Genomic DNA, 72,089 nt, shown 5'->3' on the forward strand with positions numbered 1-72,089 from the left:
GTATACTGGGACAAGGACAGTTGTCTATTTAAATGGCTTAGTTGAGCTATAACCGTAGTTTGACTTCACTGTGCATGTAAACGTACTAACTGATGTGCGGACGAAAAATTGGTGCATCTCGAGCTCTAAGAAGTCAGTAATAGTGATGCATGATATGCCGATATGTAACAACTTATTTGGCCAATAATTGATACCAATATCGATATATTCACTTTTTTCCCCAACTAATTTTAAGGATCATCAAGTCTCTTCTGTAGAGGAATTAACATCATATTATGCATGCATACTCTTATCGTGATGGCCCACCAGCAGATGGAGACATAAAATAGAATACTTTTGTGCAAAATAGGAAAAAGCACGTTGGCTGATTCTGACAGTTCATTTTAAAGCCGATATTAGCTGACACCAATAACATTATCGTGCATCCTTAGTAGGCTACATACTATTTGTTCATATTATTTATTTTGTGCAGGTACGGTACATTTAGCATACCGCAGCTCTACTAATGCTTATATACATATTTCATCATCTATTTCATCCCTTCACCAGTACCTGACAGCTCCTTGCATTTTCTTTTTGTTTTTTAAATACAGGATTGTTTTCAGTCTTAACATCCACAAGGTGAGAGCTGCTGTACAGGCTGCCAGCCATGTGGCCATCTTAAAATAGAGTTTAATATACTGCAAATTTTTCATCACTCAGCGAAGCCCCTTGACTTTGTAGGTTTTACCAGCTGAAACAATCCCCAGTCACCCATGTGTCTGCTGTCCTAGTCATTGGCAAATCAGGGCAGTGGACAAAACACACGGCACAGGCCCTACAATAAAGAAAAGTAAAGCTTAGCCATGTTTGTAGTTAAGTTGAAAAAATGCTGATCTGTGGAAAGATGGCATTTTTTCATCCCAGGTTGACTGCAGACATCTGTAAGATCGAGAGCAAAGCTTTGAAGATCTACACCCACTGCTGGAGAATAGGTTAATAGGTAGGGCTGGGCCAAAATATGGAGAGTGACATCTTTTTACAACTGACTGCAGATCTGGAGACTTTGTAGGCAAACTCAAGATGATTAATTTAATGAAAAGCTTGATCTGACTTCCAAACATCTGAAAAGGAACGTTGAGGCATTGGAAACATATTCCTCTGCCTCCCAAAAAAAGAAACATGCTGATGAAGAGGCACTTAAAACACGCAGCCTCAAGAGGCTACTGAAGGAGCATGGCCGCCAGGGGAGCGGTGGAGTGGGGCTTTAGATTAAAGGGATGAACACACACTACATTATACAGCAGCATCATGCCTTCCAGCTCAGAGATCCACTGAACACAAATGAGGAGCAGAAACACAAAAATTCACAGATTCACAAATGCAGTGCTGCAAAGGGAACTATCAAACAACACAGCACTTAATTTGGGTTCTCCTCCTGATGTGTGCACACACAGCACACACAGCACACACACACGCACACACACACACACACACACACACACGCACACACACACACACACGCACACACACACACACACAGCTGCCTGATTGCTTGTATATAATGATGGCTGTGAGGGTTCACTGACTGCTGGAGTTTGACCAGCTGCTGTGGGAGTCCCTGTGTGGATGCCCAAACTGTGTGTGTGTGTGTGTGTGTGTGTGTGTGTGCGTGTGTGCATGTGTGTGTGTGTTTTTCAGAATTATAGAAATAGTGCGAAATTTGAGGAAATACACTTATTCACTTTTTGCCGACAGTCATTTGAGAAGATCATTCTTTTTCATGTTGGTGCGGTAAATTTGGAGCTACAGTTAGCAGCCAGTTAGCTTATCACAGCATAAAGACTGTATGGGGGACACACAGCTAGCCTAAGTCTGTTTGAAGGTGACAAAATCTGCCTAGCAGCACCTGTAAGGACCCAGACACACCACATAGACATCAAAGAAATAGCAACGTCAAAGGCTGAGTGTTGCATCACCTCATGCTGCCTGTGTCTCAGCCAAAAAGTTGAACTTGAACACAAAGCAAAGACTACAGCCGATGGCCAACGAGCATATATGTTCTATACCTGCATGACAGGAAATATCTCTCCATACCAGCAGCCGGCAATAGTCTGTATTCGTCATTCAAAAAGAAAAGAAAAGAAAAGAAAGAAAGAAACCTGAAGTACAACAGGACGGATGCTAGTTAGCTCATAGGGAGGGATTTCTCTTAGCAGCAGGCTCAGATCATGCTTAATCAGCCAACAGTGGACAAGAGCTAGCTTTGCTGGCATGTACATACAGAAAACGGAATGCTATTAAATAGATATATGTACAACCAGTGGCTTAAGGTTACCATGGGCCCTACTGCACACTATTGTGACAGGCCCTAATGCATGCTAGTTACTAGGCGCACACACACTACCGGCAACTGTTTATAAAAAAATCCAAAGGAATCTAATTTAGCTTTGCTACTTCTTCCTCCTGTTCATTTTTGTCCTTTCTTACTACTGCTTTTATGTTTTAAAGGAATGACTGCTCACTGGACTTGTAAGTGAGCTCAGTTTCTCCTCTGTGGTGTTCTACAACCATCTATGTTGGTGTGGGTGCACATTTGAATGGTTAGACGATGCTCCCTTCTCCCCTCTTTCCAGGCTAGTGATTGGCTGACAGATTGCAACGTAGCTTTTCCTCATCATGACATGTGGTGCATATGCATGTAAGACAGACCTTCTTTTGTGTTTGGATGGAGCCCAGATAACAGTCAATAATAAATGGTTAAATAGACTGAATAGATGCCTGCATTGTCAGCTGCTGAGCTAAAGCAAACACACAGGTATAGGGGCCTAAGACAAACATTCATTTACTGACTTGGGTGTTTGACAAATATCTATTCAAACTGAACCTTTATCCTGTCAGAGAACGGCCCTGCAGCAAACACCTGGTTTTATTTCTCAATGTTTGACCCAATCAAACTTCCCATTCAGCCTCGTGGGACAGCTTTATGCAAAACTCATCTGTCACTTTCCTCCTCTTTGTTCCACTTGCAGCGTGGAACTACTACTGCAGCCGACACAGCAGCTCCACGTACAGGAAGGAGCATCAATCACAGCGGAGTCTTTTGACGCAAGTCGCGTCCCATAATTAGATTTCGGGCTGTCCTGCTGCCTGGAAATCAATCCTCCCTTGCGACACAGTGCGCTGTACAGTTAGATGACTGTCTCCTCACACTGCATCGAGCACTGACTCCTGAGTAATGGATGGACACCCCCCCCCCACCACCACCCCTCTCTCTCTCTCTCTCTCTCTCTCTCTCTCTCTCTCTCTCTCTCTCTCTCACACTCTCTCTCTCTCTCTGCCTCTCTCTGCGCAGCTCACTGCAGATTCCCTCTGCCTGCATGTGCGCGCTCGGCGGACGGGAAAGCTCGGGGGTTGCCTCCGCCGTGCGTGTGTACCAACTCATCTTTCCACGACTGTTCAGCACGTCAGGATGGTAACACCCTGGCATCATCACCACAACCACCTCCACACGGTAGATCTGGAAAGTCACTGCATTGATTGTTAAATTGTGCGCAGGGTCCTTTTTTTGCTGCATTCAGAATAAAAAAAACTTTCCTATTATGAATCAGGTGCGTGTCTAAGAATATGCTCTTATTAAAAAGAACCACATATTCTTATCAAATAGGCCACAATACATATGGTGTAATCTCTTTAATAACGATTGTGCTGAACAACTCTCAGAAAGTTATCCAACTTTTCCGTCAATCGTGCGCACAGCGGCTTTATTTTATTGCCATTGCAAAAATTTTCATCATCAGGTGCATCCGACATCCCCTCTTTCCATTTTGCATATTAAATGATCCAAAAAGGCAGATAAAGATAGATAGGATCAATATGTTCCCCTACAGCGGAGTGCGGAGGGAGATGAAGTTATAGTTTGGCACATTTAGAAAGCAGATAAATACTCACATCATAGAGAGGAGCAGATGCATCGTACCGAGCTCGATGAGTCGCCCGCTCCCTTGTTCCCCCCCTCTCTACACAGCAGCAGAGATAGAAAGCATCGCGCCGAAGATTTCTTTTTTCTTGTCTTCTTCGATGCAGCGGTTTCTCTGCTGCAGTCCAAGGAAGACGAGAGATGCTGAGAGGCTGAGGGGAGGTGGGAAGCGTGAGTGTGATGGGGGGGAGGAGGGGAGGAGAGGAGGAGGGGAGGGAGCAGACTGGAATCAATAGTAGGCCCGTATCCTACGGACAATAGTGAGTATTTCCCCGTCTGATACAGCACAACAGCATGTGGCGAAGGCTCCGTGATGCAGGAGGGTTGGCAGCATCACAGGCTGCCGAGTTTAAAGGGAGGATGAGCACAAAGAGGAGGAGGAGTGAGGGCTGAAAATGTGGCTCCTGGGAAGAAGTTTACTGAGGGATGACAGGACTGTTGCTGGATCTGCAGCATCAACTTAAAAACCAGTGGAGCTTATACTGCCAAAGTCACGCAGTGGAAGCAAATAATCTGCTATGAATTCAATTTAATAATCTCAATTATGATCAAGATTTTAAGGTTCAAGGTTTCTTTATTAGTGCCCAGGGGTAAGTTTGTTCATCCATTCATTCATTATCCATCATCAATTATTCTCTTAGGGGGGGCTGGAGCCTGTCCTAGCTGACATTGGGCATGAGGCAGGGTTCACCCTGGACAGATCACCAGACTATCACAGGGCTGACAACCAATCAATACAGCCAGTTTAGAATCGATAATTAACCTGCATGTTTTGGACTGTGGGAGGAAGCCGGAGTAACTGAAGAAAACCCACGCTGACACAGGGAGAACACGCAAACGCCGCACAGAAGGGCTCCCTCACCCTAGGTTCCAACCCCTCACCAGGTTTGAACCAGAAACCCTCTTGCTGTGAGGCGACAATGCTAACCACTGCGCCACCATGCCATAAGTTTGTTGTGCAGATGGGAAACTCAGCATTCTAGCATTCCAAAAGAAGACATGACAGCAATACAGATTTAAAGGACATAAAAACGAAATACATTACAACAAGTTTCATCTACCTCAAATGATGTGTCCATTCCTTGATTACCCAAGTTATTCATATTTCTTTAGTCCGTAAGGGTCCTCAGATCAAAAGAATCTAAAGGGCTTTTCATAAAAGGTAATCGAAGTTGTGAGTATTGTTTTAACAGGATAAAGTGGTGTTATGTCGGCCATCTTGGCATCGAGTGCAGCCAGTTAAAGAGACTTTTCCTCAGCTGGATTTGTAATTCAAGAATGGAGAACCCAGCCTAATGTGAGTGACTGCAGCCTGTGCAGGTTTATTCTCGGGTGTGGGTCAGGTCCTGGGACTTTTATTAACAGGTGTGGGCAGGTGTGGCTTTGACTTAGACTTAATGACGAGTAACGGGTCACAGGGTTCTCATGGTCAGTTCTGCGTTTTGGCTGTCGACATCTTGGTTTTGGGGGCCCAGAGGTGACCATATAAGGATGGGGGGTTGGAGCTGTTGAGGAGTATGGGCTGGATCTAACTCATAGACAGTGGCAACGCCTATGAGTTAGATCCAGCTCATAGGCGTTGCCAAGTTTCATATTAAACCGTTTAATGTTTTGGATGGTTCTTACAACAGAGTACATGGAGTTAACAGCATGTGTTACTTCTTTCCAGGCCTTTGATTTACCTGTTTCTGTCACACCAACACACTAACAGAACAAAAGAAAATATTTTTCTCAATCTCACTTTACCTGAAATAACTTCAGTCTCGGAGCCTGGAAAGGTTTTCTCTCTCTCTCTCTCTCTCTCTCTCTCTCTCTCTCTCTCTCTCTCTCCCTCCCTTTGTTTGCTCCATGTTCGCAGGTCCACAAGATGCACCTATCCATAGTAATTATCATCTCCTTATATGGTGGTCTCCGGCTATTCATGGGTGGTGATGTACGTTAATTGCTGACTAGCGGGAGCATAATCAGTTTCTGATTGATTGGCATTCATGAACATACACACGTGCCTACAATCAAATCCGAGTTTCCAACAGTCTTTGTAAATCTGGTGTAGATTTTTAGTACCAAGGTTTTTATTTGCAAACCTACTCATAGATTTCATGAATGAGACGCGATGACTGTTACGACTTCAAATGACCTCAAACATCCTATAAAGCATTTGTCAACTGACTTTATAAAATGTTATGTGCTAGATTATCAGGATGCTTCAATCACAGTTTAACGATTATTATCATCGTCATCTATAAAATGTCAGAAAGTTTCACAGATATCTGTAACAGTTGTCACATGTTACCAGCAAACATGACAAATGTCTTGGTCTTGTCCTTGTCTACAAGGTTACCGGACAGTTACAATTATCTTTAAACACCTCGCTGAGGCTTCAGACGTGGTGTTGACACTTCAGAAAAGGCCATTTTTGCAGTATTACTAGGTCATCAAATAATCATAATAATAGCCTACTGGCAGTCGTCATCAGAATATATTTAATTGTTGACTTCCAAATGTAAATTGATCCTAATGATTGTCCCACTTGACTTAATGTCTTAAGTCCAAACACTGATGGAATAAGACAATGATTTACCCAGCAATATTTCCTAGACACTCCAGTAGCCCATATCGCTCTTTGTCTTTATACTGGAAAACATTCGAGGGACCGTGCAATCTTATAGTGCAAAGACACTCGGAATTATTGTAAATGAAAATGGCTCTGAAATCCTCAAGAACAATTTGACAGTGCGGGTCCTCATAAGGTTTTATTTGATGATTATGATATGTAAACAACTGCTGAATTTGCTGTGTTTAAGTGGTTTACTAATACAACATATTGTTAAAAAGCTACAAAAGCTCCTGTTGGTTTGATCGATGCTGACCATTTCAAGATACAACCACCAGTGCAGATTCAATACACTTCAGTCAGACAAACAATGAACAAACAGTTATAACTCACCTATGAAGCATTATTATAATCCACACATCGATTATGTGCCAACATAAATGGTGCTCATACAGCCCTCATATACTCCTAAAGGTCCAGACGATCTAAATCCAGTGAAATATATAGTCCAAAAACATTATTACATCCATGAATATGCATAAACTGCCATTGCATCTTTTCAGACGTTCTTATTTCTACACATATTATTCATAATATCTGTTTTCAGGTAAATGAGTCGACAACTCGCTGTGAAAATGGTGGCTGAATTCTGACCTTTTGGTTGACACCTCACACAAGCTCATAGGAGCGCCCATGCCTGCCCCATAGCCTGCCATAGCCAACAAAGGCCTGTGTTGAAAGAAAGGGGATGCCTTACTTTCTAAGGTCTCAGAGTCAATCAGCAGCCAGTGATTGGCCTCAAGACTCGTAGGTCTAGTAGTTAATGACACTCCTGACCTTCAGTGGAGTTTTTAACCTGTTATTATCAGGGTTAAAAACCTGTTATAGACTGTTATAGATGAACACATGGCTCCTCTGTTGTTTTAAGGGAATAAGAAAACAGTCTTTGTTAGCAATTTAGGTTTTCTAAAAGTGTATTGATTAGGGGTGTCAAGCGATGCAAAAAAAAATCGAATTAATTACATGCTACAAAGCTGCAGGATTTTGGACACAATTGTCTCCCTGTCCTCTACCTCCAAAATTGGTCTGCAGGCCAGTGTAATCCATTTTGCAAGGGAGTTAGTTTGTCGGTCACAGGGAGACTTACTCAGTTTGCGTCTGAATGCGTAGTTGTGTGTGGCTTGATGAGGCTGGCTGCTAGTGCTAGCGTCACAGTCTGTACTAGTTTGGACCTCTGGGTTTGCTGCTAAATGCTTTGCGTTGAGGTGATATTTCAGGCTTGCAGTACTCTGATGGTACAAAAATTCCTTAACAGGTAAAGGTAGCACGCACATCCCAAAAAAACTTAATGCTGGGTGCTGGACCAAAAGGTAAGTATGAAATAAAAAATAAAGTCCGCACACCAGAAGCTGCTCCTTGAAAATTTATTCACATGTTACGTTTCAGTCTTATGAAGGGCAGGAGCTCGAAACGTAACATGTGAATACATTTTCAAGGAGCAGCTTCTGGTGTGCGGACTTTATTTTTTATTACAAAAATTCCTTACCATAGAAATTACAGAGAACGGTGCTCCTATCAACAGTTCTATCTGGGTGTTTTTTAAATGTAAATGTTCCATTCATGACGGCAGCAGTGTCATCTCGTCTGCCTCCATCATGTGACAAAGCCACTGTGGCCTTCCATAACGCACTCAGTCAAAAGGCACCAATCAATCAACGTAATTTTATAAATGCATCATTTTTGCTGTGATCAGTTAATTGAAATTAATACATCATTCTGACAGTAAGCTCCTAAATAGACATATCTGTCAATGTTGCTGTGTTTTCAGCTCATTGTCACACATTCATTAATTTTTTTGAAAAGCGCCTGGACAAAACTTTAAAAAAAAAGTCCAACTGTTTACTTTGTGTGATATTGTTATCTTCTTTGACTAGGTGAGGCTTCATGTTATGGCCAGCACAATTAATTAAATTATTAATTATTATTAATTACTTCAATAATAATCATCTTGGTGGTTGATACATTATGCCCATTAATACGTGGTCTTAGAAATTTAAAGCGTCATCAGTTTGAGTAGCCTCTCAGTCATAACTATATCTGTCAGTGTTCATGTTGTTTCCCATTCTCACTGTCATCACCATACAGACCTAACAACATGCCTCTGCAATTTTTGGAAATTATTTTGAATTTAGTCAATGACATTAGCCGAAACTTTGACCCTGTTGTCACATTCATCACAGACGTGAGGGACTCCAGCGATATACTTTGCAGCTGGAGGATAAGGTGGCAGCCTGCATTGAGGTCAAGACACCCAAGGAGGATCCTTATGAGGTTTTATGGTAGTGGAAGGAGCACTCTTAAATGTTTCCTAACCTGGTAACGACTGCGCAGGATGTTTTCGCTATCCCGGCATCGAGCCAGGATTCGTAATTTAAGAACAGAGAATCCAGCTTAATGTGAGTGACCATAGCCTGTGAGTGTGGGCAGGGTGTGGGCAGGTGCAGCTTTGACTTAGACGTAATGATGGGTAACAGGTCAGTTCTAGTATGCAGCTTTTCGGGTATAGGCAGCGGTGGGTTTTCAAAAATGGACCTGTGCAAGGTAGCCTCTCCTCCATACCTACTGTAGCTGAGGATAATGGGTCATTACAAATCTCTATATTTACACCATCTTCCAAACTGGCAGGAAAATATGATTTCTTAAAGGTAATCTTAACTGATGGTTTGTACTGTGTTGTTATTGTATGTTGAGGGACATTGAGGAGATCATTAAAAGCAAACTTTCAAATGCTAATTGACAGTGGGGGAGATATTCCCAGAAACAGCAGTTCCTCCCAATTTGCAGCTATGTTAGGATCTGCTGGCTCCAGCAGCTGTCAAATATAGATGCTGGCAGCAATCATCCCAAACAAAACTATCAATATATCTGTAACTATATAGTCTATTGTAAATATATAAGTAAAAGTCACGTTTTTTAAAGGAACAGTGTGTAAAACTTAGGGGGATTTAGTGGCATCTGGTGGTGAGGATTGAGAGTGCAACCAGCATAAACTTCTCCCAGTTAGAATTCCTTAAGTTTTCTTTGTTCAGGAGGTTTTTACCAGGAGCTTAATTATCAGCAGAGGTCTTCTTCTCTCCACAACACTAAATGAAGCAGTTTCTAGTTAAAAAGCAGTGTTTCTCTGAGGATATTTGGCATGTAGAAGACGGGTCGCCAGCCCAGCACCTGCAAATGTGTGCTCGATCCAGATGTTTGGTAGGTTTTTAGTAGGAGCCAAATTATCCACAGAGGTCTCCTCCTCTCCAGCAGTTTCATGGCAAAAAAAAAGGTGTGTTTTTGCAACATGGTAGTGTAGTGTAACATGGCAGTGTAGATGAGCAGCCGGGTAATTCTTATTTACAGGTGATTATACACTAAATAAATTATACTCAAATTTTATTTTATTTTTTTGTTTTTGTTTTGCACAATTTTAAAAGACACAAAAAGAAAAAAAAATACAGTATACAGCGCAAGGAGAGGCAAAAAATTGAATGGGCCTAATTGAAGCCTCCACCCACATAACGAAACATATATATATATATATATATATATATATATATATATATATATATATACATACAGTACAGGCCAAAAGTTTGGACACACCTTCTCATTCAATGCGTTTTCTTTATTTTCATGACTATTTACATTGTAGATTCTCACTGAAGGCATCAAAACTATGAATGAACACATGTGGAGTTATGTACTTAACAAAAAAAGGTGAAATAACTGAAAACATGTTTTATATTCTAGTTTCTTCAAAATAGCCACCCTTTGCTCTGATTACTGCTTTGCACACTCTTGGCATTCTCTCCATGAGCTTCAAGAGGTAGTCACCTGAAATGTTTTCCAACAGTCTTGAAGGAGTTCTCAGAGGTGTTTAGCACTTGTTGGCCCCTTTGCCTTCACTCTGCGGTCCAGCTCACCCCAAACCATCTGGATTGGGTTCAGGTCCGGTGACTGTGGAGGCCAGGTCATCTGCCGCAGCACTCCATCACTCTCCTTCTTGGTCAAATAGCCCTTACACAGCCTGGAGGTGTGTTTGGGGTCATTGTCCTGTTGAAAAATAAATGATCGTCCAACTAAACGCAAACCGGATGGGATGGCATGTCGCTGCAGGATGCTGTGGTAGCCATGCTGGTTCAGTGTGCCTTCAATTTTGAATAAATCCCCAACAGTGTCACCAGCAAAACACCCCCACACCATCACACCTCCTCCTCCATGCTTCACAGTGGGAACCAGGCATGTGGAATCCATCCGTTCACCTTTTCTGCGTCTCACAAAGACACGGCGGTTGGAACCAAAGATCTCAAATTTGGACTCATCAGACCAAAGCACAGATTTCCACTGGTCTAATGTCCATTCCTTGTGTTTCTTGGCCCAAACAAATCTCTTCTGCTTGTTGCCTCTCCTTAGCAGTGGTTTCCTAGCAGCTATTTGACCATGAAGGCCTGATTCGCGCAGTCTCCTCTTAACAGTTGTTCTAGAGATGGGTCTGCTGCTAGAACTCTGTGTGGCATTCATCTGGTCTCTGATCTGAGCTGCTGTTAACTTGCCATTTCTGAGGCTGGTGACTCGGATGAACTTATCCTCAGAAGCGGAGGTGACTCTTGGTCTTCCTTTCCTGGGTCGGTCCTCATGTGTGCCAGTTTCGTTGTAGCGCTTGATGGTTTTTGCGACTCCACTTGGGGACACATTTAAAGTTTTTGCAATTTTCCGGACTGACTGACCTTCATTTCTTAAAGTAATGATGGCCACTTGTTTTTCTTTAGTTAGCTGGTTGGTTCTTGCCATAATATGAATTTTAACAGTTGTCCAATAGGGCTGTCGGCTGTGTATTAACCTGACTTCTGCACAACACAACTGATGGTCCCAACCCCATTGATAAAGCAAGAAATTCCACTAATTAACCCTTATCAATTAGTGGAATTTCTTGCACACCTGTGAAGTGGAAACCATTTCAGGTGACTACCTCTTGAAGCTCATCGAGAGAATGCCAAGAGTGTGCAAAGCAGTAATCAGAGCAAAGGGTGGCTATTTTGAAGAAACTAGAATATAAAACATGTTTTCAGTTATTTCACCTTTTTTTGTTAAGTACATAACTCCACATGTGTTCATTCATAGTTTTGATGCCTTCAGTGAGAATCTACAATGTAAATAGTCATGAAAATAAAGAAAATGCATTGAATGAGAAGGTGTGTCCAAACTTTTGGCCTGTACTGTATATATATATATATATATGTTTCGTTACATGGATGGAGGCTTCACTTTGGCCCATTCAATTTTTTTGCCTCTCCTTGCGCTGTATACTGTATTTTTTTTTCTTTTTGTGTCTTTTAAAATTGTGCAAAACAAAAACAAAAAAATAACATTTATTTACATTCAATAATTTTTACATTATGTAAAATGTCAAAAGTCAAGTAGAAGTAGAAAAAAAGCAGAAAAGTAGAAAAGATGTGTGTGTAATGTGCATGAAAATGTATGTATGCATGTGTGTGTATATTCATGTGCGCCAGTCCACAACACTAGCAGTGATAGGCTACATGTCACTGTGAGTGAAATTAATAAACATGAATACATGCACAAAAATCCATGGAGAAAAGAAATGACAAAACAGCAGTTAAATGGTCTTTTAACACCCTTTTATGGAGGAACAGGTTTGCCAGGTGGAAAAAGCCATTCCATAATTTGGCACCCCTAAATCTTATCGAAAACTGACCTCTGCAAGTGAGGACATTTGGATGATGAAGATCTGAGGACTGACAAGTTGGGTAGGAATGAACCTGTGAATTTTCTATAAAATACGTCTTGAAGTGCCCAGGAATATTCCCTTCACTTGAATGCATCTTATGAATAAAAACACAAATCTGAGAAATATGTATGTCATAAGTGAGAATCTGAATAGAACACTTATTGTATTATACTCAATTTCAGCCAATATATCCTGTGAAACTTTAAGACATTAAAACACCTGAAAATATAAAGTGGTATATAAAATGGTCTCACAGTGGGGTTGTTGCAGATCGACTCAGAGTGGTTGTTGTAAAAATAGTAGTGAAGCCTGGTAGGGAGCTGCCTGGACTGCAGCTCAGTTGACCTGCTGCAGTTTTCTGTCATCATCAGCAGGCTGACCTAAAGATCCTGTTACAGGTGAAGGGGTCTCCTGCTGCTGAGTGACCCAACAGAAAACTGACCCATGAACAGCAGCAGTAACCGCTCTCCTGCTTTAGTATGTATCAAGAAAATTCAGTAAGTCACATTTGATTTGATTGATTTGATTTTATTTGGATCTCTTTTAGCCATTGGCTAATCTTCCAAGAGTCCACATCAAGATTAAAAACAATTAAACATACAGTAATCATAACACTTAAACATATAATCATATACATATATAGATTCACTCACTCACGCACACACACACACACGCACCCACACACACACACACACACACACACAGACACACACACACTCAGCCAAAATACATTAGCACAATTTGAGTACCATATATGTCTACATATATACACACATTCATTCAAACAAATGCATGTATGAAATGAAATATTCATGTGAATGAGATATTCATTCACAGAAATACCACTACTGTGCAAACCTACTTGCAATATAATATTGTGATAATAACAACATTTAAAATACAAATACAAATCCTACAGTCAACAATCCAACTGCCAAACCACTCCTGAGTAATTATTGTAATGAATTCCATAATTTAATGGTTCTGAAAATGAAAGTCCACCTTCCCATTTCAGTTTTTATTTTTGGTAATACATAATGATTTTTATCTCTTATTCTAACGTTGACTTGATGTTTTTCACGCACTAATAACAACTTGTCCTTGATACTCACTGGCTTGCTAAACTTTTGAATCTTTGAAATTAGTGCAATAGAATGTTGTCTCACATGCTCTACTACTGTGGGCCATCCCATCATAGCATGAAGTTCACTTACTGCTTTTTCAAACCCACATCTTAAGACCATTCTAGCTGCCTTGTTTAATGTAATCTGCAGCCTCCTCATATCTCTCAAAGCTGCATTACCCCACACTGCACAGCAATAACTAATGTGACTATAGATTAGACTATGACATATTACCTTAAGAGTGTCTTTAGATAAAAACTTTACAATTCGTCCAATCATTCCTGCCATTTTCATCACTCTTTTAGAAAGATCAGTAATATGAGCTGCCCAAGAGAGATTGTTTTGTATTTTGACCCCCAATAACTTTACTTCTGTAGCCTCTTCGATGTGAACACTGCCATATGTTAAGTGCCATGGCTTCAATTTCCTCCTCTTTCATGTAGTGCATATAATCATATACTTTGTTTTAATTACATTTAACACTAATTTATTATTTTCCACCCATTTGATAACGGATTTAAAATCATTAGACAAATATTCATACAACCGAGTTTGTGAGTCTGCTGCTGCAGTGATGGTTGTATCATCCGCAAACATATGTGCATTTGAGTTGGCTAACACTAAGGGAAAATCATTCGTGTATATAATAAACAATAATGGCCCTAGGCAACTCCCTTGTGGAATACCACATGTAAGTGTACGTGGGGAAGAAAAGGAGCCATTAACATAGATGGATTCCTTTCTACCATTTAAGTAGGAACTCATCCAGTTGATAGCATTCTCACTGAAACCATAATGAGTCAACTTTTTCAGTAGAATAGTGTGATCTATGCAATCGAATGCTGCAGTAAAATCAAGAAGTAATAAGGACACTAGTTTACCTTGATCAAGGGCACTTAGCCACTCATCTGTCATATCTATCAATGCAGTTTCAGTAGAATGATTTTTACGATATGCATGTTGAGCACGGGTTAAAAGGTTATTAGATTCCATATATTTCCAAATGTGGTCACTAACAACTCTTTCTAAAATTTTACTTAAAGAGGAGAATAAGCTAATTGGACGACTGTTGCTTGCAGTGAAAGATATTTTAGCATCTTTAGGAATGGGGCAGATTTTTGCATGTTTCCACTCTGTGGGAAACACTCCTTGTTGCAGAGAAAGGTTAAATAGATATTTTACAGGTCTCATAATATATGGTGCGGCATATTTCAACAGTTTATTGTCAATAAGATCATACCCTGGGGATTTATCATCAGGAAGTGAACTCAAAATTTTCTCAATTTCATCTACTGATGTGTCAGGTAACACAAAACTGCAGTTTTTCCCTTTCATAATCTTATTGTCTATTTTGCCCACCAATAACTCGTTTGATACATTACTGATCATATGGGACCTGAGATCATTTATCTTTGATTCAAAATAGTCTGCAAAATGATTTGCAATATCCATTGGTTTTGTGCTGATCTTCCCATCAACCTCAACACTCACAGGACTAACACTATTTGACCTACCAAGTAAACCATTCACTGTGTGCCATATCTGTTTTGAATTGTTTCTACATTCCTCGAAAGCTGTATTGTAATATAGGGTCTTTTTCTGACGATTGAGTTTTACAACAAAATTTCTGCATTTTCTATATATCATAATATCTGAATCCAATCCTGATCTAGATGCTATAATTTTTGCCTCATCCCTCTGGGATATTGCTTCTCTCAGTTGTTGGTCAATCCAGGGGGATGGTTTGGCTTTAATTGTGCATTTCCTTATAGGAGCATGAAGCTCAATCACATTTGTAAACAATTTCGTAAAACAATCAACAGCACAATCCAAGTCATCTTCAAGATACACAAGGTCCCAAGGAACAGCAGCCAAATCTCCCTGATAGTCTTCTAGGACAAATTTTTTAAAGCTCCGTTTAACAATCACTCTAGGAGGTCTTTTTGGTACTTTGGTGTATTTAGTAATGTACACAATATTATGATCTGTCCAGGACACCAGGGCAGACTTGGCATTCGAGCACTTATTTGGAACATTGCTGAATATCAGATCAATAATGCTTTCAGTTTTATGCCCAAATTTGTTTCTTGAGGACCTCGTGACATCCTGTACCATTTGATATAAATTACGACTCTCTATATATTGAGTAAACTTAGTCTTATTACCATCAGAATGTTTACTTTTCCAGTCAATGTTGTAGTCCCCAAGCATAAATAATTCTTTTCTATCGTCCAGAGCAAGATCAATACTTTCACATATCTTATCCAGGTATAAAGCATCTGATTTTGGGGGTCTGTAAATACATCCAATTAACGTTGGTTGTTGGAAAGGAAGGTGAATTTGAATCCACAGGATCTCCAGTCCATTCACACATAGATCATCTCGCACTTTAAACAGCAGGTGCTCTTGAATATATATGGCGACACCTCCTCCCCTTCTGTTCCTGTCCTTCCTTATGATATTGTATCCTCTCAATTCAATTTGTCCATTTGTTATAGTTTGGTCAAAATGAGTCTCAGTGATAGCAAGCACATGCAGATTGTTCCTCTGGACAACATTCAATACCTCATCCACCTTATTTGCCAAACTGTTTACATTCACATGAGCGATATGTAACCCTTTCTTTGGCAAGTGTAAATTAATAGAGTCAGAAAGCATCATTTAAACATTAAAATAAAAAATAAAATACATACATGTACACATAGGCATACATATGCATACACACACATACACACACACACACACACACACACACACACACACACACACACACTAACAGTCTCTTAGCACATCATCTCACGTTAATGCGTGTCAGCTCATCAGGATTCACTGCTGTCCTGTTTCATGCAAAGACAAAGTACAAATTTATTTTGTTCAGGTGAGGACATGAAAGAGTTAAAAACAGCAGAAATGGAATTGATCATGTTGAAAAAGTAGTTTGCTGTGAGTAAGTTATCACTAAATGAAAATAAAACAACATTCATGGTGTTACGTGGTAGTAGGGCTAATTGTGAGATAAAACTGAATTTAAATGGCACTCTAATTGAAAGAGTATATAAAACAAAATTCTTAGGAGTGATTATAGATCATTAACTATGTTGGAAGCCACACATAGAACATATTAAACTGAAACTATCTAAAAATCTGTTGCTGTTGTTTATAAAAACAAGGGAGTTGTTGAACAAGAAATGTTTCAATGTCAAATTTGGGGAAATGCAAATAAAATAAATAGACACTATAATGAATATAAAGGGCCCTTAAAATAAACATAAAGTTGGTTATCGTGAATCCACAAATCAACGTTTTACAGCATCCTGCATCTTAAAGTTTAGTTGACACTGTGTGTTTATTTATCAAACATGTAAAGTGAAAACCAATGTAAAATACAGATGTGTTTCAGTTTGGGAGTCAAATTTTGGAATGGACTTAGCGCTGAGTTGAAATTGTGTTGCCCTCTGTTGAGCTTCAAAAAAGTATTAAAATGTAAAATGAATAAACTGTATGATAACTGAGGATTATAAATTATTTATTAATTTATGTATTTCTTTTCTTTAGTATTGTTGATGGTCTGGGCTATCCTTTGGTTGATATAGGATAGGCAAAAATAAGCCTTGGGCTTCAGCCTGTTCTTTTTTTGGTTTTGACTGTAGAAAAAATTGTGTGAAATATTCTTTGTTTCTCCAGATGCATGTAACTGAAATAAAAATTACTCAATCATTCATTCATGCATCCACTCAGCAGAAGCAACACACACACACATCAGCTTCACAGGTTGACACATCCCAGCTACTTCTGTCTTTATGACACATTTACACTGTAAAATCCAAAGAGTTGATCTTACTTTTGAAAAATTTTAGGAAACCGAAAGGTAAGTAACAGTAAATATTAGTCTTAAGTTATGTGTCTTAGAAATAATTTTACCTAAATGTATTTACTTAATTTTTTGAAGTTGCTGCAACTTAAAAATGAGTGAATTAACTTTTCTAGTTCTAAATGTTGGTAACTTAGATAAACAAAGTTTAAGAGTCTTAAGAGCACAGTTGTGTTTATTCGGTAGAATTTAGAAAACTAATCCTGTCATAACACAAAATAAATATTTTACATACATATTTACCTAAGACAGTCAATTTCAGAAATTCCAATGAGTAAACACAAATATTCCGTGAAGTCAGACTAACTTAGTTTACCTATTTGCTAACACTTAATATAAAGTTACTTTCACTTGTCACTTTTAGATTGCAACAACCTAAACTTCAAAATTAAGTATATCCAACTAAATTTAATGTAAATGTAATGATTAGACATAAAGTAAACATGACTCAAGACTAATAGCTAATTTACTCACCTTCTCCAAGGCAATCATTTACATAGATTTTTTTAAAATAATACAACTTTTCAGATTTTACAGTGTGAAGTGTGCTATAGGATATGATGGGACGCTTCGGGACATTCCATTGTGTTGCAGGTCATACAGGTCATCACTCCATATTAAAGCGTTGATGACAACTCAAAGACTTGTATGTACAGGTGTCACACTGGGCCTTACACCTTACAGGAGCTATAGGTGCAGGCCACATTTGTAGTTTCTGACTTTGGTTGGATCTTTCTTACTGGAATGCACCTTGAGAGTCATGGTTGGCCTCTCCTTCTTATGTTGACAGGTTTGAACCTTTGACCTTTTATCTAAGAGCCATTTAAGTAGTAAGACAGTTGTTTATCTTTTACTCTGATGATTTCACCAGGCGAGTTTCATGTCGATCCAAACCTGTTTGTGCTCCAACTTTCTGTCATCTAAAACTATCTGTGAGAACGAGACCTAGACCGCAAGAGCCCTGGATGCCCTCTATACCAGGAACTGCTACACAATCCTTACACTGATTGGCCGGTTGCCAGGGGGAGTACTGTTTGGAGGCGGAGCTTCTACTTGGATTCTTGTCAATGTCACTGCTGTGTTTCAGCATGCAGAATGACTCTGGATAGCAATGGTTTCTGATTGGCTAAGGCAGACTTACAGCCGCTCTGTTCCTTCTTGTTGTGGCACCTGTTGAATAAAGATTGATTTCACTTCAGTGTTTTCTTCCAATTCAAGTCGCTTCTCTGCATTTCCAGGCTGCCTGCTGCTCTCCTCGTGTTTGCCGTGCCTCACCCTACACTAAATTTAGCGCTGCAGCTCTGGATCTTTCAACGTATGATATAAAAATAGCGAGGAGGGAAGTCTGCTCACCACTCAGCAGATATACAAGTCAGACTGCGTGTAAGCTAATAAAAGTTAACTGCAGAAACTGATTGAATACAGAGGGAGACAGACAGACAGACAGACAGAGGTAGACAGATATACAAGCAGAGAGACAGTAGCTACTCTAAAGATTACAGACCGACAGGCCCAGAGATACAGACAGACAGACAGAGAGACAGACAGTGGATACATACTGTAGTTCACCTTGATGTAAACTGTTATTGGTCACAGCAGGGGATGTAAACAGACAGACAGACTGTAAGAGAGAGACAGAAAATCATCAGGTAAGTCAGAATTGGTTTACTAATTTCTCTGAATTTATTTATTCAGAATATTTTTATTAAATGATTAATGTTTGGGTTTAAATGTTATATTTCAAAACAGCGCTGGAACATGTTGGAAGGAGTATTTTTTCAGGTTTGGAAGAAGTTAGCAATCTTTGTGCTAAGCTAATGCTAGGCTAAACTCTGAATGGATTGCTATAACGTAAAAGCTGGGGGTCATGTGACAGATGAGGGCAGCCCTGGAAAAAGTTTAAAGGGAACTCAACTGATTTTACACATCAAAGTGTGTTTACAGGTTGCTGGGAAAGTCTACTGCTATGTGATAAAGTAGTATAAAGCCTTCAGTGTCTCCAGAGGAACCTGTGTGAAATCTGATAAATGTCCTCAAGTGATGTCACTTGGGTCACCATGGGTTGGGGCTGAAGACTACAAGTTTGAGTTAGAGTTAGAAGAAGAGTTAGTTTTACAGACCTCTTAAGCTTGCTGCAGGCTAGCAGCTTGTCACTACATTTCTTGCTGCTAACTAGTGTTGTCAAAAATATTGATTTATCGATACAAATCGATTCTGGATATTTCAAACGGTTTCAACACTCATTTTCCACTGTATCAATACAGCAGTACCAGCTGTGTTGTCTCGCTCTTCTTGTTAATGTTTACTACAGTCATTCGGTTCTCTGCTACTAACCAAGAAAAGTCGTCATTGTCATGTTGTAACTTTGTTTTATTTATATATAAATTAAAATTTCAAATTGTATGCTCTCAATGTCCATTGTTCCATATGATATTGTAAATGGTTGGGCCACTTACCACTTACAGTTTTTTAATTGAGAAAACAAGACGTGAGGAAGTGGTAGGGATGGGTATTGTTAAGTATCTTACCGATACTGCTTATCATTCTGGTATTTAAATGGTACTCTTATTGGTTCTTCTAGGGTTTTAGGAGAAAAAAAATAAACAAAATAAAAACAGAATTAATACTGTTTTATTGTCTATGTATGTTAATGCAGTATATTAACATTCTGCTACAGCATTATTTAGAATTTAATTTCAATTCACATTGATAAGCTGACATTTGGTAAGAGGTGGGGTACAACCTAGACAGGTAACCAGACTATCACAGGGCTGACACATAGAGACAGACTACCATTCACGCTCACATTCACTCCTACGGCCAATTTAGAGTCACAAATTAACACCTGCATGTCTTTGGACTGTGGGAGGAAGCCAGAGTACCTTGAGAAAACCCATGCTTACACGAGGAGAACATGCAAACTCCACACAGAACGGCTCCCACGCCCTGGTTCAAACCAGATACCCTCTTGCAGTGAGGTGACATTGTTAACCACTGCACCACTGTATTGAATCTAAGATAGAATTTTCAATATTGTGACAACACTACCACCGACATACCAAAATCTTCATCCGAACTGTCGATCAAGTTGCATTGTGAGTAATGTAAGCACCATGTTTTGACAAAGAAGGAGAATTTTTGGAATACAAAGACATCGTAAGTTTTGTCATTTAAGCATATTAAATGCTGAAAGCCTACCCCTGTCAAACCAACACATTCTCACCACGACCTTGTCTCATATCGACATTTGGTCATGGACTTTCCATGTTAAGATATGACCTACAAGGTACCCTGGGTGCATTGGTTGTTGACTTTCTGGGATGCTGTGTCAACTTCAGGCTGTGACATGAATTGTCTGTCTTCAAAATTCACTTCCTTTTTTACAGGAAATGTACAGATTACATACAGTCTCTTTCAGAATTAATGCACTACATTTCTTTCCTTCAACAACAACAAACGCACATGGTTATGTTTTGCCAACAAAAGCACATGATTGGGTTCAGGAAAAAGAACAGGGTTTGTTGGACCCATCCACAACCCCTCCTGCCCGCCCCACTCAGACTTCCACCGCCCTAAGTTCCATTGTTGTCCTGCTGCATTTCCCTCTGACGCTATTATGGACAGTTTAATAATAACAGCAATTGGCTGCATATCTTGCTTTTTTGTCAGTATTTCAGAAATTAAGCTTTTTGGTTGACTATTCCAGAATCAGATAAGAAGTTGGACATTAATTTGATTCTTGCCTCTGCAGAGAGTGTTTGGTATAGCTTAGCACAGTTAAGGGGAAGCTACTAACCAGCTCCATCAAAACACCAAAAAAATCACCATCCAGCAACTCTGATTATATTTAAAAGTATATGTATCTCAAGAAAAGAGACACTTTGATCCATAACTGTAAAAAAAAAATACTTCAGATGCTGAGGTCACTGTTATTTGATTCTCAGCAGTTTTCATGGGGGACTTCCTTAAACCATCATGTGCAGGGGCCTGAGGCCTGAGCTCACCCCCTAATTCTGAGTCATAGTTATTTGGATAAGTCAGCCTCATTATCAACATAGACACTGCTAAGCACCAGAGTATATCTTCCAGACAGACAGGGATTAGACTCTGCAATCCCTATTTTACACAGTTCTCTGTAACACCTTTGATTCTATGGCTTGTCTATAATACAGTAGGATAGTTGTTTTTGTATATTTCAGCACATTAACTAGAATTTTCCCCACATCTTTCATCACTTTTTACATAGATTTCCATTGGTTTCACCTCATTTCTATAACTAAATCAACTGACTTAAAACATACTGAAGACAGACAATCCATCATAGTCAGTGTTACATAATCTTTGCCTGGTATTTGAGAGCAGGAAGTGTTTTGTCAAATGAGAAACAACCAAATACACATTGCGTCAGAATAGTGTGTCAGAATATTATTTTTTAAAATCAAGTTTGGGGCGTCAGTGGCTTAGTGGTAGAGCAGGCGCCCCATGTACAAGGCCGTTGCCGCAGCAGCCCGGGTTCGAGTCCAGCCAGTCTCTCCCCCCCCCTCACACCCAACTGTCCTGTCCATTAAAGGCAAAAAAAAAAATCTTAAAATCATAACATTTCATGTTTACATAGAAATCACATCATAAATAATTTCCAAAATATAGATGTCTCATAAGACATGTAGATAATAATAATATAGTGTTCAGTAATGACAGTTCATCATTTTTCAGTCTAGAAGCAGGATGTCCATCTTTACAGACTCAGTGCGGTGGTGTTTCCTTGTTGTTGCTGACCTGTGTTTAATTATAGAGTGACGTCTGTCATGTTGTGTCACAGTTAAACCAGTCAGTCTTCAACAAGACACTGCACTGAGAGCTGGACCAAAACTGGACTATTACATTTATCTACCTCTCTCCCATTTGAGGTATGTCTGAATACCAGAGCATATGAATTCTACAAATGCATTCTTAATATTTAATATGTCGGTCTGTGTGTTCTTTTTATGCTGACTGGGGAAACAGCAGAGAAAGAAGAGTTTGTCCTGAACTGGATTTGCAGCAAGAGCAGTATCATAAAATATATTGTTATTAAAATATTTAGACCAAAGCAAATTTACTGTTTTTGTCATTATCTAGCATCTTTAAAAACAATGTCCAGGAATCATACAGATCTAGGTCGTAATTATTATACATACTGGGGGGGACACATCCCCCTGCCAATGTTCAGATATGCTTAACTTTACAAAACACCTTTATTATTACTACTATGGCTGGTTCTTGTATGACAATGTACTGCAGTGCTGCATATGGTTTGTCCAAGTGGTGTTGCCGTACCCCAGCAGAAGCCGTTTCTCGATTGCTGTGGGTAGGCACAATCATAGACATATATATGTGGACGCCGCCTTGACTGTGTCAGCTCCTTGCAGCTATACGTCACCGGCCTGCAGCCTGTAAACAGATGATAGTAAACAGGGGAACAGTGCAACATTCATATTTCTGAACCAGTTGCAAAGAGTCATTTGTAGTAGAAAAAAGTTAATTATAACCTCTTTATTTAAGCTATAATCACTGCTGGATGCTCAATAGAGGTGTGTGTCTGTGTTAGGCTTACATGAACTGAATTATTTATGGGATGAAAAATAATTCATTATAATGAGGAATTGTAAAAACCATACAAGAACACAGCAGTATTTCTGTTGAGAGTTTGAGAAGAGTGCACTGCATTGTAACACAAAACATTAATAACAATAAATGCAAACGTGATGTTTACTGCAATGTAGAGCTGAAATTATTAAATGATTATTCGATTGAGGCTCTGGTAACCTGTGATGGTAATATTTTCATATTTTAGTTGTTTCATAGACTAAATACATTCATTAAAAAAAACCCAAAAACAACTGGCGGATTAATGAAAATAATAGTTGCAGCTCTGCTGTGATGAAATACTTACAGATGCCAGAAGTCTCCATAAGGTGATGCTTATAGTAAAAATGAACAACTGATCATCAAATGTCAAATGTCTGGAGAACCTTCACCACACCACAAACAGCAACAGAGAGATATACGTTACACTGTAGAAATGCAACACGAGCCAAGAGTGACGTGTTTGTTGCTGTATCTAATGTTTACTGCTTGTGTGTGTCTCTTAGGCAACAGGATGTTGTCAAAAAAAGGGGAGCAGAGGACCTTCAGCAACGGGCCACTGAGAGACCAATGGGAGAAGAAAGCTCAGAGCATTGCAGACCAGTGCAAGCAGGAGGCTGAATGGAGGGAGAAGAGTTCCTTCAAAATGTGAGGATACATGATGTTTTTTGTTGTTTTTCTATCACAATCCTGAGATTGAATAAACAGTTCAACAGTGTATAAAATCCTTTGCATCATACAAAATTATTCTTAACATACAGTAAAGATCTTGAAAATAATGCTGAACTGTGCCTACAAACTTATGAAAAACTGGAGTTTAATTGGCTGTAAGGTTTTTAGGTTTTTGCTTTACATATCAGTCCTATCAGCAGTTGATATCTAACACATTATTCAGTCACCTGCAACTGGCTCAAACTAACAAGTCCTCCAACCCATACGACCACATAGGTTGTATGCTATTCTAATAAAACTCACAAGAGCATTTCCTAAATCAGTGTACCTACTAGTGGACATCAAAATAACACATATAGACCTTTTTAAACTGGACAACATAAACATTCTAAATGGGTCCGTTTGTATTTCCTGTTTGAATGTATGTTAATGCAGAAGCTGACAGGAAGTAAACAGGGACCAAAGTTGTTGCCCTAGCAACAGAATAGCAATGAAAGGGTCCATATAAGTGTTAGCTGTCGCAGTTTTAAACACATGGTTAACGTCAGCCAGTTCTCACTCCCAACTTGACAAATTCCATCGCTTTGTCAGTGGATATCAGCATCAGACACCAACACACAGAGAAACCCTTTGCTGCAACATCAATCAATCAATCAATCAATCAATCAATCAATCAATTTTATTTATAAAGCCCAATATCACAAATCACAATTTGCCTCACAGGGCTTTACAGCATACGACATCCCTCTGTCCTCAGGACCCTCACAGCAGATAAGGAAAAACTCCCCAAAAAAACCCCTTTAACTGAGAAAAAAAAGGTAGAAACCTCAGGAAGAGCAACTGAGGAGGGATCCCTCTTCCAGGACGGACAGACGTGCAATAGATGTTATACAATATGATATACACTGGGTGGTGGCAGTTTGTGATGCTACCTTATAAACCTTACCACCACCACATCTTTTATTGCCTTCACCTGGAGAAATAAATCTAAAAATAAAGTGTCTTTTGTATGTTTTAAGTTTAATTTGAAAAAGACTGTACACATGTAACGAGCAGAAATTGTACATTTCCTGTGAAACTGAAGTATATTTTGTAAATGCACAACACATGCAACAAGTGTGCATTTGCCATACCTGAACGTCAACAACAGACACAGGAGGATACCTAGCATGTCATGTTTCGATGTGTAGGTTGGCTGACGAAGTTTCAATATTTGACTTGTTAGGATGAGAATGTGTTGTTAACATTGTGAAACAGCTGTAGTTGCACAAAAACTATATGATTAGGTTTAGGCAACAAAACTCCTTGGTAAGGTTTACAAAAAAGACCATGTTTATCTGAAACTAAGTAACCAGCATGACATACTGACATGTTTTATGTGACATACATCTCATGACATACTACCACTTACTATGTTATGTTGTTAAAACTAAATGTTGACTTCTGGTTTCACACAGGGCACGAATACCGGATGAATGTCCTGTGTTTGTTTGACCCATTCACACCATATCCCTCTGGCTCTAGCACTGTCTTTTTACTGCGTCACCCGAGTTCTTCCTTTGCTCCTGTCATAATTACTATAGGGTTGCAGAGATATACCAGTTTCAAGGTATACCGTGATATGAAAATTGACGGTTATCATGCCCTGTACATTTGTTTATCTACGTCATTGAAAATGCAGCTGGATGGAGAATCTCCCCGTTATTTTAGTTATTTTTAAAAGAGAGACTTTTTAGACAGACTTCCATTTTAAAAAATGGTTTCAAGTTTCAATTATTGTCATAAAACATTTGTTCAACCAAAAACTAAGCCTTCTGTTTTTATTCCATTGAGGGACATCCTGACTGATAATAATAATAATAATAATAATAATAATAAATAATAATAATAATAATAATAGTGATAATAATAATAATAATAATAATAATAATTCTGTAACACTGGAATATTTTCTGAGACGGTTATTATACTGTGAAAACCTCATACTGTTGCGACCCTAATTACTACTAAAGGTCACTGCCTAATAATAAACGTAAATGCGGGTTTTTTGCTCGTACAAATGACCTGGCCATTTTTTGGAGGAGAATGGTCTCCGAACTAACCAACTCATTTATGGAGCTATATGAGTGGAGGCACTACCTATACAGATGATTTCAGGGTGGAAAAAAAACATCCTGAACCAGGTTCATCATCCAAGTTAGCTAACACCACAGACCAGCAAACAACTATCTAGATTCAGACAAAATAAAATGGAAATGGAAAATAAATGGAAATGCCCTTTTATTTGGGCCATACTTGAATTAACATACACATACAATTTTGAAAAAAGGCAAATTTGGTGGTGCTATAAAAACACATTGCATTGACTTATTCCAGATTTATCATACACACAGGTGGATCTAATACTAGTAATAATGGCTTCAGTCCAATGTCAGCAGCACATGAGAGCACAGCACATAAAATTAGCTGCTGGATCTGTCTGCACCTGCCACAGCTACATTTCTTCAAGTCCACTCATTATGACAGTATATGAGTTGATCTCACTTATTTTTTCTGTTTGTGTTTTGAATCTGCAGAACTGTCTCAAAATGGAATTATCACTGGTCACTTGTTACCCCTGGAGAATTCCATAAGGTCACCACTGAAGCAGTTGAAGCAGCAAAAAGCAAACCGAAAATCAAATTCAAAATCGTCCCCCCTCCTCCCAAACCCAAAGTGGAAGCTGCTCCTCCTCCACCTCCTCCCAGGACAAAAGATCTGTCCAAACCTCGTAGGCCAAAACGTAAAGTTGAAATTGATGTGTTCAGCCTGTGCTGGAAGGACTCCTGGCAAAGCCTGAAGCCTCCTAAGTACCTTTACCTGAAGGCCAAAGAGGTGAAAACCAGAATCCCAGGATTCACAACCATAGAGCTGACTAACAGTAGGGAGTACAAGTCAGAGGGGTTTGGAGCAGAGGCTGAACGGGCATCTCCTGCTGATAAATGGAGTCACTCCTGGAAACAGGTACTGAGACTGACACAAACTGATGGATTCATTTTTAAAGACACTAAACACCAGATCACTGGTCAGCTGTTGGTCAGGGTGCAAGTCCAGACAGTGGATTGTGCTGGGAGGTTTGACTGATTTATTGCCTTGGTATTCCTTAGGTTCAGACCTTTAAATATATTCAGTATTTCAAGTTTTTGAGTATGTGGTGTTTCGCAAATTTTAGGTCAAAAGAGCGCAGGGAACACTAACATAAGGATAAGGATGTGAGGATAAGGGTTGGAGGTAAAGCAGTATACTCCATTTTCCTCATGAAGCTGTAGGCTACATGATGCTGACAACTTATGGAATCAATAAGTGTTTTATTTCAAACACACAATGAAGACACTAAAACAGGTTCAAATAGAACAGCTGCATTTCTCAGTTAACTGGAATTTTAACATAGCTTAACATTTTCCAAGGGGATTAGATTATCAAAATTTTCTCTGCAGAGTATTCCAAGTCCAGAGAGCAAAGTAGGAGAGGGCTTTTCCACCAGCTCAGTGCAAACCCTTACCTGGTATGAAAACCACAAGGTGGAATGAAGCTGACGTCTGTTGGAGGTCTGTTTCAGCAGATTACAAACATATGAGGGGGATTACCCAGCATGGCCTTGTAACAAAAGTATACAAAAGTGATGGCAGTCATCAAATCATGACGTTTACAATGATGAGTACAGGGACCAGAGTTGGATATAAATTATAAAGCACTGTGGTACACAAGATCTCACACCCGGGCCACTCTGACTGCAAGATGGCTACCTTGCTGCATTGCTGTGGCTTGCATGTGAGCAGTGTTCACACAGACAGCGCTGCTGCTCTGGTACTGCTGCAGAGCTGCCTGCTGCAATAACTACAGTATTTCCACAATGAATAGCTGATACTCCACTAATTTATGGAGCCATTATGAAGCCACTGCACTTCAACAACACTGTCCTGCAAGAATTTCACAATGAAAAGCTGTTTGTTAACAAATGAAGGGATTCTGTCCACAGAATTATTGTCAAAAGGCTTTCATTTTAAAATGGAAACAGGAAGTGTTGAGTTAAAAATTAATATTTACATTTTTTTGATGTGTGTGACTTATCTAGTCATTGAAAGTGCAGTGACAGGTGATACGATGTCAATATGATTATCAAAAGACCATTTTCAATGTCTATTTTTGCTGAAAACCACATATCACAAGAAAAAAAAATCGCGAGACTGCTTTTTTTGTAGATGCTCCGCAGCTGAGCAGCACTGCTCACGTAGGCAGTGTGGCTGCTCTAATCTGTTGACATGGGTGCTGGAAAAAAAAAAAAAGTTTAGAGTAGAGCAACGTGTGTGCACAACATCACCATAGTTCAAAATACTTAAAAGGTAGTCTGCACTAATTTATTCCTGGCTAACATGTCAGATCAAGCCTTATTCCAAAAATAAAAACATAGCCTTAATTTTAGCTTCTTCACAAGATTTTCAATGTGTGTGAAAGCTTGTTATCCAACCAAATACCTAAGTACTTAAATAATGACACTTCTTGGTCCCCATTTAAAGTGTAGAAATTATTTTGCACAGAAAACTACAAAATCTGCTGCTAATTTCTCATCCTGTGGATAGCATATTCATATTCATATTTTTGGGTTGCCTGTCTGTCTGTCTGTCTGTCTGTCCCATTCATGTGAATATGATATCTCAGGAATGCCTTGAGGGTATTTCCTTAAATTTGACACAAACATCTACTTGGAATCAATAATGAACTGACTAGAATTTGGTGGTTGAAAGTCACTGTGACCTCACAAAATAAAATTTAAGCCATGATTCATATATTAATTCTGACCAAATTTCACGCAAATGTCTAAAATGATAAAATGATGAAGTGATGATATTTTGTATCCAAAAGGTCAAAGGTCAGCTTCATTGTGATATCATAATGTTCTACAAAAACACTTTTTGGCCATTACTAAACATCATAACTCAACAACAGAAGGGGAATCATGTTTGGACAGACATGGATGTAAACTGCAACTTGACTGGTTGTCGGAGTCATACAACTTTAAAGCAGTAATTCTAGTTTGTCCTTGATCTGTGTCTTTTTATTGCCCCCCCAACCTCCAAATTAACTGGTAGATATTTTGTTTTGTTTTTTTTAGGGGTTTTTTTGTATCTTAGTATTTTAAAGCCTTGCTGTTTTATTGTGTTGTTTTGTGTCAATACTTCTATGCCATCACTGTGGTCTAAAGGAATGACATTTCTGTCTTTAATATGTCCTGTACATACGGCAGCATATTTTACAATAAGACTGATGATAAAGTTGGCTGTCAGTTTTAAAATACCCACATTTTTGCAGCTTAGAATTCTGAAAGAAAACCAGTGACAGCCAAGCAGGTTTATGTGTTTGCCCAGAGAGGAATATGAGGGATTTTTGTTGAGTGAAGAAAAGAGCTGTCATTCACCTGTTGAAAATAAATAAATACCCTTAGTCTCAAGCTGATTCATCCATAACCTCCCCAGATCACAAGAGAAGAGACCACTGTGGGATAGGTTCAAAGTGACCAAAAGACATTTTGCAAACCATCTTTTGTCTCCATTGTTCTTGTTTCCAGGTGAAGAGTCCTGCTCTGCTAGAGCGCTCTGAGGAGAAACAGTTCCAGTGGGAGATTTTGTTTGAAAGAAAAATGATTTGCAAACCTAAGATAGGAATATATACTCTTCCTGTCTGGGCTGGCACTTGGAAGATCATGAACTTTCCCTTCAGACAAGAGAAAAGGGAGTGGGATTGCATCTGGCCTGATTACGAACAAAGCATCAGCAACAAGTTGGACGAATTACAACAGCTAGAGGAGCAGGTGGGGATCAGCATCATTACAGTTATTGTTTTCTTATTGTCTTTTACGTCGCCATAAAGAAGTAAATTGAGACAGGAAATGCTGACTCATGATCACTGAGCAAACATCCATTTTTATGCCTGAGCGCATTTTCAAGTTACCTGTCCGTCCATAGGCCCTCCCGTCCACTCTTCCTGTTCGTGTAAACATGATATCTTAAGAATGCTTTGAGGGAATTTCTTCAAAATCGGCACAAATGTCCACTTGGACTCAACAATGAACTGATTAGATTTTGGTGATGGTCAAGATCACTGTGACCTTAATCCGACTGACCTTGTCTGTCTCATTCTCATGAACGCAATATCTCAAGAAAGCCTTGAGGGAGGTTTCCTCAAATTTGGCACAAACTTCCACTTAGACTCAAGGTCACTGCAAGCTCACAAAACATAACTTTGGCCATAACTCAAAATTCATATTATGACTAAATTATGACTTTATGACTAAATTGCTTATTGTGACATCATAATATTCTGCAAAAACACTTTTCTGGCCATTACTTTATGTCATAACTCAGGATGACACTGGTGACACTAATTTAGGGTGTCCACTTTGAAACTGTGCTGATTTTGTAGACCATCTATGTTGTTGGGGGGGAGATGTGTGTGAAGCATCCATGGTTTCACAGACATGGATGTAAACTGCCTGCCTGTAACTTGCCTGGTTTGCAGAGGCATACACCTGCAAGGTGGTAATTCTAGTTATTATTGTTATTAACATGTATGTTGTGATCCCCAAACAGGAGGGGCCCTCAGACTGGGAGGATGCATGGCAACTGCACAGGGCTGAACTTGAACCAGAAGATACCACAGACGACGAGACATCAGCGGCAAGCTCCTCCAGCACTGAAACCACAGCCATGATAAACCACGTGTTCATGCCTGATTGGAGTGACTCCTGGCTGCTCTCTGCAGCACCTCCAGAGGAAGAAGAAGAACGTCACAAGAACTGGAGCTCCTCCTGTGAATACAGGCAGCAGATGAGGTGGGTTGTGTGCTGAGTGTCCCATGCCTAATGTTAAACATCTTTCAGGTGTGAACCCTTTATATTAATCTGACAGCACTTTAATGTGTCTGAAGCACCAAATCACATTAATGTAGAGGCTGCAGCAGGATAAGATTTAACATGTAGAGAGAGAGAGAAATCTAGGTTATTACACGCCATTTACATCATTAGCTCTGATAAGACAGTTATTTTTTCTCGTAGCCGCTCTGCTGGTGCATATCAAAGTTGTCCATTTCTACACACTGTTTAAGTCCCTGTAGCTTGTTAAAGTTAAATCATAGTGAATGTGGAAGCCATTAACTGCAACTTTTGACTTTTCCCATAATGTCTATGCAGTTGAGTTGAAGCTGACAGCTCAGCTGTCAACTGCTGTGCCTCTGCTCCACGAGGGAATTTAAGTGTGATTGGTTGTCACAGTGGAAAGTTAAAGTTGAACTTTTCTCATGTTATGATTGAGTGGCTTTTGAGTTTTGAATCGCAGGTGAGATTTCAGGATTATAATGTGTGAAGTAGATGGACCCAAATGCAGGAGACTACAGGCAGCATGAACTGAAATAAATCTTTTTTATTCAAGGTTAGAGCAGGGATATAGCAACTCTAAAGATCACATAACCAAACCAAGGATCCAGCAAAGACTGAACTGAAAACCAGGACTTAAATACAAACTAGTCTGACGAAGGGATGAAAAAAAGAACAAAATATAGATAATATAATTTTTGTTAAATTTTGACAGCTTTGGGGGCATTATTTTATGGGGACAATATCCATTTTTTACTTTGCTATACTGAAAGGCTTAATAAATAGCTTACTGTATATTTAATCTATTTCATGACAGTAACTGTTTAACAAATTAAATGCAAAATATAAATGAATGTGCCTATATTTGACCAATTTACAACTGTTATCACATGTTGTTCCTGAAATTCACCCTTCTGCTGGGATCAGGAAAGTCCTGATTCTTTTTTTTTCTTTTTTTTTTAATCATTTCAGTCTTTTTTTTCTTTTCTTTCTTTTTTTTTTTAATCTGATTGCATCAGATTACTTCTCAACAACAAGGATGCTATATGGTGGTTTAATTTACAATGAATGGCAGCAGAATGGCAGAATAAGAATTTAGATGCTTCACTTAAGTAAAAGAATAAAACATATAAGTTAGAGATACATAAGTATTATCCCAAAAATGTATTTAAAGTATTAAAACCCATACAGAGGGGAACCCTGTCAGTGTTATACTATTACATATTATTGATTTGTTACTTCTTATTCCATATAAGCAGCATTTTAATGTTGTAGCTGTAGATGGAGCAAATACTGACCATTATTATACAGTTTGGTAGGTCATCAACAGGAATGCATCATATTTTATAAGAGTATCATTGTATGTATATCCCTTACCCTTCTGTTGATGTGTACCAGTTAACTTACTTAGTTATCACTAGTAGTGCAAAGAGTTTTGTGAAATCACACCTGTGTGGGTGTATAGAGGCTACAATTTGCAAGGTAACAATAACTGTATGTGTGAAATAAATGTAGTGAAATAAAAAGTACAATATTTCTTTTTAAAATGAAGTAGAGTAGAAGTATAAAGCAGCATGAAATGGAAATACTCAAGTGAAGATTGTACTTAAATGCAGTACTTGAGTAAATGTCTACTTAGTTACTTTTCAGCACTGGTAAACACCCAGTAAAAGGATATGGCTGGTGATACTCAATATTTTTGTTATTGTCAATAGAAACAATAAAAAGACCAAAACCAACAAGTTCATACCTCTGAAGGTCTCTATTTTGTCTGTGGCACTCAGTGAAGATGAAAATCTTTTAAAATGCCTAAGAAACATACAGTTTTCATTAAACAGCTGGTCACTGTAGTTTCTATGAGACGTTACTTAAACAGTAAATTGTGCATTTGTCGGGGACTATTTTCAGTGACCAATGAATCCACATTTGGTGCAGTAGTGAGTATTTGGGGCAGCAGGATGGCTTATATGGGAATGAGTTAAAATAAAGTACAGCGTGCATGTTCATGGTAATGAAGGAAAATGTCACCTAATGCAACAGTGTGACTCATTGACATGTTTTTTTAATAGATTTTTGGACAACAATGGAGCTCTGTGGCACAAATGAAGAAGCTTTATCTACGCTTGGATACACATACAAATACTTTCTAACAAATATTGATGGTTAACATATGGGATTTGTTGACAATAACATGGAAAATTATAGAAAATTACAAGTGCTAATCCACCCCCCCTCATGTGGCTATATGATCTGGAGGACCAAGATAAAAACTTTAATGTTCTCATGTATTCCGCTCATCAAACTAATCTGATTAAAGTAAAACCTAAACTATGACTCTATCCACAGGTGGTGCATGGCTTCACTGGAGTACAGTCAGCGACACAGTGCCATGCTGACTAGAAGACGTAAAGCCTTAAACCTCCTCCTCACATCGAAGCTGGATGATGAGGTCACAGATAGCACAAAGTGGACGGAGGGCTGGAGGACTCCTAAACGATGGATGGAACCTGAGGAGGACGAACTAAACGAGACGCAGGAGGAGGGAGAATTGGAGGAGGAGGAGGAGGAGGAGGATGAAGGAGTCGACAATGAGGAGGACATAGAGATGGATGATGAGGAGGAGGAGGATGAAGGAGTAGATGAGAAAGACAAGAATGAAGATGTCAATGAAATAGAGGAAAAAGAAGTACACAAGGAGAAGGAAGACAAAGAAATCAACAAGGAAGATGAAGAAGATAAGGAGGATGATGAAGGAGTGGATGATGATGATGAGGAGGAGGAGGAGGAGGAGAAAGAGGATGTAGATGAGGAGGAGGAGGAAGAGGAGGATGACAAAAATGTAAACAAAAAGAGAGACAGGGTAGACAGTGAGGTGAAGAATGAAGAAGCAGATGGAGAGGAAGACAGTGTAGACAAAGGGGAGGAGGATGAAGAGGTAGAAGAAGAGGAGGAGGAAGAAGAGGACAAAGATGATGGAGCAGAAGAAGACCAGGGCAAAGAAGCAGACAGCAAAGAGGTGGAGGAGGAGGAGGAGGAGGAGGAGGAGGAGGAAGAGGAGGAGGAGGAAGCGGAGGAGGAGGAAGAAGCAGACGAGGAAGAAACTGACAAAGAAGACACTGAAGTAGAAGAGATGACGGTAAAAGCAGAGGAGAATACCAACCGTGAGGAAGTAGACAAGAAAGAGGAGGGCAACAAAGTAGTGAAGAAACGAATCAAACCCAAACTTGCTGTCCCGCTCCATCTGCAGTTCCATAAACTGCACGCCTCCTTCTCCTCCTGGAAGCAGTCCTGGATGGTGGCGGTAGCTCACAGAGTAGGAGACGAAGACGATGATGATGAGTATGATGGGGTGGATGTGGAGGAGTGGCTGGCTTGGAAAGAGTCATGGAGGATTTGTCGCTGTAAGAAGCAGGACAAGGTGGTGTGTTTCTCCACTGAGCACCGCAGTCAAAGATACATGGGCCTGACGCATGAAGAAGATGCTATGCCAAAGAGTGAATGGACTCTCAGCTGGAAGATGAACCAGACTACAGCAAAGGATGTAGACACTGACGAAGAAGAGGATGAAGAAGAGGAGGAGGAGGAGGAGGAGGAGGAGGAGGAGGAGGAGGAAGAAGAGGAAGAGGAACGTTGAAATTTTCTAATAGCTCAAAGATTATGAGTTGTGAAGTACATTAAGAGTTTTTAATAAGTTGAAGATCGAGGAAGTTAAAAGGGCTGGGTATAACACCTTAATGAACTCATGATACTGAATGTGTTAGAATGTGTCCATAGAACCAAAAGCTGGCATTGACAGTCCTGTTGTCTCACACCCTAAGCACATAGTTCCTGATTTTGATCCAAATTCTGCAAAACTAAGATTATATGAAAGCAAGGTTGTTGTACCCTCTTTACCAAGGTTCTTTCACCTGCGTTCAGACTAGAGTTGGGCAAAGTATTTAGACATCCATCACTTGATATCCCTTAGTCATATTTAAAGAAGTCAGTCTGTTGGGGGATCCTGGTTTTATAGACACACAGAGATGAGTGCCATCAGCATAATGATGGAAAGAGATGTCATAATTGAATATGAATTGGCCCAGAGGCCTTGAGGTACTCCATAGTGCATAGTGGCAGCAGATGATAAGAAGTTACTAAGAGTGACTCTAAACTGTCTGGCTTCACTACTTATTCAGCAGCAAAATAAATACCATACAAAACACATTACTTTACTTTAGTAGCTTGGCTTCATCAAATGTGCCTTTAAACAACCTTAAATCCTCTACACCAACACTTTCATTTTTGTATTTAACATATGTAAGAAATAAAGATCTAGACATTGCGCTTTAACAAGCAGGAAGCCCTGCACTTTGAAGGGATTTACTGACAATCCACCACCAAGCTCTGTGACTGCACACATTGCAAAAGTACTGACCTCAGCTGCATGGTATTACCTCCTGATAAAGTGGTAGCTAACTGACTGAAATGTTGGCTTGTTTACATCCTGTATGATTGTCCGACTGCTAATGTTTGCTACCCCGTTGGACTTATTTTTAGCTATGTTAAAATCTCAATTACTTGGTTGGGGTGGTGGTTAGGTTTAACACAGGACTTTAACACAGGAGACTTCTGTTTGTGTCCTGTGTGAAACCAGAAGTCAGTGTGAAGTTGTTTTAAGTTACGTATGTATGTCATGTCACGTTGTCACATCACCTTAAGGACATAATGTGACGACAGCCAGCCATTATTTTTTTCCTAAACCTAACCTAACTGGTAGAGGCACTAGTTTGTAAGACACTATATGAACTGTGCTATGGGAATACGTTGAGCCAATAGCCAGAGCCACAAAAATACAGCGCAACTTGTAATAAACTATAGTTTCCCTCTAACAACTTGACAACATTGACAACTTTGGAAAATGTAAACACAGAGCTATTTTCTTAATGTAAATAGTAGGGATGCATGATATTGATCTTTTTGCCGGTATCCGATACGCTGATATATGACAACTCATTAGGCCGGTAACCTATATCGATATGGATATACTCATTTTATTCCCCATCTAAATTTAGTGATCTCTTCTGTAGTGGAATTTAACATCATATTATGCATGCATATTGTTATCATGATGGCCCACCAGCAGCAGATGGAGACATAAAATACAATATTTTTCAATGTATGTAATATTCCTTCATTGTAAAAATAATTCAAAATAAGAAAAAGCATGTTGGCCGATTCTAATAGCTCATTTTAAAGCCGATATTGGCTGATACTGATGAAGTATCAGAATTATCAACGTGTTGGCCAATTTCATTTTAAAGCCAATATCTGCAGATACCAATGACATGCCAATATTATCAATAATATAAACCAAGATATCATATCAGCACTATCAATATCCAGCTCTAGCAGTCATCTACTCTCCTTCCTTAGCATGATACCAGAAAGCAGAAAACAGTTAGCATCTTTTAAAGAAATCAAGGTCACATCAGTTTCTTTGTTAGTTTTGTCAGTTCAGCTTTGTATAAGTCAAACTCCCAACATTTTCCGTACTTATATTCCCATGTTGAAAACACAACCTCAGAAATTCCACTTGAAGGCAGTAATACTTCTAAGACGGTTTGAAGTATAAAATGATAAGCTAAGAAAAAGGATAAGAAAATAACAGCGCACAGAAAACAATATCATTCATGTCTCCATGTGGACTAGTCCATTCTGTCTCTTATGTCATTGTAGCTGATTCCCCTGTCATCTTTCACATAATCCTATCTTCCATGGCTGCTAAGATAATGTTTGCACTAAAGAAACACATAGTCTGCTAATGTTCAACATGACTTCAAATTTCACAGGGTCACTTCACATGACCAATGGTGGGAAGTAGTGCTGTCCAAGTGGAGCTGATTCCAATAAAATGTTCCCAAAAACCACTGAGGATGGATTGTTAGACTAATGTTTATTACAAATAACAGTGAGCATGATAAGGGGTTAAATGCAGCAAATGCTAACATTAGGTAGTGACAGTCCGGGAATATGAAGCACTTTAGAGATGGCAGACGTTAAGAAGGAATGTGTCTAAATATATAGAAAGTTTAATGTCATAAAATGTTGTGTTCAGCCATATACTGTAGATGTGAAAGATGATGCAGATATGAGTCTTACCAGTTTGTATAAAGCTGTGTATTTGTACTGCATTGTTGTAAGAAGATAATGTATAAATATTAAACTGCATTTATTAAAGTTGTGAATTTTTCAAACAAAAGTCTGGTAGCCAAATGTTTAAAGGAACAGTTCATATTTTTCCTCCTACCTGTAGTGCTGTCTATCAGGGGACTGCCAATTGTTCCGATGGTCCATTAGTCTGAAGCCCCAATGGTTCGAAAAATGTCCCATTGGACTGAAAGTCCATTTGCACAACAGTGTGTTATCCTTAAAACTATTGTTCCAAAAGGCTGTTTCCCCAAAGGCACTCTTCCAAACAGTCAGGAGCACATGGTGATTTATCGTGCAGAGTGACATCATCTCACCTCCCTGGTTGGCTAGTGCTTGTTCCCTTTGTTGGTTAGTTTGGTTGAATTTAGGCATTAAGAGTTAGACTAGTTAGGGTTAAGATAAATATATCATGGTAAGCCAATCTGATGACGCAATTCTGTGTAATTTTGGAGAAATGGCACTTTCAGAGCAATGGGCACTTGTTTACCTGGATAAAAATGGGACTTTTTTTTGACAATTCAGACCTTGGATTTATGGGCCATCAGAACAATGGCATGGCACCATTTATCAGTCTAGATTGTTTTGGTTTTTAGTTGCTGAGTGTTGGAGATATCGGCCGTAAAGATGTCTGCCTTCTCTCCAATATAATGGAAGATGGCACTCAGCCTGTGGTGCTCAAATCGCCCAAAAAAAAAAAAGAATAGAAAATAAAAACATTTAAAACTCAATCATAAACTGCTCACAGCAAGGTCTGTGGATTATCTTGAGTAACCAGGTCATGATTTCTGGAAAGAGACATTGAGTTTTTTCAATGTTTTTCCTTTCACTTTGAGCACCACAAGCTGAGTGCTGTCTTGTTCCATTATATTGGATAGAAGACATCTCTACAGTGGACATTGCCAAAATTCTGCATCTCACACCAAAACTATTTAGATTGATAAACAGCGCTATAAGAGGGAAAATATGTATTTTTTATTTTGGGTGAACTGTCCCTTTAACAATGCATAAAGTTGTTTTAAAGAAACAGTTCAACATTTTGGATGATAGACTCTTTAACTTTCTGTCTGAGTTTGCAAGATTGATTTCAATCTCATGTCTGTGCATTAAGTATGGAGCTGCAGGCAGGTTGCGGTAAGCCTGGTTAAAAGTCCCAAGATAAAAAATACACCTTCTATTTCTTGACAGACAACAGCTGAGTGCAGTGACTGTATGCAGCTTCTTGGAGTCTCCATTACTCATTTGAAAAAGTAATTTTAGGTATTATACCAGGCATGCCAGTACAGAGATCAAATACTGTGCTCACCAGCTTTATCTGGACACCAGCGCTGTAGCTGAATGCTGCACAGAAGTAGAGGGAAGATGGATACACTGTTTTTCCTTAATAAATGGTTTCAGCATGTAACTCCCCCTAAAACCACAAACTGTTTGGTGAGAATTATATAAACAAGATAAAGCATGTTGTGACGAATGTGAGAGGTGGGTAGTTGGTGCTTCATTTTGTGACTGTAACAAACATTGGAGCCCATATGGCATGCTAGCAGGGGCCCTAATTTCTTCAAACTAAAGCTAAGAGGTTCTAAATTAAGTTGTTCTATGCTGAATTATATTTGGAAGCAATGGGTAAATAAAATCCAGACTGAAAATCAATGAACTGACCCTTTAACTTTTCCAGTCACACTTTGAGTGTGTTTTATGAAACCGCCACTAGATGGAGACACAGAGTCACTGTGGTTCATCTCAGCCTGCAGCTTTCTGGAGATTTTCTCTCCAGTGACTATCATGTGTGACAGTGTAGTTGTGCAGATGCAACACATAAAGTGACATCACACTTTAACTACACAGACATTATTTGTAGCGAGATAAATTCATTGTTGTTTTTAATCACTTTGATCCAAGAGTTTATACAAAAATAGAGTGAAACTGCAGTTACTGTAATATAAAGCTTTTTTTTGCTAAACCTTTAAATTACATTTAGGTAGAGCATTCAGTCTAACAGGAAGATGTAAAAGTTGAATTCAAACTGTAAATTCTTATATTATCTTTCACACACACACACACACACACAATATAAAATATGTAATAAAAAATAAAGTCCCACTACCAGTGCCAGACATAGCACCTTCCACGCCCTAGACAAGCCCCCCCCCCCCCCCCCCCCCCCAAAACTACATTACTATCTGAGCCTATGCATTTATTACAAACAAGACTAAGAGCTACAACAAGAATAAGAGAAACTGACACAAATAACAAACACTAAAAATACTAACAAAAGAATATGGTATGTGCAAATTTGTGAATCTCATCTTTATTTATTTTGTAATCCCCCCTGGATGGCTTTAGATTTTTTCATTTTCTCTAATGCTCTCAACATACACTCCCCTACACCACACTCATCAATACTCTAGCATGTTGTGACTGTGATGGTCACTCACTGATCGACATAAAACAAAAAAACTGGTATTTTTCAACCTGGACCCTATTTTCTGGTGTACATTGGTCAATTAAAACTTCAGAGATTTTCAACTAGAAGCGCTTGGAGCGACCACAAAAATAAGCCAGAGTGCTCTGAAAACAAAGATTCTGGGTGTAGCGTTTTTGCTATAGGTGGCTGCATTTGGATGCTGGCACTGAGAAAAAAAATGATATGTTGACACAGGCCCTTAAAGGATAACTTTGGCACTTTTCAACCTAGACCCGATTTTTCTGTGTACAGTGGTCAAAGAAACTGGTGTGAGCTATAACTTTTGAAATTGATCTACTATTTAGCAAGAGGGCAGCAGCAGGCGGCCGCACAATGGGCTATAGAATTCAATGGCTTCATCTGCATTGTTGAACTCTGGTAAATATGTATTGATGATGTTGAAAAATCTTTTAGATAATACTAAACTACATTTTCTGTAAACTACTTTGAATACTATACTTTCTCCAGATCTCATACACGTTTCCACCATTGTCTTCCTGCAACAACTGACATCTCATGATATTTCAGAATGGGATCTTTGCTTAAAGAGGTGATAACAAACCGACCTCATCAAGTGAAAGGTAAAGAGACACTTCAGACACCTATAATGACAATAAACCTGTCTGTGTAAAAAAGTTTAATGGACATACAGTGACAATGGTCAATTGCCCCATGTGCGTCCACTGTATTTTTTTTCTGAGAGCTGGTGTGTTTTTCCAGTTGTTCCCATCCACATGCAGCTGCCTAGAGCAAAAGCACTGCACCCACCTTTTCTTGCTCTCCCAGTGCTTCTAGTTGAAAATCTCTGAACTTTTTAGAAAGGCACTGGTGATGTCATTGCTGATTTACTGCTGCTTACCTAACAATGACAGAAAAGCATGGGAGCAAATCGGCAGTGCACTGCATGTTGCTGGTGGGTATGCCTTGTAAGTTTGTTGTTAACTGTGTATTCAGCTCTCTGTAAATGTAGTGTTACTTTAGCTACCAAGCTAACATTAGTGTCAAGATGTTGTTGTCACAGAAACAAAACCGAGCTACATCATTACAATCAAAAATCCAGGGAGTGCTTTTTCATGAATTGCTGGGATAAAGTAATCCCCAGCAACTTGCCACCACTTTTCTGCTGTAAAAAAAAAAAGTGTCTTGTCTTATGTGGACTCATGCCCTAAGACGAACTGCATTGCCATGACTACAGGTGGTGGTAGCCTACCGTTACTGCAGCACTACCGTTAGCATTAGATCTTTGGATCTTCTTTCCTTTATGTTTGATTTTCATAATGTCAACCCTCCCCCTGGGTGCTGCGGTGGCCCCTTATGTCCCCTGTAGGAAGATCCAGCACTGCCCCCCTTCACTGTACATTCTCAATCAATTTGCAGCTGTTAAGTAAGATATGAAGACATTCCCATATCAGACTCTGGAAAATGGCTTTTATTCTAATCTAACTTAAATCTGAGTCCAATATTTTTTTGAAGGGATCTTTCATTCAAGACTTTAATGTGTATTTCTTTGTATTTCAGCATTATCGGAAATGACACATATTTTTTATATATTAGAATTCATCCTTGTTTGGCCATCATATGACACTTCTCTGAAACAATTCAATTTTATTTATTTTTACATCTTCAGTCAGTTAAAGATTTATATCTGAGATGTTCAAGTGCTGTAATCAATGTGACTAATCTGTATTTGCTGTTCAACTACTCTTGTTAGGGTAAAATCTGTGGGCCTTAGAAGATGTTTGTTTACAGCCAGTTTTGGGGTATATGATCTACATCAGGGCCCTGGCAATGTGGAAAAAACTGCCAAAAGAGCTGTTTCGATAAAGAAAAACTGATGTGACACTCAGAGCTTTAGGGGCTGTGACCACCAGCAGGCAGGAGGGAGACTCTCAGCGTGTCTCTTTGCATCATCATATGAAGATAAAGTTGTGCTTTCTTTCATAGATCTGTGTCTTCCTCTTCCCCTCTGTGTCCTGCAGCAGTCTGACAGCTTTCACATGCAGATTTCCTGTTGTGTTCAGATCAGGTTTCCCTCCTGCTGCTGACTCTCCTGCTGTGCATTAGCATGAGATCAGACTGCATTGTGATGCTGCACAGATCACAAAATACCCATTTCCACCTCTGATTGTGCCTCTGTGGTCAAAGTGGGGGCAGATTAACCAGAGCTGAATGGAGGGGGAGGGGGTCTCTCCTGCTTTTACACAAAAAAATAACAATGTTAAAGGAGCCAGATTTTTAAAAGGAATTTTATCTTAAATAATGGCGGGGAAAAGCTCATTTTTGCTTATCCTTTCTGAGGAACCTGTTGTTCTATACTCTCCTTCACATTTACTGACTTTTTTGTGATAAATGGTGAATAACTTTTTAGAAAAAATAAAACTGTGACAAACAAGTGTAAGAAAGGAAGAAGACATACATGTAGGATACTCATAAAAAGCACATGAAAGTATTAATTCATTATTCATAAGCAGAACAGATTGAAAAAAATCCCTGACAATGTTATGGATTAAAATATGTCCTCCCCTCTCTCCATTAAAACGGATGTTGCCAGGCAATGCTCATATAATTTTTCTCCAAGATAGAAAACCCACAACCTGGTAAGGGTCTGGCCCTTAATAAATGCATGCAAAGACAGAAGTATCTGTATGTGCTGTGGCTTCTGTACTGATATAGGTCTACTTCTCATGTATTATTTTCAGTATGGCGCTTACGTGTTAATAATAAAGTTTAATGTCAGATTAAATTCAATAAAAGCTCATGGGAAATTATTCCAAAATGAAGACCCACAAAATGAAGCATCTTTTTTTCAGCAATTCTCTGTCTGTGCTACAAGGAACAAAATTCTGCTGAAAAAGAACTGAATCCTTCATTGATTTATTGGTGTGTTAATTTAGTTAAATTAAAATAGGGTTAGGGTTAGAAATGAAGTAATTGGCCTATGAAACACCATGTTTAAGTTTTTAACAGTATTGTAGCTATTGGTTGTAACAGGAGAGGGAAGTAAGGAAGGGTGTGAGGGACATGCAAAGAAATGTCTGTCATGTTATTAGTCATACAGTGTAAAAGATATGTGGCATTTAGTGTAGTGGGAAAATGAAAAATAATAAACTAAAGTTGTTGTTATCTGCAGTTGAGAAGGAGGAACCACTCCTCAAAGGTGGATCCTCTTTCAACAGCAGGGTCATTACCATGTGAAGGGGCAAGTGAGGTTACTATACATGTGTATGCAGAGAGAGAGAGAGAGATGGGGGACAGTGAGAGAGGGGGGGAGGGAGGTGCAAGGTGAGAAAAACAGGGAGAGGAGAAACAGCTGAAGCAAAGTCCATATTTACTCATAAGTCACAGAGCATGAAATGTGACGTCTCTCAAATGAGAACAATACAACAGAGCCTCTTATTCAGTTCCTTCTAAACATTACCCATCAGCCAACCAAAAAGGTTTTTTTTCTTGTTTTTATAAATGTCGCTTCACTTTCAGTCTTGTACTGAGCGGGTGAGAAATACTTTTCTGACAGTAAAATCAAACTGAAGACTGGGTCTAGTGTCCATTGAAAACTCTCTCCAGATATGGTCATTCTTGTATTTATTTATTTATTTTAATTTAGTTTATCTTAAAGATAAAATAAAATAAAATAAAATAAAATGTAAAAACTTTTTTTGTTTTTGTTTTTTACTTATCTTATTTTTTATTTAACCCATTTTTAACCAGGTAAGTCCTGTTGAGAGCAACAATCTCTTTTCAAGGGAGACCTGGCCAAGACAGCAGTATATAAAGAAGTTACAGCCAAGCAACACCACAGTTAAAACATACAAAATTCACAGTAACATAAATGTTTGTGTGTGTTGTTGTTGTTGTTGTTGTTGTTGTTGTGGACTGGCTGAAACTACTTCATTTTTCAGATAATTATTTCTTTTGCCTGGGAAGTAAATGAAATTTGAAAACTATAACGAACGTTCATCTTAAAAAACAACAACAAAAACAAAAAGAAAACAATAAAATTAAATATTCATTCAGTTTCCTTGCTAACAGAAGTAGTTGACACACATGTTTATTGGAAAGGGACTATATATTATTAATGACTCTAGCTGTAATTGGCTTGGTAATTAAAACATTATTTAAACTTTGCAGTTTTTAGGTGAGTTTCCGTTATTGTTGATTCCACCTGAACACGTCAGACAGACGGAAACAGAGAGCCATCGGGAGTGGGCGGGGCTTCCGGGGTCCGCTGTATGAGAATCACCTGAGAGCAGAAAGAAGGCTGCAGAGGAGGCTCACCACACACAGAGGATCTTCGCACTGGTGTAGATGATTCCTGTTTCTCTTTAACTAAGCGGAGTTTGCATTTTTCTAACTGGAGCTTTTTTTTTTCGTCTGTTAAATGTCGTTGGCGGAATAAAGACGTGAAGTCACTCCGGACTGGAACTTTATTTATGGACACTTTTACTTTATTCTGACTCAGACGAATCTCTGTTTTTATTGTTTCGGATATTTTCCTGATATGTGAACTTATCCAGGACAGAGTTGTGTTTGAGGTAACACAAACCCGCAACAAACCCAATTGTAGTGTTGTGGATATATTCCAGTCTCCAGTAAAATGAGGTGGACACAGCTGCTCAGGTGAGACCAAATGAAACTTGTGTGAATATTTTACGAACGAACATCTTGTTCGTTTTTAAATGTGAAGTCTTCCTGTTGATAAAGTTTTTTTTTATGTGGATGTTTGCAGGATTGTGCTGTGTGCAGTGAGCTGTCTCCACTATGCTGCTGCTCTGCCTGCTGCAGGTCAGTGCAACACATCCATCATATTCACTCCTGTGTTAGTGAGGGTTCATTTTATATATGAAAAACAATTTAAGTTTTTTTTCTGACAGTAGAGCCTATTGAAACAGACAGCAAAAATATATGCAAAAACTGATTTTAAAGGATCATACCAACGTCTCTTACTGTTTTTTTAAATGCAGGCTGCAAGGCTTTTTAGGTTTTTGGACCCTTTTTTAATCCCATCCCAAATGATGTGGATGGATTGCACAAGCAAATGTATGCTCATTATTTTACACCCCACACCAGGGGCATAAATATAGACCAGGGGTGCCAAATTCATCTTAGTTCATGGCCACATACAGCCCAATTTTATCTCAGATCGGCTGGACCAATAAAACCATTGCACAATAACCTGTAAATACCATCAGCTCCAAAGGTTTCCCTTTTTGTGTAAAGAATTACAAATACATCCTGTAGACGTTCATCCTTTTACAAAACAGATGAAGAGCCTGAGATGTCTTAAGGAAAATAAGAGCAATTTCAACAGTAGGTCTCAGTATTTCCACACTCAGCCAATCTGCTTGTCACTGTCACTACATGTGCATTTATCCATACATTCCCAGATACAGTGTGATACAGATTCTTTTGAAGTGAAGCTGCTGATTGACAATATTTTGCACAATGTTCAAAGCCTTTAAAGATGGTCACAATAAGTATTCATTGCTATATCAGAGAACTGTATTCTGGTCAGGATGGAAAAGTCCTGAAGCTGAATTTTACATGAAGTAGGCAAAGTACTGTTTAAGATGTTCCTGAACCCTGGCACCTCTTAGTCTAGTCATCTAGTGGGCTGGGGTGGATCCTTTGGCGAGTCTCTTTCGAGTAAAAGAGAGGAAGCAGCAGACATTGATCCATTCCTCACACAATGAGGGTTTTGTGGATAAAATCTGACTGTCACCTTTTTATTTTTCAGGCTGTAAGGGAGAAGATTGCAGCAGAGACCAGACCTCCAGTCCATCCCACTCTTCCTCTTCTTTATCTCCCCCTGAATCTTCTCCTGTGGTGGTGAAATCCCAGCAGCCCTCCCAGGACTTCCTGGACCAGTTTACCCAGGTGAATTCGCCAAACAGCGGGGACCGTAAGCACCGCGACGCCAGCGCCGTCCTGCCCTTCATTGGCCTCACAGGCAGTAAGTTCACACTTCACCTCTGTATGCACAGATGGAGGCAGAAAGCTCCAATATCCAGCAAAGAAAAATCTACCACAGATAGAGACAGCTTGTACTGCAAAAAAATAAAAAGGAACATAGTCATTTGTCTGCCGACATGCCCAAATTCTGTAAAGAACATTATAAACAGTAATTATCTTGTTTTAAGAAAGGTGGGAAGACAGTGTGTATGTTGATGTAAGTGAGTTTTCCTAAAAGGAGAATACAATATCTGTTGTAACATTTTTTAAATTTGATATGTTTTTGTCAATTAAAAAAAAGGAAAGCAAAAATACATACATGAGTAAAAACAACAAATTAGAAAAAAATACCTTAGAATTCTCTCCTGGCAGAGAAGAAAACACTGGGACATAACTCAGGGACATAAAGCAGTTTTTAAATCACTGGGGAACTTTACTAAAGGACACAAATGAATGCCAGAGAAAAACTGTAAAAATGAATAGATATTTCTACATAATTTTCAGTTCTACTCATAACTGTTTGGAGCTATAGGGGATATGTGGACTCATGACCCCAGTGTTTGTAAAATCGTAAACCTGGTCTGTGTAAGATATGCGAGAATTAACCTAGAAAATGAAACTCAAATTTAGAAAGATACTTCATAAGAAGTTGATCTACTGTGGACCCTAAAACTTAACATAAAGTAGTTCAAATTTAAAAAAAAAAATAAATGAATAAAAAATAAAAAATTAAATAAAGAAATTAAGCATACATAACCCAAAACCGAAAAAGTAACAAACAATAAATTAAACAACTGATTTTTTAAAAAAAAAGCAAATATGTTTTTTCAAACTAAAGAAAAGTTTGAAATTAAATTAAATGATGATGTAAAGTCTTAGTAATTGTTAACTTGCAATTTTCAGTCTCTGAGAACAAAAGTCCTAAAAGACAAAGTTGTGACAGATGGACAAAGAGGCCGTCGTCAGTTAGTTTTTAGTGTTTTTCTGTTGTTTTCAGATGTTTGTTGTGACTCTCAGTGTTTGTCTGCTGATGTGAAGCAGAGGACAGGAATGCGCTGCCAGATGGAGACTCTGGTTTATCTCACAGATACAGATACAGGCAGGGAGAGGCTCAACCTGAGGTACGAGGGCCCTTTAGTGGCCCTCAGCTGGTTTCACAGACACATTCAGAGCCCCTGGTCTACAAGTTAAATATTTAATTTACTCTGTGGTTTTCAAAACAATGTTACAAGATGCTTTTCAAGAGTCAAACCAAAATAAAAAAAATTTGAATAATTAAAAAAGACACAACAGTAGGTTATACTGGGAGAAGAGGAGGGTAAAAAGTAAAAATAAAATAATAATACAATTTAAAGTTATTACAGAGCTGAGAGACCCTTACATAGCCTTGTGTGACCTTTGACCTCACCGTGATTGGTTGATTGTATTCTCCAAAACTCATGTCTGAAATATGGAAGCTTCCATTTGAGTTTGCAAAAGACAACATGTCGATTTAAAACTGCAGGCTGGAGTTAAAAGAGGCAGAGGATCTTTCATGTTTTAGGTTCTCGTCCAAGAATAGTTAAGTAGTTATTTGAAAGAAATAGACATAGTTTGCTGGTGGTTAATCTAACATCTGTCTTTTTTCCCCACAGGTGCTGAGCAGAGTCGTAGCTGCTGTAAGAACGGAGGGACATGTATCCTGGGCAGCTTCTGCGCCTGCCCTCCTTTCTTCACAGGGAGGAGCTGCGAGTACGACCAACGCATCAGGTAACGACAAGAAAAAAGCACTCTAAATCTGGAGTTACTGTATTGTATGCTAGCAACTAGTTATTGTTTCCTTAGTTAAGTTATTCACATTTCTTGTGTGTGTCTGTAGGAGCTGTGGTAGGATTCCTCATGGTGAGTGGGTTCAGAAAGGATGCTCCTACTGTCGCTGTGGTTATGGTGTCCTGCACTGCTTCCCCCACGTCTTCCACAAAGACTGCGGTAAGAGACACACACCAGACACGTTACATCTGCATTTTCTGCAGTTGCCAAAGTCATGCATCAGGTTCTTAGGTTGATTTTGCTTCTCTTTCATGCAACCTTTGGTTTCAGTTTGTTTCTATGAAAATAAAACAGCAGAGACTTGAAACATGAGAACAGATTCTGCCTTTTAAAACTCATCCTCGTGATGCATTCATGCGTCCACAGACCATGTCAGAGTATGTGTTCTGAGTTGGTAGTTCTCCACGCAGTCCGCTCACCAGCTGCTGTGTTCTTTAGCTGAATAAAGACCAGGGGTGTAGACGACGCCCAACAGTCAGACCGTCTGTTTCAAAACTGTGTCGTTCACACTTCTCATCTCAAACAAAATAACGTGCCAGGCATTCAAAGTAAACTCCCACTGAGTGTAAACACACTCTGAATGACCACACGCCCCGTCTGCTCATTTACAGTTCAGTGCTTTTAATGCGAAACACCCTCACACCCGACAGCTCCAACACAAACATCCCACAATATCAGCCCATTACTTTCACATTAAGCTGTCTGAGCAAATACAAGATTATGTATTATTAAGGACCAGGATTCTGTCAAGTAATGTGATTGTAAGTAGGGTCAGTGCATGAGTAATAACAGTTGACATTTGATCTCTTTTTAAGTTAGATTACTTTATCAGAATGTATTTGCTAGATTGATAGCGTTGTACATTTTTTTTTTAGGGATGCACGATATACAGTACAGGCCAAAAGTTTGGACACACCTTCTCATTCAATGCGTTTTCTTTATTTTCATGACTATTTACATTGTAGATTCTCACTGAAGGCATCAAAACTATGAATGAACACATGTGGAGTTATGTACTTAACAAAAAAAGGTGAAATAACTGAAAACATGTTTTATATTCTAGTTTCTTCAAAATAGCCACCCTTTGCTCTGATTACTGCTTTGCACACTCTTGGCATTCTCTCCATGAGCTTCAAGAGGTAGTCACCTGAAATGGTTTTCCAACAGTCTTGAAGGAGTTCCCAGAGGTGTTTAGCACTTGTTGGCCCCTTTGCCTTCACTCTGCGGTCCAGCTCACCCCAAACCATCTCGATTGGGTTCAGGTCCGGTGCCTGTGGAAGCCAGGTCATCTGCCGCAGCACTCCATCACTCTCCTTCTTGGTCAAATAGCCCTTACACAGCCTGGAGGTGTGTTTGGGGTCATTGTCCTGTTGAAAAATAAATGATCGTCCAACTAAACGCAAACCGGATGGGATGGCATGTCGCTGCAGGATGCTGTGGTAGCCATGCTGGTTCAGTGTGCCTTCAATTTTGAATAAATCCCCAACAGTGTCACCAGCAAAACACCCCCACACCATCACACCTCCTCCTCCATGCTTCACAGTGGGAACCAGGCATGTGGAATCCATCTGTTCACCTTTTCTGCGTCTCACAAAGACACGGCGCTTGGAACCAAAGATCTCAAATTTGGACTCATCAGACCAAAGCACAGATTTCCACTGGTCTAATGTCCATTCCTTGTGTTTCTTGACCCAAACAAATCTCTTCTGCTTGTTGCCTCTCCTTAGCAGTGGTTTCCTAGCAGCTATTTGACCATGAAGGCCTGATTCACGCAGTCTCCTCTTAACAGTTGTTCTAGAGATGGGTCTGCTGCTAGAACTCTGTGTGGCATTCATCTGGTCTCTGATCTGAGCTGCTGTTAACTTGCCATTTCTGAGGCTGGTGACTCGGATGAACTTATCCTCAGAAGCAGAGGTGACTCTTGGTCTTCCTTTCCTGGGTCGGTCCTCATGTGTGCCAGTTTCGTTGTAGCGCTTGATGGTTTTTGCGACTCCACTTGGGGACACATTTAAAGTTTTTGCAATTTTCCGGACTGACTGACCTTCATTTCTTGAAGTAATGATGGCCACTCGTTTTTCTTTAGTTAGCTGATTGGTTCTTGCCATAATATGAATTTTAACAGTTGTCCAATAGGGCTGTCGGCTGTGTATTAACCTGACTTCTGCACAACACAACTGATGGTCCCAACCCCATTGATAAAGCAAGAAATTCCACTAATTAACCCTGATAAGGCACACCTGTGAAGTGGAAACCATTTCAGGTGACTACCTCTTGAAGCTCATGGAGAGAATGCCAAGAGTGTGCAAAGCAGTAATCAGAGCAAAGGGTGGCTATTTTGAAGAAACTAGAATATAAAACATATTTTCAGTTATTTCACCTTTTTTTGTTAAGTACATAACTCCACATGTGTTCATTCATAGTTTTGATGCCTTCAGTGAGAATCTACAATGTAAATAGTCATGAAAATAAAGAAAACGCATTGAATGAGAAGGTGTGTCCAAACTTTTGGCCTGTACTGTATATCAGGCAGATAAATGATCAGCCAATAAAGGGAAATTTATATAATCATGTATTATTCTGATAATGAAATTATAGTCAATAAAAAGAAGCCAGACTGCTTTAATTGACTTATCTTGGCAGCATCTACACACCTGATGCAGTAGGTGGCAGTACACATTTAAAGTTGGCTTGTGAGCTGCCAAAAAAGGCAAAGAAGAAGACAAAAAGCAACTGCAGCATGCACATTACATAGCCGGTTTTTGGGTTTAATATTAATAACCTTAAAAACCATTAATGCTATATACATGTGTGTATCTACTAAACACTAGGTGGAGCATTGAAAAACAACCATAAAAGGTATTAAATACCAGGAAAAAAGTGTTTAAATTAGGAACTTACATTAATAATGATTATTTTTTTGTCTTTCTCTACTTCCCAGATGACTCAGAGGAGGTGCGCTGGTATCGCTCGTCAGCTGTCAGGACAGTTCGGACCAGCTGCTTCCTGTATGTGATGCTGCTTCTTCCCCTGCTTCTCCTCCTCTGATATAAATATCCATATTTTTAAATGGCTGCTGGACACAAATGGGAGGATTTATGTGAAACACTGAGCTGTGGACTATGCAAGATTTCTCAAGCTGCTTCTTCAGGACTCTGATCTGTCTCCCAACCCATTAGAGATTTTTAAGCTTTTTTAAAATATTGTCCAAATGCTACTGTAGTGGAGGAGTGAAAGATTATTTAAACTGGAAATCAGGGTTGTTCCTTCATGAGTGAAGAGAGATTCTAAAAACAGATTGTGTGGATTTAACCTCTGCAGTTAGACTGTGATTGTTGATGGGGATGTACGGTACTTCTGCTGCACTAAACTGTGCTGTTCCAGCTCCCAACACCTTACGAATGATGACCCTGTGAAATGTTCAGGGATCTTAATGAGGACTGAAGGTTGAATAGACTCGAACATACCACTGGATCAACTTTAACATGTTCAAGAATTCAGTGAAGTTGACTGATCAGTTTCGCCAAACAGGGAAAACCATCAGCTGATGCATCTGAACTAATTCCAGTTTCCCCCAGACATCACTTCAGATTTGAACATTTTAGGATTCAATACTGAATCCAGTGTTTACAACAGATTTATAGCTCAACAGCTTTTCATATACATTCATGCCAAGGCTCTTTTAAAACCTCTGAAGTGAGTCAGCAGTTTGACAGTGAAAGAAACTGCGACTGAACCACAAACGAAACAAAGAGTCTTTGATTCTTAAAACTTTTCCTTCCAGTGGAAGGTTGTCTGTATGTCTGTAGTGTCTCAAATAACAAAGTGTATGTGAAGGAAGCTGTACATAAGATTTTTATGAGAGTATGTTTTTTTGTCATGTTAGGCTCTGTAGCTTAATGTGATTTTTTTTCTTTGTAAAGAAGACAGTGTCTTCTGTCTGTTTGCACAAACTGTGAGCTGATGTGACATTTTGTCCTTGGAATACAAGCATATATTGAATATGTGTCTATGAAATTCTGTTGCAAGAGTTTTGGGTTTGTGTTGTGAGATTTGTCTCTGCAAAAACATATTGACATCATTAAAACAAATGTGACAGTGGAAGTGAAACGGAAAGTCAACTTTTTTATATGAACAGCCCTCATCCACACCCCACCATGCTTTCATCTGCAAATATGTTTCAAAGTAAATATTAAAAAATATTTTTTATTTTCCCAACAGAATCTTTCTTTCCTTAAACATCTCTGCCTCTCACTCTCTCTGTTATCTGTAGGTATTTTCAGTGTGTCTTATCTCCAGGGTTTATTGATGAGGTTGGTATTGATTATCAGCTGCTCTCTTATCTTAAACAAACACATCAGCTGTTGCTCTGCAGTCTGTCAACCTGCCAGCTGCTACAGCTCACAGCTCTAAATTTAACTGGCAAAATTAAAGTGAAAATAAATAAGCCTTAAATCCTGGGTCTTCAACAGGAGGTCTGTGACCCCCATGGAGTCCTCAGAGTTACTGTGGGGGGGGGGACCAAACTTTTAAGTTTTAAGTTTTTTTTCTACCAAAATAAAAATGTCTGAAAATAAATATTGTCATAAATTCATATATTTTAGAAAAGATATGTCAGCCTATTCATAAAAAATCCCATTTAATTTACAGTACAAAACATAATGATTGGCTAACTGTCACTCATGAATCCTTGTGCAGTCATGTGAGCTAGCCCACGTGAAATCACTGTGCAGCACTAATCCACAACAGCGAGATGAGCTAGTTAGCTAACATTTACAGGCTATTGAAACACGGCACAGTGGTGTGGTGGTTAGCACTCTCGCCTCACAGCAAGAGGGTTGCCGGTTCGATCCCGGGGCGTGGGAGCCCTTCTGTGCGGAGTTTGCATGTTCTCCCCGTGTCAGCGTGGGTTCTCTCCGGGCACTCCGGCTTCCTCCCACAGTCCAAAGACATGCAGATTGGGGACTAGGTTAATTGGTAACTCTAAATTGTCCATAGGTGTGAATGTGAGTGTGAATGGTTGTTTGTCTCTATGTGTCAGCCTACGATAGTCTGGCGACCTGTCCAGGGTGTACCCTGCCTCTCGCCCGATGTCAGCTGGGATAGGCTCCAGCCCCCCCGCGACCCTCAAGAGGATGAAGCGGTTAGAAGATGAATGAATGAAACATTTTTGCCATTTAGCTGCATTATTATTTTAAATGTACAAACATTCTTGTGAACCACAATAGATCATTTTGTAACTTTTCAAACAAGAGAACCTTTTACACTTCAAGGTGGGGACTGTTATTGCCACATCGCTGTTCTGTATAAAAGGTACAAGCATGGAATGGTGGGTGGTTGTCAATCAGTTATTTTAGGAATCAAGTATCCTACTGATAAATCCATTGATTAAGTCAGTAATTGGATACAAAATACTTTTGTTGTTACTTTTATTAAGCAAAATAGCAAATATATATTAAAAAATATGATAAGTTTCTTAAATGAACAACTAATAGGTTTCCTTTTTAGAAAAAACAACATGCTAACTACTGAAATTGCAGCAATAATTCAGCTTCAGTTGCTACTTAACTCACTGGATGTTTTGATTTTTGGGGAATTATATGTATGCTGTGAGGGAAGTACTGGAGATGTGTGTGTTTGACTATCTTAATAGCAACATGAATGAAGCTCAGGCTTTTACAAATTGACTGCAGCATTTTATTTTCTCTGGTTATTCAGTTTACTCAAGAAAATAAATACAGTAAATAAAAAAAGCCACAGCCCCAAAGGGAGGCTAACCTTACTGTTACCTTGTGGCGGGTCCACTCCGTGTACTGGATGCTTTCTGTTGAAAGGCTGAAGTATTGGTGTTGTGCTGCAACGTGGTAAGCTAGTTTGGTTTTACAGTAAATGCACAGTACAGCGTTTCATTTTGTTTCAGCTTGAATCCCAAGCTTTAGTCACTTCCTGTCATTTTCTCCAGTCCGTCTTCTGTTCACCCCTCACTATTTTCTCTCTTCTCCACTTTTTTACAATCATCACTATCGAATCACGTCTTCTATTTTGATAATAGGTGTATGATTTTGAAATGTCTTCTTCAGGTCTTGTGCATAGCTCTCATGTCCACAGCATGAGTGCAGTAATACTCATCTGTGTGTGAAATATGACGCACTGTATAAAGTTATATGGATCAAACAAGCTTTGATGCAGATAATTTGCACTGATGATTTTCAGTTTCAGCTCTAAATACAACATCAAAACCAAAAACAATTCTTAAATTCCTATGCCTCTCATCTGAGTATTTTTAAGACATTTATTTAAGACATTTTAATATAAATTAAGGTCTTTTTTTTTTTTTTTTTTTTTTGTAGATTTAGGAATTTCATACCTTTTAAGACTTTTTTGGGATCTGTGGAAACCCTGCGATTAACGTCATCCCTACAGCATGCTATAAACTGGATTCTTACTTTAATAAAAAAATGCTTAATGTGATGTGTTGTAGCTGGTTGAAGTGGAACTATTTCGTACATCTTTATTAGGTCTTTTTTTTTTCCCCCAGTGGTTCCCATCCCAAGGTTCGCGCCCTTCCAAACGGTCATCAGGTAATCCTGGGAGGTATTAAGATGATAAAGGAAAGGAAAGGAACTGCTAACATCTTATACCGCTTTTACACAGGTTTTTTAAACACCCGCTAAAAATAGGCTTTAGACCCTAACCCTTTCCCATTACAAGTAGACGAGAGCAGTTCTGCAGCAGACAAGTCTGCCTTCCTGTGTGTGGGTGTTTTTGGTGTTCCACGTTCGACGTCATGGACAGCTGGAAAACAGATAAAAAGTAGAGAGGAGTGTGGAGGTCTATGAAAACTTAATGGTGGTTACATCCTTTTATGTATCTATTCTCTCTATCAACCTTGGTGCAGACCAATTTGGACTGATGTTTGAGTGCTGCTTGGGTGGAGATGGATGGTATTTTTGAAGGCTCGTCATTGCATCTCACTGGTAAAGGAGCTAAAATTAGCAGGTTCACCTGGGTTTTGTGTTCCCATCAATACTGACCGGAGCCGGAGATGATAAATACCCGTGTCTACTGCAGAGTCATTTGACCTGGGTGTGAATGCCGATTAAAACCTTTCCCAGTGCAATAAAAAAGCCAGATGTTGTTGGGTGTTAGCAGGTATTTTGTGCAGTGGAAAAGGGGCTTTACAGACTTCTGGAAGATGGCAGTGCCCCAACTAGGCATTGCTTCTTTGTAAGGGGTCAAAACCCCAAATGTTTGGGAACCTCTGGTTTAATCTTCGTGATGTGTTGTTACATTCCACAACTGGGAGTCTGTCTAACTAGCTGCATTCTGTGAGCCTGCAGTTTATTTAAGGGTGAAACAAAGCACAGGCTATGTTACTGGGGAAGAGTACAAGGAATGAGGCCGAGAAAAAGAGAAGGAAAAGTCTCTTAGTTTAATCCCACAGTAATCAGGCTGTAATCTCTTCTTTGTTATCCACCTATCCCATTTAACAGCTTGTTTACAGCCAGTGTTCTGATTGGACACTGATTAAGAATAACTGGAAAATGTGATTTTAACCTGCACAGTGCCTGCTTGTTCCTGAATGTTCTGTTTGTCAGTCTCCTCCAGAGAAGGTAAAAGGGATTGGAAGAGATTTAGGGAGCTGCAGGTAAAGCCGGAGGAGTTTCCGAAGTCTGAGCAGAGGAGGAGCAGCAGGAGATCGGAGCAGATTTAAAGGGATTAAAAGGGATGTGAATGTGAGGAGAAACGTTAAATGATTGTATCCCATTTTCCATGTCCCATAGTGACATCTTCATCCTCACATGCTTCACTGCTCGACAATCATAACACTAATGAACCCAGAGAAAGAGGACTGCAGCTCAAAAAGGGGAATACATCGTAGTTCCAGTCTTAAGCAAAGCAAATAAACTGGGAGAGAGAGAGGTAAAGATAATGGGGAGGAAATGAGTGAGTGTGTGTTTCTTATCACTCCAGGTTCATTAAACTCCACTTGCTGACACACTGCAGATATCTGACAGTAACCTTCAAACACAAGCCTTAACCCTACCTCTAACCTACACTTAACATTAACCTTAACTCTAAAACCTCACAAAGGCTGTAACAGAGCGCACACACGCTCTCTTGCTCTCTCTCTCTCCCTCTCTCTCACACACAAACACACACACACACACACACACACACACAGTTGGTCAGACTTTCTTTCCTTCAGCAGAACAGCTGTGGGCAGCTCTGCACTGACATCTACAGGCCGCACACTGAAACACCGACTTCTGCAAACATTCCTTATGTATCAAGCCTCTCTAATTCTATTAAATACAATCAAAAAGAAGTGCCATGCATAAATGCATAAATGTTACTGAGTCAAGAATTTGTCTCAGCTCCCACATGATTTAAGAGAGTTCCACAGGTCTCTTTTTTTTCTGGGCATTTTAGCCTTTAATTGATAGGACAGCTTAAGCGTGAAGAGGGGAGAGAGAGAGGGAAGGACATGCAGCAAAGGGCCACAGGCTGGAGTCGAACCCGGGCCGCTGCGGCAACAGCCTTGTACATGGGGCGCCTGCTCTAACACTAAGCCACCGACGCCCCATTCCACAGGTCTCTTAACACAGTTAAGAGTCACGAGCACACCACATCATTAAAGGGGAAGTTCCGTTTTTTACAACCTGGACCTTATTTCTGGCATTAAATACGGTTGTTTACTCACCCAGATAAGTTTGCTTTCATTTGGAGTCCTTCGGAAGATAATTAGATCCGCAAGAGCCGCGTACATCCATATAGTGGGAATGATCGGGGCACCGACAATGAGGGTCTAAATAACACATTATCTGCCGCGAAACTCGTTCATTTCACCAATATGTTTTTATGAATTGCTAGTCATCATCATCCGGGTCATTTATACTGACCTACTAACCTCTGGTGCGCCACGTGTGCGCGCCGCCGCACACCCGCAGCACGGCTCTGTTTACAGCTGGAATTTGCTACTGTTAGTTTTTTGAAACATGGCTGAATATTTGTCAGATTTTGAGGTTGACAAATATCTGACAACCTCAATCTTGGGTGATGTCGTACCCAAGTTTATTAGATCCATGTTGCACAGTGTAGCTTGCACTAAACTTGTAAGATTGCTAAAATCTCACAGTCTGTAGGAGGCTTTATGGAGACTTTCTCGCTGGTTTTAGTACAGAAGTTCCACGCAGCAATAAGAAATGCAGATGCTCAGGGTGTCCACCACTTGAGGGTGCCTCTGTGTGTCAGTGTCTGATGCTGATGGGCCACTGACCAGTCGTCAGCAGGTGACTAACCCTAACCCAGTGAGACCGGGTTGCCTTTGCCTGGAAGACTAATTTATTTATTCATTCCTGTTTATTTCCTCTTTTTTTAACTACTCCCCCTCATTGTTGCATGCGCACACCCCAAACCACAAGAAACACCAAACTTTTGCTTCTCCCACATTGTTGCCATTGTAGGTACTCATTTCTTGTTTCTTCCCATCACGTTAATCTCATCACGCCACTCAGAGTATTAAATTCTGTCTTGTCTAGTCTCACCCTTTATGTTAGAGAATGTGTGTCAGCGCCATAGATGCATCAAGATATGTCAGTGCATGTCACAGCTTAAGGAACAACCAACATAACAACACATAACAACTGGAGTCCATTGCCTCACAGCTCACACTCTGCCTTTTTATTTAGTTATTGTTGTTAATTGTTTCTTTATAGATCCTAAACAAAGTTGCTTATACACAGTACACCTATGATACAGACACCAACACACACAACATCAATAACAATACATAACAACTGGAGTCCATTGCTGCATAGCTCACACTCTGCCTTTTTATTTAATTAATGTTGTTAATTGTTTCTTTATTGATCTTAAACAAAGTTACTCATATGTAGAGTACACCTACAACAACAACAACACACCTTAAAAGCTGGAGTTCATCTGCTTACAGCTCGCAGTCTGCTTTTAATTTATTCCTCTACTCTATATTTATTTGTTTGTTTTCACACACACACACACACAGATAAAACGTGTTTATTGGTAAACATATATGAGACATATGAGATATGTATGTATATATGTATGTCTATATATGTACTGTACATATATTTTTTAGATTTTGCTCACTAATATAATTACCTGTTTTGCTCTGTTGACTATTGTAATTTGTGTAATCAGTTGTAAATTTTATTCACTGCCTTTTAACTGTATTTGTGAGTGGCAACACATATGTCACACATACAAAACCAGTGGAACAGTCCTTTAATAACATCCTGTTTTATTAACCCGCACACACAGACATGCTCCTGTCAGCTGTTTTAATCTCTGTCGTGCTGATCAGCTGTTTGAATGGATTGAATAAAAGTCACTGGTGTGTGTGTGTGTGTGTGTGTGTGTGTGACATGATATCAAAGTTTTGTCATGCCTTCCATCTGACTCGCCCGTTAAAGGATTTTGTCAGCAGCCGCAAGAAGTTGCACATTAAAATGCAATTCGCACACACACACACACACACACACACACACACACACACACACACACACATACACACCTCTAGAACACACAGTGAAGTACTTCAAAAACATTTTTTTCTTTAATCATTCACACAGCAGTAGTTTTGTGATCACAATCATGAGATAAACAGTACATTTCTATAGTGTGTAGCTAAGTTATGGATTTACAAAAATCAGCATCTTGAAATAAAATGACCTGACACAAAACAAGTTATGAGATGACTGCCTCACTTTTAAAAACATCATCATGTTGCAGTTCATCACGAATCATGTCTTGTTGTGAAGTGTGTTATCGAATGTAGTGAAGCAATGCAATAATGGGATAAAATGTCATTGTTTTATGTAGTTATATATCATTTGCTAATTGAAAATGTTTTCCTTTTTAACCAATGTGTTCACTGGTGTTCACAAGCTCTGAGTGTGTTTTTAACATTAACATTAACATAACAGTAACCTTAAAGATGTTTTCAGTTCATCTGCAGAGAAGTCAAAATGAGTAGGCTAAATCCAGTTACAGTTATGTAATAATTAGTTATTTTTTTTAAAGTCAAGTAATTTTGACTTTATATAAATATACTTTTTTAAGTCTTACATTTCACTCATTTGTTTTTTCTTTGTTTTCTGGGAATGGGCTTCCACAGCAGGGCATGAAAGAACATACACACATGTGGACCATATGTGCATCATGTCATTGCTATGACATTAGATGATATTGCTATTAGGGTATATTAGTAGCTCTGGGAACACACTTGGTGTGTGTCACCACTGTGACATTAACAGGCAGCTTAACTCCAGCAGCTGTGGTGTTAATGAGAGGGAGGGAGAGAGAGAGAGAGCGAGAGAGAGAGCGCTGAGCGATAACACCCACAACTAGAGACCATCTTGCGATAGGATCACTTCAGCCATGATACAGTGATCCAGGACTTAAATGTGAGCCAGGGGCCTAAAGTGGAGGGCAATGGCCCCTACCCTACTTCCTACCCTCCTATTTCCGGCCCCCTTGCTCGGACCACACCTGTCTTTGAACTCAGTCTTCATTGTCAACTGCGCATCTTTAAAGTTGCGTTACTGCATCTTACACAGTTGCCATGCTATTGCATTGAAAAAATTTGTCCAAAAACAGAAATATGACCAACTGGCAAAATACTCAAAACCTTTTCTGTGGTAGTTCCTGCTACAATAGGTGCCACCAGGACTACATTTTGCCATGATGACACACACACACACACACACACACACACACAGACTCACAAAGTGAAAACAACACTAGCCACTGAGACATCGTCGCAGCTGGTAAAAATCAAACCCCAGACCCTTTCACACATGCACTGCAAACCTAAAATAAGGAAGGTGTAAGGAGCTGTCTGTGAAACATCAAAATGAACTGGATTTAATATTAATTGAACTTACCCTGCCAACTCACTGGTACAAAGTCTGTGTCATTTTTGATTGAGCCCATGTGTGAATAGAGCAGGTAGTTGTCCAGAGAATTCACAGTGAGTGAGTGGGCCTGTGGATGATGTTTCTACCATGTGGCTTGCAGGAAAACAGAAGAACACAGGGTCCAAAGGACAGAGGGATGTTGTATGCTGTAAAGCCCTCTGAGGCAAACTGTGATTTGTGATATTGGGCTTTATAAATAAAGTTGATTGATTGATTGATTGATTGATTGACTGTGTCCCCCATGATCACTGCAATAATCAACTCCTCCCTTACCTCTGGAACTGTACCCCCTACTCTTAAATTGGCTGCAATTACACCCACCCTCCTGACCTTAAACAAAATACTGGAGAGGGTGGTTGCTGCCCAACTTCAGTCCTACCTTGGTTCAAACAACCTCCATGAACCCTCCCAATCTTGTTTTGGCCCAACACAGCCCTGAAAAAGCCCTGGTTAAAATCACCAACAACCTCCTCCATGCAGCTGACTCTGGACTGCTCACCATCCTTATCCTCCTTGATCTCAGTGCCGCATTTCACACCATCTCCCACCCACTACTCCTGAAAAGTTTGGCTGATACATACAGTACATCATCTGTTCATTTCCATTGCTACGCAGATGACACACAGGCCTACATCTCCCCTAAACCCTCCACAGCCCTTCCTCCCATCTCCCTCACCACCTGCCTTGAGGACATCAGGAGGTGGATGAGCAGGAACTTTTTGAAAATCAATGGCAGCAGAACTGAGGCCCTGCTTATTAGCTCCAGAAACACCAGATCCAAAATCCAAAACACCCAAGTCCCACACATCACCACTGACAACTTCCCTGTTCCCTTCTCCATCCAGGTCAAGAGTCTTGGTGTCATTCTGGACAGCACTTTTATACTAACCCTACATAAAAAAACATTACCCGCCTGCTTTCTTCCACCCCCACAACATTTCTAGACTATGCCCATCACTGTCCCACTCCACCATGGAAGTCCTGGTCCATGCACTGACGATTGTAATGCAGTTCTCTCTGGCCTTCCTACCAAACTCATTACAGTTTTTTACAGTTGTTTACGCACTAAAATTAAAATTTTCACACAATTAACAGCTCTTTACACTCAAGAAGCAAAACACCTGTCCATAGTTGCACAACAATAAGCACAGACCCAGCTTCACACTTTTTGCAAAACATTACACACAGTGATTTGCAACACGCATTATCACACCTTAGACACACATATGGATTGTGAGGTTACTTCCTTCTCATTACAAAGCCCCTGCTTGCCAACGACCACACTAATGAACGAATTGGATAATCACATCCACCTGGTGTGGAAGCACACAGGTGCTTACTGTAAACCAAGTAGACCACATGCAGTACATTGTCGTTTGGGACAATGTATCTTTCCATCAATCTGCTCTGGTCCACAACTGGTTCCATGAGCACACTGAATTTGCAGTCTTATACCTTCCACCATACTCCCCATTCCTAAACCCAATAGAGGAATTTTTATTTGTCTACACTTTACAGTAGTAAGAAAAACTACTATTTTGAATTTGAAGACTGTGTTAGTGAGATGAAAACAAAACAGCATTTTTATAAATATGTGTATATGTTTTGACTGAAGTGTGTCATTTTGGATAATTGTGTGAATATTTTGAAAAAAGGAGCCCTGTTTTCAAAATTGCGTGTAAACAGTTGAGAAAAACTGTAACAGGCTTCAAACCATCCAAAACTCTGCTGCCTGCATCACCTGCACCAAATCATCCAACTATATCACCCCCATTCTCATCCACCTACACTGATCAACCTTCTGCTTACCTTCAAAGCCCTCCACAACCTAGCCCCCACCTATCTCTTCAATATTCTCCAGGAGAATGTCAGAAAAGAAAGTTGAGTATGAAATTTAACTCCATACTTATTGCATGCACATGTTGAAGTTCATTATTCAAGCTGTGTAGTATGTTTCGTTCTGTAAATAGTTTATTCTTGTGATCAAAATTGATATGAAACTTAATTCTGAGGGTGTTCTGTAGTTTTGTAATAAACAATAAACATAGCAACTGCTACAAAAAATGATCAAAATTCATTAAGTTTGTGATTTGTTTTTGTGATAAAAAATAATCGGAAGCCCAATAAATAATAAATATAGCAACTTGTGATCAACCAATACAGATTTTCAGACTTAAAATAGCTACTTTGAGTTGAACCACACCCACTTCCAATTTAAGCCCTGCCCCTTCCGAGTACAGATTCGGATCAAGATAATTTAGTCAGTTGAACAGATACAAATAATAGTGTACTCGCTCATCCCTATAAGTGTTGTATTTAAAGGCGCTGTATGTAAGAATGTGGCCAAAACAGTTACTGCACTCAAATTCAAAATACTGCCGCGAGTCGTCCCCCCCCCCCTACAGATTCAAGGTTGCTGGACAGCAGCACGCTAGAGACTGATTTGTTTGCCCACGGGCAGCTGCCATGGCAAGGCCATGTCGCCGCGTCCTTGACCTTCGGTTTTCCAGCGGACCGTTCGAGCAAGTCCGGCTTCTCTGCTGCTGACGCTGCTGCCGGGATACAGCTGAGGAGACTGCTAATGCTATGTACTGGGACACTGCTAATGCTGCTTGCCGTGCTGCTGTAGCTCAGTCGTAACTGTAACTGATGCTGAGACTCTACTGACTGTGTGACTGGTAGACGGCAGTGGGTGGCGCAACAGGCCACAACACAAATTCAAAACATAAACATGATTTGCAGACCGTAAAATACTTTTTTAGAGGGCCAGTGTGTAATATTTGGCATGGTTTATTGTCAAATCTGAATCTGAATCTGAATATTCTACCCATTAATATGTTTATATAAGTGTATAATCGCTAAAATTCGTTTGGTTTTCGTAGCCTTATAATTATGCTTTTATATATATACAGTATATAGCAAGGGCCTTGCTTTAGAGAGGTTGCCATCTTGCGCCGCCATGTATGTACGGCAGACCGAGCGGACAATCCAGCCAGCCAGAGACGTTTTGTGTGTATAAATAAACCAACAAAGACAGCGGAAGGAAGGAAGAAGGAGGAGGAAACAGCAGAGAGTGTTAGTAGTTCGTCGACAGAGAGTAGTGGAAGTTTTTTTTAGTTATAAAGTTTGCGAATGGACCACACTTACCACGCAACAGGAGAGAATGAACCCGAACCGTCATCTGCGAGGAAAGAAGATGCATCTTCACTCCTTGTGATGCACTCTCTACGGCGCTTTTCCTCCTGATGATATATCTCCCCAACGATGGCAGCAGTAGCGCTGAATCCCATTCTGTGCAGCAAAATGGGAGCGGAGGATTCAGCCTCTCTTCTCGCCTGCTCAGTATCCAAGTTCCTCATCTGTATGCCCTGGCTCAAACAGGTATGGCTCTGGTTCTGTGTCCGCCACAAGAAACTCTTCAAAATCGCGTTCAAAGTCGTCCATTGCAGCTACTATAGTCCGGAGATATTGCTAGGCCAAATAAACAGTTGAGCTCTGTTTACCGGCTACGCTGTCAGTCAGTGTGCAGGCTGGAGATTGGTGGAGCAGAGAGGGGAGGGGGGTCCCTGCTAGGTATCGTAAACGAGAATGTGTGTATGGAGTGTGTGTGTTACGCCAGAAGAGTCAAAGTTTGGGACTGAGTCTTTTACCCCCTGGAGTGTTACCGGAGTTTTTGGAGTGCTCAAATTAACTGGCCTTTTTCCCGAACGCTACTCTGGTCTCCTGCTCGTGAGGAATTCATTACAATATCATAACATGGTTTAGATTTCTAAATAAACATTCACCTCGTCACTAGATAGACCTACTCCTGAAAAACTCATGTCTGCGCAAGGCTTTTTGTCCCTACGAGGCCACCGTCATTTACCTGACGGGAGGGGTGAGCGAGTGAGCCCTGCAATCTAGAATTTGACCACTGATGTCACTGTTTTCAACGGTTTGTAACCCATTTTACACAGTGGCCCTTTAAATGCAAACATTCTGACCTTACTATTGTTGTTGGTGAGATCAGTATGTTATATGAACATTATTCCTTAGTCTCTGTGACATATTAAGATGATTTTATGACTATTTGCTTTAGATTTCTTACATATAGCTCCTTTAAAACATGTAGGCATCATCATCTTTGTCGGTTGTTAAAATATGGTTGCTTTCCTCCAACTCGTGAACTTTAACTTCTTCCTGAACTTTATAGTACGTGTCTGGTATGGCTTTCTTCCGGGCCGCTCATACTGAAGGATCTAACATTTTGACCATCTGACAGAAGGCCTTTTCTCTATGGTGGGAAAGGAGACCATGTCTTTTGCTATGTCTCTTGCTATTGCATCCATAAAGCCATAAATCCATAGGCTGGTCTACCTTTATAATGCCCAAGACTATCACACACTCACATTCCCACACTGTTGGCTGAGGATACCAAACAAGGTGCCAACTGCTTATCAGTTCAACATCTGCAACTTGATGGCACAGCCAGGGGCTGTGCATTTAAAAGCTTTTTCACCTTGGTCTGGTTTAACTTTGGGGACCAACATCTGTAGAATTTTGTGAGAATGCGGGCCATTTTTAATTTAGGTTTTTACACATGTATGTACACAGATAAGAAGGAAATAGCCCAAAGATTGATTTATATGTAAAAGCTGACCAATGCAAAAAAATGTACAAAAACAGAGGTGGCCACTTAGCAGTACCATACAGAGTACACTGATGCACAGGATTTCCACAGCCTGTGATAGAACACAAAGCCCAAAGGTATACAGCAGGTGTATTCAACTAAAATTCAGAGGTCCAGTAAGAGAAAATTTCCTAACGCAAAGGTCCGGAACATCATAATGTCTAACTAGCGATATGATTTAGTGTGAGATGCTGAAGTAGCCTAGTAGTTGTATCAACATCTGCATGTAATCAACATCTGACTATCAAATCAAATAAAGAAAGTGCCATTCAAAAACATTTCGACAACATTAATTGTCACACAACATTGAACTACACAGATATGCATTTAAAATAGAATGGAGAAAATAAATGAAATAGTTTTTGAAAAATTGCGCATCTTAAAATAAAAGACTTAATTTTAGAAAAAATAAAATAAAGTGTAGCAACAGATTGAATTTTCCTTTTTCTTTGTTAACTGTTTCACATCTTGACTTAACACCCTCAACCAATTTTACAATAAATAGATAACCATTGAACAGTTTTACATTTTCCCACTCTCCCCACTTTCCCCACTTTTTACTGTTCAGTGAGAAAACTGAGTTTGAGCTTGTCCTGCCAGGATTTTAAATTTGGACTGGAATGGTGGTGCCTCGAACGATATTTAGTTTTTATTATGTTTATTGTGGAGAAAGCTACCTCGCAGCTGTATGTGGAGCCAAACATGGTAAAGATGTACAGGGCTACTTTCCTCAGACCTGGGAGAGCTTCCTCTGTTTCTCTCTCCATGTCTCGCTCACTCGTCTCTTCCTCTGCGTTTCTCTCTGTCCCTCGCTCACTCACCTCTTCCTCCTCGTCTTCTCTCCCTGTCTCCTGCTCACTTGCCTCTCTGTCTTCTCTCCCTGTTTAGCTTTCTTTCTTTTTCTATATTTCTATCTTTCTATTTTTCTATTATCTTTCTGTTTGTCACTCGTCTCTCACCTCTCTCATCTGACTATATACAGAGTCGCAATGTTAGTCGCCTGGAATGCAGAGATTTGATTGGCTGGGTGGCATCACGTGGGATGGCTTAACTCACATGCAATTGGTCTGTCCATTTCCTGATCAGCTGAACTGGTGCCGTAAAAAAAATACAGAAGCATACAAATATAAGCATCCTGTCAAAATTTAAAATCCCTGATTAATTTACTAGTTATAGGTCCCTGTCCGTATAGGATGGTGCCTGGGTCTGGATTCAGACCATGGTCCTCCTGTTAGTGACCACAGGTACTATTATGTACTATTATGTATTATAGTATGCAATTTCTTAGGCACTGGTCAGGTGCATTCATATAGAGCAGATTATCATGATCCAAAAACGGTTATAGAGATGCACATGGTTAGTTTTAGGCAACACAAGCACATGGTTAGTTTTAGGTAACAAATGCACATGGTTAGTTTTAGGCAAAAAATGCACATGGTTAGTTTTAGGCAACAAAAGCACATGGTTAGTTTTAGGCAACAAAAGCACATGGTTAGTTTTAGGCCTAAGGGTTTGATAAATCATATTGTGAAAAAATAAAATAGAACAGTGGTCAGCAGTTCCCACAAGTACATGTGCTGGGTTTTTTAAAGCTTTTTTGAGAGTTTTAATGTGCTATATGCAAAACACACATGACAACATTCCAAAGTAAGTTATCAGGTACTTAAAATAACAGTATGCTCTAAGTAGTGACATGGAAAGGCTTTTACACAGGAAAGAGGCCAGATTATTTATTTTCTTACAAGTGAAAAACTTGAAGGTCCAGTGTGGAAGATTTAGTGGCAACTAGCATCGAGGACTGCACATTGTAACCAGCTGAAACTTCTCCAGGTTAGAATTCCTGAAGTGTTCACTGTTCATGAGGTTTTCCAGGAGGAGCTGAATTATCCACAGAGGTCTCTTCCTTTCCAAAACAAACAGACCAGATGATTTAAATCAGCAGAAACACTGATGGATGGAAAAATGTTTTTCCAACATTGCTTGTTGCAGAGGGGCTCCTATCTATGGTGGCTGACACATAAGTGTGAATGGCCCTATCTAGAGCCAGCGTTTGGTTTGTCCTATCAAGGCTTCTGTAGAAACATGGCAGTACAACACGGCGATCCCGGTAGACGAGGAACCTCTGCCTATGTAAATATAAAAAGCTCTTTCTGAGGTGACAAAAACCCAACAATTCTTATTTTCAGGTGATTATACACTAAAAAACAATATATCCCCTGAAACCCCATACACTGGACCCTTTAAACAACATAAACATGCCACTGAACCTTTTACAGTGTGTGTATGTGTGTGTTTGTGTAATGACTCATTAACTCCTGGTGTTCTACTTCGCCATCCACTGTAAGATTGTTTTTTATTTTTATCTTTTTTAATTGAATTATTTTTTTTCTGTCAGCCATGAATGGAATTAAAAACATGAGAGGGTTGAGGGACGCTGAGGCACAGCAAGGTATGTAACCCCTAGTCAGTCTGTATGTTTACATGCACATGGTAACCTGATTATGGTAATAGTCTGATTAAGGTGCACCGCATAGCATAGCACCACATAATAATGTATTTAACAATTTAACAAGAAAAATTGACATCGTTGGTCAGGAAATTTGGTAATTAAATATTATAGACTCATTTGTTTGTAATATTGCAATGCAATTTAAAATACGTGAATAATAAACATTAGGTAATTCTATAAACAACCAAATAAAATTAAGAGAAATTCTACATGCCACATGGAAAAGGGGTTCCAATCCATCAATTCAATGTTTTATATGACAAGAAAACATATGGTCTGATGAGTTTAGAGTTTCAAGTTGTGATGCATTCAGATCCACCAAGTGCATCTGTAGCAATGGTTTATTTGAACATTACATTCACTGGCATGACCTCTAATTTTGCTTTTTACTACTATCTACATTGGGTAATATTGCTCCCCTCCCTTATCCTATAGCTGTATTCTGAAAGAGCAAGAAAGTGTACACTTAACCTGTGTATGACCTCATACACATTAAAGGAAAAAATTGCCACCTTTTATGTAAATGTCCAATCAGTGTTGATGGTAAACATAGTTGACTGAAGCTGTAAATTCCTCAGTGCAGTTTACAACAACCGAGATGCTCACATAGCCATGCTGGCAGCCCTACATCAGTGTTAATTTTGACAACTAATTTAAATTTAGTCTTAACCCTCTTGAGACAAAATGCTTATTAGTTTCAGTTTTAGTTTCAGTTTCAGTTCAGTCCAGCAGTGTTTGACAGGTTTAAGGGGTGATTTATGAGCACGCACTTACTGATCATCATTTGAAAAGCTCAGCATCTCTCTATTTATGCTCTCAAAAACTTTGACACCACAACAAATAACTTATCTCAGACAACTAGGATTTGTACCCCGGTTCATTGTAAACTCTGATTTATCGATCTCACTGTTAAGAAGCAGAGAAATAACTTAATTGAGGCCTGAATTCTGCAACTTGGTAGTCTGGAGATTTAAACTTGTGTCCTCTCACAGAGTCGGTGATTAAAATTAAACTTTCATCTCTGTCAGACAATATTTCAGACTGTTTTCTTACAGCACAGCTACACTCACAGATAACTGAGCCTCCTATCTGCCTGGCAAACAGCATCAACCTGTAAACCTATCTCAAGTCCAGACTGAGTGAGGTCAGGTGGAGATCTGCTGTGAAGTCTGGAAGCCTGCTTGCTCAACTGCTGTTCTGCGCTTAGCGAGCGATGATAACTGCTAATGAGCAGAGCTAACTGCTAACAGCCACTGCTGCAACTAACAAACTCCACAAATCCATTCAACAGCTCCATCATCCACAGACAGACACACACTCACCTGATTATTTACTGCTAAATTACAGCTCACAACTCACACCAACAGCTGACACTGCTCCAGTGTGAGTGTTTTTGTTGGCTGGCGACACATCCTGGTGCAGAGTATTTACTGGAGTTTGCCAGCCTGTTGCTTATGCAGAATTTGATGACAATTACAAAACATTTTCATCACACCACATCTCTTCACACAATAAATTTTCATCAATGAAATGAGCGCTGCACTTGATAATAAATCATAACCTGAGTTAAATGAAATTAAGGAAACTTTTCTTTTTTTGACCAAGTCGAGAAAACCTACAGAGTCATAGGCCACTAGTATCAGCTACGGAATAACACAAAATGATAAACAAGGGGGAACAAACAATGCAGGAACCACTCTTGTACCTGCGACAATGGTAAATACAGTAAACAGGTAGTGGGGTGTGCATTTGGCATCAGAAGAGAGCTTAGAGGACATCCACCAACCTTTACAGAATGCCCTCAGAAACTGATTTGCTGGAATTGCTCAGTGATTGAGGCAGCAACATAATACGAGGCTATTCAGGCTGATCAGGAATGCAATATATTTCTGTTCTATTTAGGGTCCTGACAAACGTCTCCAGCACTAGTGAGGAGTAACATTTTCATGCATAGTAACTGTATCTCACACTTGGCAACTCACAGTGCTCTCTCTCTGTTGGTGACAGCATCCAAAAAAAAAAAATACTTAAATTGACTGCAGCAGAATGATTCAGTTTCTGTTGGCCTTGGAGGGTACTTTTTGCAAAGGCACCACCAGTTGGTCTTGATCTCAGCATCGCAGGTTCTGGAGGTCCCTCCTGCCAGCGGGCTGCCAGCCATATCCTCTGGCACTGCAGCTGGGCCCTCACAGCCTTGACCTCTCTCCGCTGCATTTTGTCGACCATATACTCTGACCGCAATAAATACGACAGATTAATTGTGGACTGTATTACCTGCAACCCTAGCACACACACACAACACACACACACACACACACACACACACACACACACACACGCTGACTGATAAAAATGTCCAGTGGGCCGAAGCTAAAAACCACACAGGGACCTTCAAAATGACCCCTGTATTTATTAGAAAGGCCCTCCCCTCTGGAGACCTAAGTTTTTTGTCCCTATACCCAGAGGTCCCCAGTACATAACTGTGTAAACAAATTGTCCCATAATGTCATAAATACCATGTCCCCATAATGTACTAAATACCAGAACAAACACACACACACATACACACACACACAAACACACACACACACACTGGAAGTGTAAAGACGACTAAGCTGTGGTTAAGATCCTGGTGCCATTTGGTTAAGCCATGTGACATCTGGGTCTTTATGTACAGTTCTGTATGTGTGTATGTGTAATAATACTACTGTGGACAGATGAATAGCAACAGAAAAATCAAAATGTCCTTACACTCTGTGACCTGAAGAAATGTTCTGTTAGGCAGAAGAATCGTCTTGGTGGTGATTTGTCAAAGCTTAAGGACACATTTTTTTGAAAATATTGTAATATTAGGTCCATCATCTTACCAGCAGCTATTATTTAGAGTTTTATCTGAGAAAATGAATCTAAGACATCATCAGTAAAGGTCACATATTGGTGTGACTCTCTGAGTGAAAGAGTCAGGGCTTTTGTCTGGAGATACATATTTGAAACTGAGACTGAACAGAAGAAAAAAAGACAGAGCAAAACTTAACTACATTTAAAGGGGTGCCTGGGAGATTCAATATGCCAAGCAAGTAATTTGGGGAATTGAAAAACACATTTAAAAAAGGGGGCAAAAACTGTGCAGGGGAAGGCCAGTATCCTGACTTTTAGTCCTTTGTATGGATCAAGCTCCAAAAACATACATACATACATATACATGCAACTCACTCAGTAGACATCCATTATCTGATACTGTCAAGTGCCACACCTCCAGTTTTTAATACAGGATTTTTACATAGACTATAAGTAATGGACATAGCCAAAGTAACATCACCAATTGGTTTGTGGACTCCTGCTTTAAGTCTGGCCTTGTGGCTGTTGCCATTTTGGATTTTTGGAGCCAGAAGTGACCATATTTAGATGAGAGGGTGAAGCTAACCCTATATGCCGGCTTGGTGAGCACAGTTTATTTACAGCTATGGTTAGCTGTGATAATGCTAATGCTGATGTTCACAAGCAAAAACAAGGTTAAAACTATTAAAACAAAAATACTTACCAGTCAAACTGCATATTTGACTCCTTTGGGCTCCTTTATACTCCCTTTATATACAAAAATAGATATGTCCATTTCAAACACTGTAAATGGCACTGCCCACATACCTCCATGTGTCCTTTATGATGTTGTTGTTACAGCCGATAATGGTTCTATAAAGGGAAGAGTCGAAAGTTTCTGAAAACAAACAAATAAGGCCACGGTGGAGGAGATCGTAATAATGTGCCTTTTAATGGAAGCAGCATTACATATTAAACACATAGCAACATGTATATGGAGAATTCTTCTCTATATTAATGATTCATTCCTTTCCTCCATTTTTAAATGTCTCTGTCATATATGTAGGCTATGTAACGTTGAGCATAAATGAGTCCTTAGAGGGTCTTTTGGTACAACCAAACGCTGGACAATGCTTTATTAGCTGACCACAACATCACAGTAAACTTTCATGAATTGAAAACTCATGGAAATAGCAACAGTTATGCCTATCCTCTGAATCTGGTGTTATGCCATGGTTACATTACCTAACCAATGCTGTGGTAGAGAGTTGTGACCGGACTGCAGCCACATGTCACTCAAAGCAGCCATGCACTTAATTACGCATAAATTAAAGCCTTAATAAAATATAAAGAGGTGAGTTACATTAGAATCCAGGTATCATGAATAGGAAAAATAAGCGACAGAGACCAAAACCATTTTCGTGCCAGGCTGTAAACATGTTTATTTCTGCTGTAAATGTGGGCATTTTAACATGGGGGTCTGTGGGGATTGACTCACTCTTTGAGCCAGCCTCAAGTGGCCAATAGAGGAACTGCAGTTTTTGTTACTTCTGTGTTGGCTTCAATTTTTAGCCCCTGAGGCTTTTGTTGTTTTTTTTTAATCAGATTGAGTAGTACCTTCCCTGTATGTATTAAGTAATTTTCACGAACATTAACTATAACAGCACATATCAAAACTATTTCTCAAGGGAAAAGTCAGGGATGAATCTGAGGAGGGTCATGTGACAATCATCCTCCTCTATGCTTATTTTGATCCCACTTATCAAACCAATACTTCACTATCCCAAAGCTGAAACACAAGAGTAAAAAAAGAGAAGAAGAAGAAGAAGAAGAAGAAGAAGAAGAAGAAGAATACTTGTTTGTCAGAGAGGGACATACAGAAGATCTTAGGAGAGAAAAGTGGAGAGGAGGAGAGGAAAAAGAAAAGGTAAAGAGTCAGAAAATATGGTGTTAAATGAGAAAAGAAAAGAGAAAACATAAAAGGGAAGTAAACGATTGATAGAGAGGAAGAAAACAGAGGCAAGAGGAGGAGAGAAAATAACGTGGGGGACAACAAAGTCAAAAGGTGGAAAGGAGGGGAGGAGTTAAAAGAGGAGATAAAGGACAAAAGAACAGGGAGAAGGACAGGAACAGACAAAAGACATAACAAGATGTAAAAAAGAAAGAAAGAGGGAAAACAGAAGAGACGAGGGATTACTGATAAGTTAAATAGAAAAGGAAAGAGAGAAAAAGAGAAAGTAGAGAGAAGGAGTCCAGACGAGCTGGGAAACAGCAGTGAGTAATCAGAGCAGACTCAGTTCATCAGTGTTCCTGAGACAATTTGTTGTGGATTATTCTATTTTGAAGAATGGAGGATGTAGCGTTCTTCAGACATGTAAACCTCTTTCTGCGGAGAAATCCGTCCATTTGTGACTGCAGTTTGTTTCCTGTTAGGTGATGAACGCAGCTCGGATTCATGACAAACAGAAGCTGAAGTCTTTCTGGGAGCAGAGGATCATTCAGCACAGCGAACAGATGGACGAGGAGGAGGACCGCAGAAGGAGCAGCGCTCTGGCACGGTCAGCAGCAAAATTATGAAAAGGAGCTTGCAGTCTGACTCAAATGTATCATTTCAAATGCTCAAATCTGAAGTCCTGGTAGGAGGCCAAAAAGTGGTCAGCTTTAAGTGTCACTGGTCACAATCCCAGATGAAGTCAGGCTAAAAATGTAGTTTTTAGACATCTAGGACCCCATTTATACTTATGCCTTATGGACTGGAGAGCAACAGATAAAAAGGAAGTTAAGTGAAAATATATCTGAGTAGCTTACAAGACAGAGTGAAATTTGAAGTGATTTAAGTTATATGCTGGCTATCTCTCTATACTGTATATGTAATCTTTTCTTCTCTCAAGTGTAACTAGTAAATGGTCTGTGGAAGTAGCCCCTACAGATAACAACAGCTGAAGCCACACTGAAATTAGCTGTGATCCTCCCTCTCTTATCAAAGCAACAGGAAAAATCCACTCCACTTTAACATACGTGAGCAGATAGATGAGCTGCCCCCCCATCATTTGAACCTCTGAGTGATCAGCTAAAGCTGTAGTGTCAGTAAAATTTATATTTCTTTGCACAAAACTTGAGAAAAATTCTACTTTCAGGTGTACTTAAAAGGAAAACAGGTCAGGCGTTGGCAACTTTTACTATCAAAAGAGCCATTTTCAGAAATCAACATCCATCAACAGAAAAAA

General features: G+C 39.5%; 3 protein-coding genes across 3 annotated transcripts in view; all 3 read left to right on the forward strand.

The window, feature by feature from the left end:
- The first annotated feature begins 18,636 nt into the window (after positions 1 to 18,636).
- Positions 18,637 to 36,740, forward strand: LOC117270171 (uncharacterized). Its single transcript, XM_033647672.2, has 6 exons — positions 18,637 to 18,947; positions 23,430 to 23,571; positions 26,172 to 26,598; positions 29,201 to 29,443; positions 30,222 to 30,463; positions 32,849 to 36,740. The coding sequence occupies exons 2-6, from the start codon at positions 23,438 to 23,440 to the stop codon at positions 34,134 to 34,136; spliced, it is 2,334 nt and encodes a 777-aa protein (XP_033503563.2). The 5' UTR covers positions 18,637 to 18,947; positions 23,430 to 23,437; the 3' UTR covers positions 34,137 to 36,740.
- A 6,663-nt stretch (positions 36,741 to 43,403) lies between these two features.
- On the forward strand, positions 43,404 to 51,073 carry tdgf1 (teratocarcinoma-derived growth factor 1). The gene is made up of 6 exons (XM_033647435.2): positions 43,404 to 43,769; positions 43,879 to 43,934; positions 44,887 to 45,102; positions 46,736 to 46,850; positions 46,960 to 47,069; positions 49,849 to 51,073. The coding sequence occupies exons 1-6, from the start codon at positions 43,747 to 43,749 to the stop codon at positions 49,953 to 49,955; spliced, it is 627 nt and encodes a 208-aa protein (XP_033503326.1). The 5' UTR covers positions 43,404 to 43,746; the 3' UTR covers positions 49,956 to 51,073.
- Positions 51,074 to 70,484: 19,411 nt separating this feature from the next.
- LOC117270160 (protein FAM240B-like) overlaps positions 70,485 to 72,089 on the forward strand; it is a 7,804-nt gene continuing 6,199 nt past the window's right edge. Inside the window, exons 1-2 of the mRNA XM_033647654.2 lie at positions 70,485 to 71,136; positions 71,296 to 71,420. Coding sequence (XP_033503545.1) covers positions 71,299 to 71,420 — 122 coding nt within the window. The 5' untranslated portion in view covers positions 70,485 to 71,136; positions 71,296 to 71,298. The remainder of the gene's footprint in view (positions 71,137 to 71,295; positions 71,421 to 72,089) is intronic.

Source organism: Epinephelus lanceolatus, chromosome 19 (assembly GCF_041903045.1).
Source record: "Epinephelus lanceolatus isolate andai-2023 chromosome 19, ASM4190304v1, whole genome shotgun sequence".
Taxonomy (NCBI): Eukaryota; Metazoa; Chordata; class Actinopteri; order Perciformes; family Serranidae; genus Epinephelus; species Epinephelus lanceolatus.

Bases quoted from the DNA above. Each gene is read 5' to 3' on its own strand.
- LOC117270171 (XM_033647672.2), top strand. From the start codon at position 23,438: ATGTTGTCAAAAAAAGGGGAGCAGAGGACCTTCAGCAACGGGCCACTG. The intron at 23,572-26,171 runs GTGAGGATACAT...TTGAATCTGCAG, and splicing joins GAGAAGAGTTCCTTCAAAAT to AACTGTCTCAAAATGGAATT. The intron at 29,444-30,221 runs GTGGGGATCAGC...ATCCCCAAACAG, and splicing joins TACAACAGCTAGAGGAGCAG to GAGGGGCCCTCAGACTGGGA.
- tdgf1 (XM_033647435.2), top strand. From the start codon at position 43,747: ATGAGGTGGACACAGCTGCTCAG. The intron at 43,935-44,886 runs GTCAGTGCAACA...TTTATTTTTCAG, and splicing joins TGCTGCTCTGCCTGCTGCAG to GCTGTAAGGGAGAAGATTGC. The intron at 47,070-49,848 runs GTAAGAGACACA...TCTACTTCCCAG, and splicing joins CGTCTTCCACAAAGACTGCG to ATGACTCAGAGGAGGTGCGC.